General features: G+C 34.7%; 5 protein-coding genes across 6 annotated transcripts; 2 read left to right on the top strand and 3 right to left on the bottom strand.

Annotated features, from left to right (window-relative positions):
* Window positions 1-372: 372 nt before the first annotated feature.
* On the bottom strand, window positions 373-2,317 carry LOC132039972 (uncharacterized). Its single transcript, XM_059430545.1, has 2 exons — window positions 2,163-2,317; window positions 373-1,707 (listed from the first exon to the last, which is right to left on the bottom strand). Exon 2 carries the CDS (start codon window positions 1,671-1,673, stop codon window positions 567-569), a length of 1,107 nt encoding a protein of 368 aa, XP_059286528.1. The 5' UTR covers window positions 1,674-1,707; window positions 2,163-2,317; the 3' UTR covers window positions 373-566.
* Window positions 2,318-15,169: 12,852 nt separating this feature from the next.
* LOC132039964 (DNA mismatch repair protein MLH3) lies at window positions 15,170-27,084 on the top strand. The gene is made up of 25 exons (XM_059430532.1): window positions 15,170-15,270; window positions 15,672-15,801; window positions 16,450-16,501; window positions 16,609-16,656; window positions 17,257-17,411; window positions 17,502-17,559; window positions 17,643-17,700; window positions 17,816-17,908; window positions 17,984-18,143; window positions 18,236-18,251; window positions 18,371-18,567; window positions 20,990-21,059; window positions 21,384-22,853; window positions 22,943-23,072; window positions 23,170-23,264; window positions 23,502-23,575; window positions 23,657-23,866; window positions 24,579-24,623; window positions 24,695-24,748; window positions 24,876-24,982; window positions 25,136-25,184; window positions 25,959-26,018; window positions 26,163-26,235; window positions 26,500-26,585; window positions 26,708-27,084. Exons 2-25 carry the CDS (start codon window positions 15,676-15,678, stop codon window positions 26,879-26,881), a joined length of 3,660 nt encoding a protein of 1,219 aa, XP_059286515.1. The 5' UTR covers window positions 15,170-15,270; window positions 15,672-15,675; the 3' UTR covers window positions 26,882-27,084.
* Window positions 27,085-29,275: 2,191 nt separating this feature from the next.
* On the bottom strand, window positions 29,276-32,394 carry LOC132039953 (WUSCHEL-related homeobox 8). The gene is made up of 3 exons (XM_059430521.1): window positions 31,990-32,394; window positions 30,264-30,788; window positions 29,276-29,611 (listed from the first exon to the last, which is right to left on the bottom strand). The coding sequence occupies exons 1-3, from the start codon at window positions 32,216-32,218 to the stop codon at window positions 29,526-29,528; spliced, it is 840 nt and encodes a 279-aa protein (XP_059286504.1). The 5' UTR covers window positions 32,219-32,394; the 3' UTR covers window positions 29,276-29,525.
* Window positions 32,395-51,434: 19,040 nt separating this feature from the next.
* Window positions 51,435-52,434, top strand: LOC132047634 (uncharacterized). Its single transcript, XM_059438652.1, has 3 exons — window positions 51,435-51,755; window positions 51,834-51,986; window positions 52,091-52,434. Exons 1-3 carry the CDS (start codon window positions 51,435-51,437, stop codon window positions 52,325-52,327), a joined length of 711 nt encoding a protein of 236 aa, XP_059294635.1. The 3' UTR covers window positions 52,328-52,434.
* An 836-nt stretch (window positions 52,435-53,270) lies between these two features.
* Window positions 53,271-59,002, bottom strand: LOC132039940 (uncharacterized). Of its 2 annotated transcripts, XM_059430503.1 has the most exons (6): window positions 58,742-59,002; window positions 57,566-57,734; window positions 56,983-57,062; window positions 54,732-56,408; window positions 54,445-54,613; window positions 53,271-54,106 (listed from the first exon to the last, which is right to left on the bottom strand). In XM_059430503.1, exons 2-6 carry the CDS (start codon window positions 57,642-57,644, stop codon window positions 53,475-53,477), a joined length of 2,637 nt encoding a protein of 878 aa, XP_059286486.1. In that variant the 5' UTR covers window positions 57,645-57,734; window positions 58,742-59,002; the 3' UTR covers window positions 53,271-53,474. The 2 variants fall into 2 exon arrangements, with proteins under 2 accessions (XP_059286486.1, XP_059286493.1); XM_059430510.1 differs by lacking the exons at window positions 56,983-57,062; window positions 58,742-59,002 and having other exon boundaries at window positions 57,566-57,706.
* Window positions 59,003-60,948: the final 1,946 nt, after the last annotated feature.

The following is a 60,948-nucleotide window of genomic DNA, read 5'->3' as shown; positions in this document are numbered from 1 at the left end:
GCAAAAGTACCTCGAATGGCACTTATAAGCTGACAACATCCTATCAATGTGACAAAAAATGTGATGAAAGTAAAATCTGATTTCATTCATCAACCAAAACTCTCTTAGTCAAAGCGAGACCCTTAGCTATGTGGACATGTGTAATCTGGATGGTCGACGAACCAATATCATATGACGAGTAAAGTTGGTTTCCAGAGTTCTTATAGGCCAACGTTAAAAGAACTCATGGGCCTTCGGAGACTCTTTTCATACATGAATTGAGTAAACAGGAAACTGTCTGAAAATTCTTAATTGTCTCTCCATCTTATTTCTGTCTCTGCTGCCACTTGCTAGACAAAAGTATAGGTGGCATCTTTCATGTGCAATACAGGATATGCAAGCAATTAAATATCAAAATATACACGATGGTGTGTTCAAAACATTACAATGCCCATAACAAGCAAAAAAGAAACTGGATGGAATTAGGCCTTAACTCAAAAAAGAAGGAAAAAAAACATACATGACACTACCTCAGACTACAAGTCCCATCACGGTAGCCGCACTTCTTGAAACGAAAAATACCAAGACTATGACTGCATCACCTTATTTTGTTCAACACATGCAGGTGCCTTGAATGCTTGACACTTCCACATTGATGCCCTCTCAAGAGGAAACACGGGATTATTACTGGTCGTACCTTTGCTGATGTTCTCATCGAATGACAATGAACTCTTAGATTTCAAATCCTCTTTAGGGCTTGCTTGATCCCTGAAGCTGCAAATGCTGAGGGGTAATTTTTTCTGCTTAAGCCTTCCCTTCTTTCTCCCAATGCTGCAATTATCATTTACAGAATCCCCAAATTTCTCCTTTGACATAATTGATTCTCTTTCCTTGTTTTCTGTATTTACATAATCAGCTTTACTAGATTGTGAGGCTTCCCCATTTTTTATCTTTGTGTGGTCAGCTTTATTTGTTGTGTTTAAATCTACTCTAACAAGGTCTTTCTCTGAGATAGGCGCATCACACTCTCTTTCTCTAGCAAAACCATTCCCATTGCTCGTGGAAGGGTGGTTTCCTTCCAGGGATGTACTTTTAGTTTTTTCAGGAGAAGACCTCTTCAGCCTCTTGTGTTTTTGATTTCTTGAGTCGGGGGTTGAGTTCTTCAAAATTCTCGGAGAGCTATTTATGGCCCTATGTAACGTCCGAGCTAACTCTTCATCTGTTCTACAATTATCAGTCCCCTTTTTCTTATTATTGTACAGCATCTGAACAGGAACATGCTTTTTCATCTTATTCCTCTTCATATGTTTGTCCTTACTCGTCGCTCCCTCATCAGAGAAAGTAGCAACCAATGCTAGAGCGCTCTTAGCAGCAGCCACAGCCTTTGCTGCTTTCGCAGCCTTCTCTTCCGCAATGGCTCTTGCAGCTTTTGCAGCCTTCGCAGCTTCTACAGCTGCCAATCTTGAGGCCTCCGCGATCTCCTCATTCGATCGATTAGAGTCACCAAAATGAGATTTCAATAGATTATTAAGACGGGTATCAAACTCGCACCCCGGACTACTAACAGTTGGCGGGGATGGGGTAGATGAGTAAACATCAGAATTTTGCTTCTTCAATCCAGCAAGAAGCCGTTTTCGCGGAGGCAAAAGCACATCGGCATCCAAGTGATTGATATCACATACATTAGCTTCCATCTTTTTCTTTTTTTTACATCTACACACTTTCAAACTACAAAAACAACATTAAAGATCACACCTTTAGCACAAAACTAAAAAACAAAACCAGCTGGCAGCTTGTTATTTCCAAACCCTACATAAGATTCACATTTTATTAACCCTAGAGCTACCAAAAACCCAATCTTTTCATGCAATTCAATCCAAATCAAACAGAAAATCCAAAATTCAATTCAAACCCATAATCAAGAATCATAAAAATAACCCAACAGACCAAAGAAATATGAAAAATGAATCAAGTTCAAGAATTTCCAACTTTTTAAGATTAAAAACAGAGAATTAAACATAATTCACCATAATCCAAGATAATTAGCAGTTGATTCAAGAGAATTATGCAAATCTAATTGAACTTAGCTCCTTAGATGTTTTTTTTTTGTCACAATTTTTTATTTGCAAATAATCTGAAGACCCCATAATTCAATGTAATGAAAATCACATAAGGATAAATACCTGATCCTGTCATTTTACAAGGCATGAAAGAAAGGAGTTGAAATTAGGGTTTTTAGAGAGAGAGGAGAGATGTGAAGAAAGAAAGATGGTATGTTGAAAAACCAGTTGAAATGACACAAAATTTTGAAGATCATATTATTATTATTATTTTATTTTTAAGAAAGAAATTTGATTGGTTCTGATTATAGAGAGCCAAAAAAAATGCAAATATTGTAAATATGTTAACTATACATTAAACGTTTGCTTATCAACCTATCCTTGCAACTTAACCTCAGATTTGCCATGGTGGTTTTTAATATACATTTACAAGAGCTCTCATAAGTTATTAAAAAATTATGAGGAAATGAGATCTTTTGCACTCTTATGATTTGAATAAAAAATATAAAATAAAACAATTTCGGACCTTTTATGCGTTTTTCAAAAATTAGTCCACAAAAGATGAATTATAATACAATAGATAATATTTATTTGATGCTAAATATATCAATATATGCCTTATTTGGAGTCTTTTGTTATAGTTGGATACCCAATATATGTGATAAAAAAACAGAGCTTAATGCACAAATGATGAAAAAATATTGATATTATAGGTTATATTAGGTAATTACAGGTAAATCTATTGATAATTATTACTTAATTGATATCTTTATTTTAAAACTGATAACGACTTTATATCACAAGTCAAATAGCGTAAGTAGAGGTATTTAAGCTACCATTACATACAATTTAAATCCATACAAATATTTGTTTAGTTTAAAATTAGATAAATAAATATGGCAAATAATCCACTTTGGCAAATAATCCACTTGTCTTACATATCACTCCTTGGTTACATTGAAGAATTGTTGTTGAAAAAGGTTCAACCTTTCCATTTATTTAGCATGATTCTTTACTTTAAAGTGATGGGGCTTGTCTTAAAACTTAAAAGTATCATTATCATTTTATATGCTTTTATCCGTGTATTCTTAACACCCTATATACTTTTATTCAATAAATTACTTTATTTAAAGTAATACATAAATACATATATGCATTATTTGAAAGAAAATGATAGTAAAATACTCAATTACTGGATTTTGATACATCACGTAAAGGAGAAATCACTTTCTCTTAAAAATAAAACAAAATAATGTATAGTATTAACAAAAAAAGTTGGTGATATTGTTGATGTTCAAATTAACTGTAAAACCACCTAACTCTAATAATTTCTTCTTCAAAATATCTATTTTTTATGATCTTATCTTTGTTTGTAACGTTAGATAACAAGAATACTTTTGCTTATCATGCAACATACTTGATCCTCGTCAAAAAAACATAAAGCCAATGATATCGATACTATAACAAAATTAAGTTTCACTTGTTATATTAATGAAATATAGTGTATCAGGTGAGCAAGTAATAGTAATAAACTTAGTACTAATTTCTGGACACGTGCGTCCGTAGCAATTAAGCTCGACTTTTTCAAATGATATAGATAACATTAAACTATGTGCATGACGAGAAACTAAAATTTTAAATAGAAAAAGACAAGTTGAAATTGATGAATAATCAGCCTATTTGGATGACTTGATTGTGACTAAAGTGGTATAACCTTTCCTTGTGCAATTCCTTAATATATTAAATATTCAATTACGTAATATTTATCAATAGATTTACCTGTAATTACCTAATATAACCTACCATATAAATTAAATTCACTAATAGTGTAAATAGAGGTTACCATTACATACAATTTAAATCCACACAAATATTTGTTTAGTTTAAAATTAGATAAATAAATATGGCAAAATAATCCATTTGTCTTACATACCACTCCTTAGTTACATTGATGAATGGTTATTGAAAAAAAGGTTCAATTCAATTTATTTAGCATGACTCTTTACTTTAGAGTGATGGGGCTTGTCTTAAAACTTAGAAGTATGATTATCATTTTATATGCTTTTATCCGTGTATTCTTAACACACAATATACATTTATTCAATAAATTACTTTATTTAAAGTAATACATAAATACATATATGTATTATTTGAAAGAAAGTGATAGCAAAATACTCAATTACTGGATATTGGTACATTATGTAAGAATAAATTACATTCTCTTAAACATAAAACAAAATAATGTATAGTAGTAAAAAGAAAAAAGGTGGTGATATTGTTGATGGGCATTAACAGTACTAAAACCAACAAAACAATGTATACTTCAGAAAATCTATTTTTTTTAATCTTATCTTTGTTTGTAACTATAGAAAACAGAAGTACATGTGCTTATCATGCAACATATTTGATCCTCATCCAACATACTTGATCCTTGTCCAAAAAACATAAAGGCAATGACATCGATACTATAAAAAAATTAAGTTTCACCCTGTAAAAAAATCCGCCATTCTTTTATGTATAATTATTACTCAACTCTATCCTAATAATATCTCATAGCACTGGGATGCTACACTCGGCATACTCATGCAACACACGTGTCGAGAAACTAGTATTAATGAAATATACTAACTAACTGTAATCATTTTTTCTCAAAAAATCCATTGTTATGATCTTATCTTTGTTTGTAACGATAGAAAACATGAGTACTCATGCTTATCGTGCAACATACTTTATGCTCGTCAAAAAAACATAAAGGCAATTACATCGATACTATAACAAAATCAAGTTTCACTTGTAAAAAAAATCGTCATTCTTTTATGTGTAATTATTACTTAATAATATTTTAAACCACTAGGATGCTACACTCGGCATTGCACGTGTTGAGAAACTAGTATTAATGACATACACCAACTAATTGTAATCATTTTTTCTCAAAAAAATCTATTTTTATGATCTTATCTTTGTGTGTAACAATAGAAAACATGAGTGCACGTGTTTATCATGCAACAACTTTATCCTCATCAAAAAAAAACATCAAAGCAGTTACATCGATACTATAACAAAATTAAAAAAAAATCGTCATTCTTTTATGTATAATTACTCCTTCCATCCCAAAAAGATTGACACTTTTCGCTTTTCTAGTGTCAAACGAGTTGTTATTTGACCGTAATTTTTTCATACGTCTTTGAAGTATTTTAAATTATTAATTGTGGTGACTTATAGCACTTTTTACGTAGTTTTTAAATATGTAAATCTTATTTCGAAAAATAAAAGATTCTATGTTAAATCACACGGTTAAAATTAAAATGTTTGACTCTCGAAAAGCAAAAAGTACCATTTTTTTGGGATAGAGGGAGTATTACTCAATCATGTCTTAATAATATCTTATAGCACTGGGATGCTACACTTGGCATACACGTGCAAGGAGAAACCAGTATTAGTGAAATATACCAACTAACTGTAATCTATTTTATAATCTTATCTTTGTTTGTAACGATAGAAAACATGAGTACACGTGCTTATCATGCAACATACTTTATCCTCGTCAAAAAAACATAAAAGCAATCACATCGATACTATAACAAAATTAAGTTTCACTTGTCATATTAATGAAATATACTGTGAGCAAGTAGTAGTAATATAGTATTAATGTGGAACAGTGACTTTATGAGCAAATACTAAATTTGAAAGATAAATTCCTAGCCACATAACTTCAATAGTTATTTAAAAATGGGAAAGAACAAAAAGTACCACCAAATGATGTGGTGCAGTGGATGAGCTACTCATCCGTTAATCAGAAGTCTTGGGTTTGAGCTCGGGTATGAAAAAATTCTTGATCCTTGTCCAAAAGACAAAAAGGCAATGACATCGATACTATAACACAATTAAGTTTCACTTGTAAAAAAAATTCGTCATTCTTTTATGTATAATTATTACTCAACCCTGTCTTAATGACATCTTATGTCACTGGGATGCTACACTCGGCATGCTCGTGCAACACACGTGTCGAGAAACTAGTATTAATGGAATATACCAACTAACTGTAATAATTTTTTCTCAAAAAATCTATTTTTATGATCTTATCTTTGTTTGTAACGATAGAAAACATGAGTACACATGCTTATCATGCAACATACTTTATCCTCATCAAAAAAACATAAAGGCAATTACATCGATACTATAATAAAATTAAGCTTCACTTGTAAAAACTTCGTCATTCTTTTATGTATAATTATTACTCAACCCTGTCTTAATAATATCTTAAAGCACTAGGATGCTACACTTGGCAATGCACGTGTCAAGAAACTAGTTTTAGTGACATATACCAACTAATTGTAATCATTTTTTCTCAAAAAATCTATTTTTATAATCTTATCTTTGTGTGTAACGATAGAAAACATGAGTACACATGCTTATCATGCAACATACTTTATCCTAGTCAAAAAAACATAAAGGCAATTACATCGATACTATAATAAAATTAAGCTTCACTTGTAAAAAACTTCGTCATTCTTTTATGTATAATTATTACTCAACTCTGTCTTAATAATATCTTAAAGCACTAGGATGCTACACTCGGCAATGCACGTGTCAAGAAACTAGTTTTAGTGACATATACCAACTAATCGTAATCATTTTTTCTCAAAAAATCTATTTTTATAATCTTATCTTTGTGTGTAACGATAGAAAACATGAGTACACATGCTTATCATGCAACATACTTTATCCTAGTCAAAAAAACATAAAAGCAATTACATCGATACTATAACAAAATTAAGTTTCACTTGAAAAAAAATCGTCATTCTTTTATGTATAATTATTACTCAATCATGTCTTAATAATATCTCATAGCACTGGGATACTACACTCGGCATACACGTGCAATGCACGACTAGTATTAGTAAAATATACCAACTAACTGTAATCATTTTTCTCAAAAAATCTATTTTTATAATCTTATCTTTGTTTGTAACGATAAAAAACTTAAGTACACATGCTTATCATGCAACATACTCTATCCTTGTCAAAAAAACACAAAAGTAATCACATCGATACTATAACAAAATTAAGTTTCACTTTGTTAAATTAATGAAATATATAGTATGTGAGCAAGTAATAGTAATATAGTGTTAATGTGAAACGGTGATTTTATGAGCAAATACTAAATTCGAAAGATAAATTCCTAGCCACATAACTTCGATAGTTATTTAAAAATGGGAAGAACAAAAAGTACCACCAAATGATGTGGTGCAGTGAATGAGCTGCTCATCCGTTAATAAGAAATCTCAGGTTCGAGCCCTGGGTACGAAAAATTCTTGGTAGGGAGCGCTTCTTTAGAAATGGACCCCTACCGACACGAATCCTAATATAGTCAGACTCTAATGCAGATACCTGACATCGGTTTGGAAACACACACACACAAAAAAAAAAAAAAAAAAAAAAAAAAAGGGGGAGGGGGTGGGGGGAGCACAAAAACTAATTACTTTGTCTTTATAGTTTGTTAAAATTGACTTGTTATCTTCTATTTGTTTTTTCCCTCCATCTCTTTTTAGATCACTTCAAATGAGATAATACTATTGATTTAGAACCCGTTTGCCACGAGAATTATTCACTTTTTTTAGGTATTTTTTAATTTTTTTTTAAAAATTAGTGTTTGGCCATAAAAATTCCAAATACAACTTGGAGTTGTATTTGAAAAACAACTAAAACCTTGTTTTCCACCTTTTTCATTTTATGTTTTGGACCGTTACTTTTACTTTTCTCTTTAAGTTTACCCTAAAAGTTTTTATTTTTATAAAAAAAGGATCCTCAAAGTGTTTATTTTTACAACTATTTTTATAAACGTTTTTCTGAGTGTTTATTTTTACAACTACTTGGTTTAGTTCTTGTTGAGTTTTGTCTGGAGTACAAGTGCAAGATGGGGTTGATGAGGTAGTGTTTATGCACTGATTATGTTTATTAATTGCTTTGAGTGATTTTGCTAGTTTTTAGAAATTAGGGGTATATATCATATTTCATGTTTTGTTTCTAAAAGTACATTTCAACAACCAAATATTATTTGCAAAAACTATGGTCAAACACAACTTCAACTCCGACTTTAAAAATTCCAAAAAAAAAGTGATTTTTTTTTTTTTGTTATATGGCCAAACGCCTACTTAACTAATTTGGTGCTTTATGCAAATACAATGCAGAAAGAGGGATATAAGAGTAATTTTAACACCTCAACTAAAAATAATAACTCCTACAAGAAATTGACTTTTTTTCATGTAAGTTGATAAAAGGAGAGAAAATGAAGTGAAATGACTATGTTACTTGGCGGTCACATAGCTGCATAACCAACCAATCAAAAAGCAAGATCAAACGCCAGATAAATATTCGCTTTTCAGCCAATGAAGACTGCACGTGTGACGTTTAACTCATCTCTGGGCCCTATTTGGATAACAATTAACGAAGTGAAAAGAAAAAGGGCAATTGGCGCGAATGCCCTTCAAATGCGCTGTCTTTAATTTTTGCCCCGTAACGCGGTCTTTAATATTTCGCCCTTCTAAGCCTAAAAGATAATAAGAAAAGACTTTCTTATCCCTACCCATAACATATAAAAATCTAAAAATCGTAATGAACCCCAAACATCCAATTAAACCTATCCATCATTTCAACAACAAACCTTTCAATCGTTCCATCGTTCCAACATTTCCGGAGAAATCTCCATTGATTTTTCTTTGCTACAACATCGAAAAAGATAAAATATATAATATATAGCGTTTCAATTGAATGTAATTCAACTCAATTTCATGCTTTATTAAGTTTAGATTTGTTAATATTTGAAAATAACAACAAATCATCTTCTATGAACTAAACAACGATATGCGATTGAGATTCAACATTGCGAATCATAATTTTACTCAACAACATAGAATTGATCAAATTTATTGCTTTGTTCGATTTTTATTAGTTTATACGTTCCATTTGATTAGTATACAATGCTCAATGACTTAGACTTGAAATTATAGTAACTTCGTTGACAAAAAATAATCGGGAAAAGTTCGAACAAGTATGTCGGAGGAGGCGAAGTTTACTTTACAAAAGAACAAAGTATCTTGTTAGAGGCAAATTTCATTTTCATAAGCAAAATAAAAAAAATACACAAGTATTAAGAATTAGACAAGTATCGGAGGAGGCGAGAAGTTTACATTAGAAAAGAACAAAAAAGTATCTTTGTTAGCGGCAAACTTTCATTTTATGAGCAAAACAAAAATTTACGCAAGTGTTAAGAACTAGAAAAGTATGTCGGAGGATATGAAGTTCACTTTATAAAAGAACAAAGTATCTTTGTTATAGGCAACTTTCATTTTCATAAGCAAAATAAAAAATTACACAAGTGTTAAGAATTAGACAAGTATCTCGGAGGGCAGAATTTCACTTTACAAAAGAACAAAGTATCTTTGTTAGAGGCAAACTTTCATTTTCATGAGCAAAACAAAAATTTACGCAAGTGTTAAGAACTAGAAAAGTATGCCGAGAGATGAAGTTCACTTTACAAAAGAACAAAGTATCTTTGTTAGAGGCAACTTTCATTTTCATAAGCAAAATAAAAAAGTACACAAGTGTTAAGATTTAGACAAGTCATTTGCCGGAGGAGGGCGAAGTTCTCTTTACAAAAGAACAAAGTATCTTTGCTGGCAAACTTTCATTTTCATAAAAAAAATAAAAAAATACACAAGTGTTAAGAATTAGACAAGTACGCCGGAGGGCGAAGTTCACTTTAAAAAATTACAAAGTATGCCGTGAGAGGCAAACTTTCATTTTTCATAACCAAAACAAAACATTATTAACAAAACAACACCAAAAACACATAAGATTGCATAAAAATCAAAATTATTAACAAGAAAACACCATAAAACCAAGCACACATAAATTAACTTAATTCATGAAGTTATGCGGAACAAGCATAACTTTATGCCGGAACCAAGATAACCATTTCAAAAATCAATAACTATTGGGACCAGGCATATGTTGTCTCAAACAAACACATTCTTCACAAAAACCGATTATTAAATAAAAACGGAGCAACAACATAAAACAGCAGTTCACAGGCAAAACTTCAATGATTCAACAAAGAGAAAACCAAAACGCATATCAAAATCAACTAAAACATATTACGACATTCATAATACGACATTCAAAAAACTAAAATATATACATGGGAATGAAACTAAAGTTCAAAAAATCATACGACACTATAACAAGACATTATCATTTTAAATAAAAAGGATCAATTAAATATAAAAAACGATGAAGACAAAGATATTAATTCAACAAATAACAATTTAACATAAAAACAAATATTGAAACGAGCAAAAGATCCAAATTCGTATCTACGTTTTAGAACATATGAGACAAACACAAAACGAGAGGAGGAAAGAAGAAGCAAAAAAAAAAAAAAAAAGGGGCAAATGACGAAATAAAAAGGATTTTAATGGGGTAAGGATAATTTCGTCAAAAAAACTTTCATTAAACAAAGCGGCAAGGGCAAAATTTAAAGAAGACATAAATGAGGGGCAAAATATAAAGACCAGCCCAAAAGAAGGGCACTCCGCGCAAAAAAAAGAAAGAAAAAAACATACTCCCTTCCTCTGTACCAATTTATGTGGCACTATTTAACTTGATACGAAATTTAAAAAACAAAGAAAGACTTTTGAAATAGGGATAAGGCACTGTTACCCCCCTGTACTATACCCAAAATTGCTGCGACACACCTTACCTTTTCTTGAGCCCTATTACCCCCCTAAACTTATTTAAAATGGAATAATTACCCCCTAAACGCTGATGTGGCAAGGAGAGTGTGTTATTTCTCTTTGAGAAGTGAGAAACATAAAAAAGGGAAAACTTAATTTTTTTTTCTTAAAAATGCATTTTCTTAAAATTTGAAAATAAATCTAGTCTTCCACATTTAGTTTTAAAAAACGGGTTTTCCACATGTTAAGAAAATAATTAATTTTTTCAAAATTTTATAAAAATTCAGCTTTTTTTCACATTTTGGCAAGAAAAACACTTTTCCGATTTTATTTGAAAAATAAAAGTGTAGTAAGAAAATGAAATCATGAAAATCAAGATTTTTAAAGACATTTTAAAAAAATAATCAAGTTTTCCATATTTTTAACAAATCCATTTTTCCATATTTAAAAAAAAAAATCATTTTTCAGTTTTTTTTTCTTTTTCAAAAACGGGTTTTAAAAAAAAAAACAAATTTTCAATTTTTTTTAAAAAAAAGGGTTTTAAAAATCACTTTTTTAAAAGAAAATTCAATTTTTTAATCCATGTTTTTAGTTTTTTTTTTTTTAAATGGTTTTTAAAAAAATCAAATTTTCAAATTAAAAAAAAACGGGTTTTAAAATTCATTTTTTAAATGAAAATTTAATTTTTTATTTTTATTTTTAAAAAAATTAACACGTAAGCTGAAAATTTTTTTAAAAAAAGAAGAAAATAAATAAATACACATGTGGCAAGGAGAGTGTATGTCACTCTCCCATATGAGAGTGGGCATCAGCGTTTAGGGGGGTAATTATTCCGTTTTAAATAAGTTTAGGGGGTAATAGGACCCTAGGAAAGGTAAGGTGTGTCGTAGCAATTTTGGGTATAGTACAGGGGGGTAACAGTGCCTTATCCCTTTGAAATATATGGTCTAAAATAAATCTTATATAAATGTGTAGTTGTAAATCATTACATAAAATTAAATTGTTTCTAAATATAGAAAAGTGTCATTCTTTTTTAAACAGATCAAAAAGGAAATGGTGCCACATAAATTGAGACAGATGGAGTAGTAATTAACACTATCCTTTTTTTCTTTTGAATTTAATTAAACTTAAAATTTATCAAAAAATATAAATACTCCAGTCAAATATCAATATCAAAATCAAATATTTTGAAAGTTTTAGATGAAGAGTCATTAGGGGATACCGCCACACAGGTTACGAGAACAACTATAAGGGGTCGTTTGGTGCATGGTATAAGCTGGGATATCCCAGCTCTAATTTTTTGTACCATATTTAGTAGAAGGTATAAATTTATCCTGGGATTATTTTATACCATCTAAAAGATGGTATAAAATGCATCCCAACTTAAAAGATGGAATATCCCTTCTTATCCCACTTATCTTGGGATTATTTTGTACCATCTAAATGATGATATAAAATAATCCCAAGAGATGAGATAAATTAGTCCCGGAATTATAATCCCGGGATAATTTTGGCTACCTACCAAACGACCCCTGAGAGTAGACGCGAATTCAATACCAATTACATTTTTTTTTTTTGTGACATTAGCTTTGGCCTAAATGTTGAGGCATGTTAAATAGGCAAAATACATCAAATCCACCCTAAACTATACACGAAAAGTCGTGTTCACACTCCAACTAATCAAGCGACCTATTACCTCCCTATATTTATTTTTTGTGGAACTAATTCCACCCTAGAAGGTGAATGACAGACAAAATAAATATAAAAAGGAAATAGCTGCGTTTGAATCTTCAAAATAGAAATGTGGGCCCATTTTCTTATTTTTACTTAATTGTTTCACTCTATAACAAGTGGCCCCCTTCTACTTCTTCATCCCCACCCCTCCCACTTTCTCCTGCTCCTCGTTCTTTCACCATTTGTCAGTCATAGATTAGCTTCAAATACTTTTTTTTTTCCTTCTCAAACAAGTTGAGCTAGCTAGAAGAAAAAGGAGCAAACATGGAGAATGAAGACTTTCTTCTGTTTTTTCTCGTCGATGTAAAATTTTCAGGCCCTTCTTCTTCATTTCCCACCTCAACCTCCAGTCCCAAACCCTTCTTCTTCATTTCCCACCACCACCCACGGACCCACCATAATTTAGCAAACCTCCGCTCCCCAGAAAATCAATGAATTACAAAATCAAGAAAAAACCCAAAATCGAAACTTCAGAGATCAAGCCAACAAAGTGGCCAAACGAGAAATTGAGTTTAAAAAAAAGTGTGAAATTTCATATCTCTAGCTATCGCCTGAAAAGGACAAATCAAAACCCCAAATTTGAAAGAAATGAAAATTAAAGATTAAGCAAAGTTGTGGGTGGATATGGAGAGAGAAATCTGGGGAGAAAGAAAGCCTTACCCTCTTTTTTTTTTTTTTTTTTTTGTTGCCTCATCGGAAGTTATGTTCCGGCACCGGGAACATAAGGAAATTTAGCTTTTTTTTTTTTTTTTTTTTTTTTTTTTTGAAAATGATGATTATTAGTTTGTGTAGGAATTTCTTTTTAAAAAGAAGCATAAAACTTTGGTGGATATGGTGGTTCTGACGAAAATGGGTGGTAGGATGGTAACTCAAGGTGAGCACATCTGTTGAAAATGGAGGAAACTAATGGCTGAAGAAGAAGGAAGAAAGAGAAAGAAACGAGAAAAGATAAGAAAAGAAAAAAAGGGTAAAATAATTCACTTTCTGACGTGGCGCCTACGTGGCTGGCGAGTGTGTAGCACCTCCCCATGTGCAACTGGTTATAGATGTATCAGGGGTAAAATAATTCACTTTTAAGATGTTCGGGGGTGTAATAGGTCACTTGTATAGTTTAAGTGTGATATCGACATTTTGGATATAGTTTAGGGGTCATTTGATGTATTTTGCCTATTAAATATGTACAAATTGTTAATTTAGATCCCGTAACTTAAGATTAAAATTTTGAAAGCATAAACTTTAAATCTTGAATTATGAGAGCCGTATAAGTTACATAATTTAGTTATACACACTGATAGATTAATATTTTTATATTATCAATATAAATTAATATGTTATTGTATGCCATTTATGAGTTTAAGTTATCAATTAATAAATTGGCAAAACCAAAAAAAAATCAAATAATTACTTTACACACAGATATTTACACAAAAAAAAAATTGAGTATAAAAATTAAAGTAAAAACGGGCTCTTCTTAAACATAAATAAGTAATAAAAATTTACATAAAAAATATATTTGTATTAACTATTTTTTCCCGTATAATTACTACTCCCTCTCCTAATTTATGTGGCATAATTCAGATTTCGAAAGTCAATATTTTTTAATTTTGACTGTGAATTCGGACATAGAATATTTAAGTTTTTAAAAATAAAATTTACATATTTTTAAACTACGTAAGAAATATTATAAATCACAATAATTAATAATTCAAAATATTTAAAAGGAAAATCGAAAAAGTGCCACATAAATGGAGAGGGAGGGAGCAATTTACTCATACTTGTATTAACTTAATAGTAGTATTATAAAGAGATAAAGGTCAAAAACACACCCCAACTATCACTATTTTTTGAGTTTCATACCTAAACTATCATAAGGTTGAGAAAACTACCTAAATTATCACTATCTAGTTTGCAAAACACACCTCAAATTATTCTTGAATGGCATGTGATCTACACTCACCATTTTATATAACAATGTTGTCAAGTGTTGTCCATGTGGATAAATAATGTCACAACGGCACCTACATGGAAATTAAAAAAAAGACTATTTGTTTTAAAAAACAAACTAAATAATAATAATTTTTGTAAAAAAAATCAAAAATTATAGTAGAAAATAAAAAAATAGTTTAAAAAATGAAAAAGTTATTTAAAAAAAAAAAAGAAAACTGATTATTTAGTTTTCACATTTAAAAAAAAAAAAAATTAACTTTGCCATTATTTAAATCATTTTTTTCTGATTTTCTAAAATTTTTTGACAAAATATATTTTTTTTCAGATTTTTTTTTCAAAAATGCTGATATTTGTAAAAATAAATAATGCAATTTTTTTAAAAACAAAAATACAGTTTTTTTTAGAAAAAGAATATTATTTTTTAATTTCCACGTAATTGCCACCATAGCATTATTTATGCCATGTGGACAAATTTTTTGAGAAAATTTCAGCTTCACTTGCCTTTTGGAGAGTAAGTACACATTTAGTTCAGGTGTATTTTGCAAATTAGATAGTAATAATTTAGATAATTTTCTCAACCTTATGATAGTTTAGATATGAAACTAAAAAAAAAGTGACACCTAGGGTGTATTTTTGACCCATACCTCTATTATAAAAGTAGCGCCAACATGTCATCGAGACACCACCTGCGCATTTTAGAACTCTGCGCCTTTCACCACAATCATATTCGGATGCACCGACCGCCTATATTCCCCTGATTTCAAAATTAGAAAGCCCGCTCAACTGAACTTGTTACGCTACCGGCGCATTATAGAGTACGCCACTGTGCTGCTTCTCTTAACTGTCACATTGACGATTTCCGGTCAAAACCCTAAACCCTGAAAATCAATTTTCCCGCCAATCTTTCTGTTCAAGTAATACCTATATGTATTGTTATCTTGGTATTGCATGCATTTTTTTAAGAAAAAAAAAAAATCAAGAAATTGTTGGTTTACTAATTCCTTTTTTGGCATTCTTTCATGCATATTTTAATTTTAAGGATATATGGTCATTGCATTATAAGGAAATTCAAGAAATCTTTTACAACAACATACCCAGTATATTGTTAAGGATATACAAGAAATCTTTTTTTTTTTTTTTGTTTTCTGAAAAAATTATGTTGTCATTCCCCCAGCGTATGTTAAGGATGTTCAAGAATTTGTGTTTACTGTTTTAGGGAGATGGGGAGCATTCAGAAATTGCCTGAGGGTATTTGGGGCTCAATTAGATCAGGGGTTATCCTGTTTGATTACACAAGGGTTGTTGAGGAGTTGGTTTTCAACAGCCTCGATGCTGGTGCTACCAAGGTACTCAATTTACCCTTAAGTTTCAATACTATTTATGAATGGAAAGTTGTGGAGTTGTACTTGAAGGTCCTACTCGCATAATTTTTTAAAAAATGAAGTATTTTAATTATAAAAAGTTGTGGTTTGTAGTAGTTTGTATGAAGACACTCGATTTACCAGACTTTGGTATACCCCCTCACTGGCCGTTTCCGTTTACATGGTCTAGATTTAGCCTTTCAAAGATTCAATAATCTTTATGATTTTACTAGGTATTGAATGGAAAGTTGTGGAGGTGTTCTTGAAGGCCTCACTCATACAACTAGAAGAAATTAAGTAGTTTAACTATAAAAAGTTGTGATTTGTAGTAGTTTGAATGAAGACACTCGATTGACCAGACTATCGTACGCGCCCTCACTGGCCATTTTCCTTTACATGGTTTAGACTTTTTGAGGTTAATTGTTTTTGTTAAAAGTGAAAATTGATATATCATTCAACTGTTAGTATGATGCTTCATTCTAGTATCATAAAATTTCTTTCCAAATGAATATTCTTATATCACAACTCTATCTCTTTTCCATTAGATTTACTTCCTTATAGGACTGTTCTTTTTATGTTTGTTATTCTTATAAGTAATACTCCAAGTTTGAACTTTAACCTTGTTTCCACCAGGTATCTGTTGCTATAGGCGTTGGGACCTGCTATGTTAAGGTGGATGACAATGGTAAGTATTAGTTTCTCTGACATTGATCTAATGCATTTTGATGTGCAGAAAGTTCTGCTCAATCTATTATTTTACTTCATCACCTGAAGTTGTACTTTCTTTTGAAGGATCTGGTGTTTCACGAGATGGACTGGTGCTGATGGGAGAAAGATATGGTAATCTTTTTGCGAAATGTTGGACTGACATCGTCTTTTCTATTGTATTGATGCTTCTGTACATAATTTCTTTTGCCTGACAACTATGATGTTCATAACTTGGAATGATTGTTGTAGTCTATAGGGTTGCATGCATTTCTCAACTGATAGGCTGCTTGGCGGTTTATGTTCATTAGTATCTTTCTACAGATGTTTTGGTTAATTTATTGTCTTGTGGTTTTACTTGCAATTGGGCAAGCCGTATGGCTGGACACAACACAAAACATTGATGCTTACATTTTGTTTTTGTTTTTATTGTAAGATTTTCATGTACAGTGCTTTCCTGGTGCCTCATTTGCAATAAAATGCTTCCTTTACCTATACCGCCTCCACAAAAGAAAAGGGGAGGATGAAATATACTTTTCGTTGATCACTATTGTATGTAGAGATGTTTCGATTATATGTTCTAGCTGAATTTGAGCTGGAACATACATATTGGCGCTTAGGACCTTATAGCCCAACTTATGGGGACAGTATATGTGCCTGTTTCTTTCAACTTCTGTAGGCTTCCTTTTTGTCTGGCCATTTTAACTGTGGTTTTGTATGCTTGCTTTACACTAGCGACATCAAAATACAGCCACTCGGATGATATGCATCCTTTCCCAGCAAACATTGGTTTTAAAGGAGAGGCTCTGAGCTCTATTTCTGACTTTTCTTTGTTGGAAATTGTTACAAAAACTCACGGAAGGCCAAATGGATATCGTAAGGTTTTGAAGGTAAAGTTCTTTTGAGTTTTTGTTTTGTAGTATCCGTTAGGATAGGTATATAACTACTCAATTGGTCTTTTTTCTTCCCACTGTTTACAGGACGGGAAGTGTTTGTACCTTGGAATTGATGATTGTAGACAAGATGTTGGTACAACAGGTAATTTTGTATAAGCCTACCTTATACATGAGTTTACTTCTGTTTGCTAATAAGGAAATTTCGTGGGATTTTTCTTTTTGCAGTCACTGTTCGTGATTTATTTTACAACCAACCAGTTCGAAGGAAGCAAATGCACTCCAAGTAATTCTAGTTTTGTCACAATTCAAACAAATAAAAAATACTGATCTGCATACTTTACTTCTAAAGCTGTATTCGGACCTGATTGATCTTTTGGTTTGCATATATAATCTGGAAGCCCAAAGAGGGTCTTGCATTCTCTGAAAGAGTCTCTGCTAAGAATCGCCCTTGTGCATCCCAGTGTCTCCTTCAAGATTGTTGATATTGAAAGGTCCGTCTTTGTTACACCATCTAGCTTAAGGATATTTCCTGTCTGGTTTCTTAGATTTTGTTCATTTGCATGCAGTGAGGATGATCTGCTTTGCACACGTGCTTCTCCTTCTCCATTGCCGCTATTGTCCAGTGGGTTTGGGGTTCAATTGAGTTCGCTTAACAAACTGAATACTAGCGGTGGTTCATTCAAGCTCTCTGGATACATCTCAGGTCCTGATGTTTACACAGTGAAGGTATACATGTCCTGCCAAATTGATGGATAAGAGATGTGATAAGTTATCTTTTGTACACTTTGTTTCCCTAACAACCGCTGTTTAATTTGCAGGTCCTTCAGTATTTCTGTATCCACTTATGTCGATATATTTTCCTGACCAAAGAAACGAAAACTAATATTAACATTTACTATACCGGATGCTTGTTTTTTACGGTGTGTTTGTTTTCCTTGACCTTCGTCATGCAGATATCAATTCGAGATTTGTTTCCAAAGGACCAATACATAAATTACTTAACGATATAGCAACAAGTTTTGACAGTGCTTCTGACATTGAGCACCGAAGTAGATCTCAGATATATCCATTGTTTTTGTTGAACCTAAACTGCCCCAGATCTTCCTATGATTTGAGTTTGGAGCCATCAAAGACCTCTGTGGAATTTAAGGTGATACTTTTGTTGGATTTATGATTTTATTTGTTTTGGGGTTGGGAAACGAATGTGAGTCTTTGGATTTATTTTTTATAGAATGAGCTTGGGTTTGTTTTGTGAGAATTGGTTTGGGTTCTTTTCTGCAAAGAATATCACAAAACACCTACTCATTTTTTGAGACTTTAATGTTTACCTTATCGAAGTTCGTTTTTTTTTTTTTTTTTTTTTTTTTAGAGACTTTAATGTGGATGAAATTAATAGGTTAAAGCTAACTAAACATTATTATTTATTACTAAACGTATAGGATTTTAAAGTACTAAAAAGAACTCCGTTACAGGCAAGGCCCTTGCATCACAGCTGTTCTCGAAGAACAAAATAATCTCCCATTTGTTATCAGAGAACAATGCAAAACCATGTTTCTAGCTTGTTTTGCTTGCAAAGCCAAAAAGGCCAATGTTAACAAGGACTTCTCATACACATTTGATTTTCCTGATTAGAGCGTTGTATTTCTTACTACAATGTGTTTGCTGCTTCTGAGACTCTGACAATTCTTCCAGTTTGAACTTAATCTCCTTGTTTTTGCTTACCCAATAATTTCCGATTCCCTTTAAATGGATTTTGCAGTAATTTTCAAAATTTACGTCAATTTTCGTAGATCTGGATATTTGCTACATCAATCTACTTGGAGCCTTTGCTATCTTTAGGAGATGGTGACATCCAGCTGTATATTGACAGCCCCGGAGCTTTGGTTAGTTATGAGGGCTCAAAATGGGATTGTGATAGCGCACATGTCACATGTTTGAATCCTATCATCGACAATGAGCCTGATATTTAAGTTGGACTGAGTAGAGAGGTGGCTCATATTCTCAGGAGCTCCAAACTTTGTAGGCCAATCTGTGCCATCTAATTCACAAGAAAAATTTGTGTTATTCAGAAGAAAATTGAGCTTTACCAGAAAAGTTAGGTTGATCTTCACACTTCAGCTGCGGAGTTGGAAACGTAGCTTTGACTCATCAAATATGCTAACACTTTTGAACTTTGGCATTATTCTAAATCTCATTAGCTTCTGAGGATACCTTTTTGTGTCCCCTTTGTTTCGAAAGGTATCAACTTATCTCCTTCAAGTTAGAGTTAGTATCTATTTCTCTTCTTCGAAGAAGTGAAAGAGAGAGATACATTAAAGACTTGGTGATAACAGAATATAATACACATCTATGAATAGCTGTGGAAACATTTAACTTTATACTAACATCTACCATACTCTAATATTTAGATACCCACTCAAGCACAAAGTGGGGAATCCACCTTAGTTTGCTTATAGTGAAAACATAACAAACTAATATCACTGGAAGACCTGGCTAGAGAAGTTCCAATAGATGGAAGCTTACCAGGAAAGTTAGTACTGCTGTCAGAAAAAGTGACCAGCGCTTAGCTACAGGAATAATCACCGATAAGCACAATGTTGTGGGAACGCTCCTCGGAAAGAGGTATGAGACGACCAGACGATCATCTGAAAAGAGACATGATTCTGTCAGAAAGTTATAGGAAAGAGGTGTGATGCTATTAGAATGGTTGTCGGAGAGAGGCATGATATTGCTGGAACTATCGTTGGAAAGAGGTATGTCTTCTTGAGCAGTTGCTGTATAGAGGCATGATATTGCTGGAACTATCGTTGGAAAGAGATATTGAAGGGCCCTTATTGTCGAGGGTGCTAGTCTTGTTGTGGGGGGGGGGGGGGGGGGTTGGAGAGGGAGTAACACTAGCTTCATTTGAATACTACATTAACGTTCTAACAGTTTTAATAAATACCGGAAAATCATTAATGAGAATGAGGGGATTAAGGAAAAGCTAGAATAGGCTCTGGGGAAGTGACAAAATTTTCTTATTTTTCTTTGATGAGTGGAGGAACTGGAAGAACATGTAAGCAGAGGACTGCATTTGGTTTCTCTTAGTTTTCGACTGCAGAATGGACTAGATCAAACTTGAGAACTGTAGCACTTTTTAGGATTACTGAATTTTGTTTCAACTGATTACATTGTCTGATTCTGTAAACATTTTGCTATGAACTGGATCGGAAGCTATTGATTTCAATGCCGTGTTGTTTGTTAGAAAATGCTGGTCATCACCAGCTCAAACTTTCTACTTTACGTACCTTATGCAGGTTAAGAGAGGGGTGGTCTGACTTGTCACCACAAAAAGGGAAAAAAAAAAAAAAAAGGGTTGGGGGGTGGGGGGGTGGGGTATGTTTCTTTTTTGTCTATTAGAACATGTCACTTGTTCATTTTTGTTCCATGTTAGATGTGCAATCAAATTGCAAGAAATGACGTGCAGCATTTAACTCCCTTTGTTGGCACCATTGATACTGATTGTGTTCATCTGATAAAGCTATTTTGATGTGCTCTTCCGGTAACAAGTTGGTTCTTAATTTTACTTGTAGGATTGGCGTCCTGTCCTTCTCTTTATCAAGGATACTGTCAGGAATTTCTGGACTGAAAGTAACTCTACTGGTGAGAGCAATTGCACTATCGACATTTTTATGCAGCATCACTTAGGATTCATTGTATTGATATTATTTGCGCATGTTGCTTTGTCCAATCCACATTCCCTTCCCTGTAGGCTGTAGCCCCCTATCCGCCTCCCAAAAAGAAGGGGTTAAAAAGGGAAATTTCTTGTCGGAGGTTGGTTAGTGGCATCAAATGATGCAATGCATTTCAGTGTTATGACATCGTGTAGTTTTTTCACTTTCTTTTCTCTTAAGCTACTTTTGGAAAACTTAGTTCAAAATATTGTTGTTGAAGTATTGCTATCCCATTCCCTGCTTCTCTCTCCAGATATGCCTGTGAATAATGAGATCAGGAAAAAGAGGTGCAGGTCCCAGAGTTGCAAAGCAACACTCGAGCTTCCTTCCCCGCAGTCAAAGAAACTGACGGAAGAGTACACTGTCAGGAGAGAGATTCGATCTTCGCACAATATTCTGTGGGAAAGTGCTGCTGAAAAGCGTGATTCTGAGTCCAGATTCCTCTGTCAGACCGAAAGTTCAAGTTGGTCAATTGATGAATCTCTTGCTCATTGCAGAGTCGGTGTAGACTGGAAATCCAGAAGCCCTGCCCAGCCCTTTTCATCTAATATTTTTTCTACAGGGGATGATTTCCTGGAAAACAAATACAAGGCTTCAGCTAGCTCCAGTTATAAATCAGACTTCCTGTTAGGGTCAGGATGGGAGGATCAGTCCCTAACAATTGTAGCTGGCAGATCAACAGAGGATGCCTCATTTAGGGAGTCTCTTGAACTTGATGACAGTTCAAATTTGATGCCTGACAGAAGGAAACCATTTATGCGGAGCTGTTCTTTGCGCAGAAACCTGATACATGATGGAGCATCTTTTGATAGTGATGAAGATATTAAGTTTGAAAATTGTGACTACAGAACTAAACAAAATCTCCTTGAAGATGATTGTAGTGTTGAATTTGAAGTAGTTGATGATGTCAACCAGGTCTTAAATCAGAGGTCTCCTAGAGGCAAGGAAATATATTTCGAGAATTTCTCCAGGTGCAAAACTCAGAGCAAGGCATTGCGGAGGTCAAATTTTTTGTCAAGAGATTCAGAAAAATCTTCATTAACCAAGGACATTCTAGATGAAGACAATCATCTTATGGACTTCGTTAAACAGAGTGAAAATTATGGTTCTAGCCTATTGTCTTTTAGTCCAGAAATGTCTCCTCTGCTACCAGATCCTTTGCTTGGGACCAGGTTTCATGATGTTGATCCTTACATCGCTGCAAATGGTGTTGAAACTTCTGATAAAGACGAAGTTGGTGTCACGTATAATTTTGGAAACCTGGAACATAATCTTTTTGTTCCTGCCATAAATAATTTGGAAAAAGAGGACTGCTTGTTCCCAAATCCTGCAGAGTTTGATCTCAAATATGATGCTTGCTCTGGGGAGGATATGGGCAGTATAGGGGGACTTGATCCATGGGATGTTTATAGTTCAGGTCCTTCTGAATTCTATTGCTATGGAGGTGATTTGTCACATATACATTCTCATGGTGAAGAAAATTTTAGTAATTATTTGACACGACGAGCTATGCTCTCCTCTAGGGTGGATGGGGACTCTCATAAATGGATTGATGCAGGAAATCGAGGTAAAACAGATGAGCTTGTAAGGAAGAGTAGAAGAAGTCATTCAGCTCCTCCATTTTACCAAGGCAAGAAGAAGTTCTTTGCCACTAGCGATTCTTCAAGAAAGGCAGCAGGAAATAATAATCTTAAGACTGTTCATGATGTGCCACTCATGCCAGGTAATTTGTCCTTGAGTGCTTGTTTGTATTAATAATCAATGATGATAGAAAATGTGTGCAACTAATTAATGCTCTTTTCCATCGCGCAGAAACTAAAGCTGTAAGGAGACTGCAGCATTCTGCAGAAACTATCTGCTCAGAGCTTCCACTGCAGTCATCCCATCAACATGATCAATCTTCTACCCCAAGTTGTGGTGACAGTGTATTCTCCGATGGAAGGTGCTGTTATCAATTCTTTTTGGAGGGTTAGGTCTCTCTCTCATATTATCTCAATCCAATATTAGTAACCCACACAACCTGATGTTTCTCTCTTCAGGCCAAGTGTGAAAATGAAACTTGTTGACATCTGGAATAGCAAATTACAAACTCAAGAGGAGTGCAGAAGTACACACGATGGGGAGTCAAAAGAAGGTAAGCCATTCCTGCCATTTGTTCCTGACCTGAATAAGAGCTGAATTTTTCTAGTGCATGTTTCAGTGTTAGCTTCATTTCTTTCACCCACTTTTCAAGATTATCTTAAGACTCTGTTCTTATTAATCATGAAAGCACTAGAGTCAGGCTACATAGTCTCTTTCAATTTCCGTCTTGCTTATGTTCTGATCTTGTGATAGGATAGTCATGCCTGACATTTTTCTATTCAAATTTTAGAATTTGCACCAACACAAACTCAAAATTTCTTAGATTCTGGGACAAAATGGAGGGACCGCTGTCCAGCGACTACAGTTGAGTACCGTAGCCATATCTCGGACGTTTTTGTGAATTCTTCTCTGTTTGTTGAGATGATGGACTTTTTTATTTTTCAGTATGAGGTACAGAGCGGTACTGGGACAGAGGATCTTAAGAATCAGGATACTATACTCAATGTCACTTCTGGCGTCTTGCATTTTGTTGGTGATTCTTTGGTTCCTGATACCATTGATAAAAACTGCCTGGAGGGTGCTAAAGTTCTCCAACAGGTTGATAAGAAGTTTATTCCGATTGTGGCTGGCACAACACTTGCTATAATTGATCAGGTCTATTCTGGCCCTTGCATACTCCATTATGGCCATTCTTGGTTTCTCGTGAATTTCCTTATAATACTTTTACTTTAAAAGATTGTTTCTCTTAGGAATCGTTTTGGTTGGACTCATTAGCAAATATTAATCTCAGATAAATAAGTAGATCATATTTGTTGGCCGTGTAAGAAAAAGTAATATCCGCATAACTATGTAGCACTCAGTTAACCGCATAAGAAAAAGTAATCTCCGCATAACTAATGCAGCGTTTGGTTGGCGGTGTTTAACTTTGCATTATTAATATCCTCATAACTTACGCGAGAATCTATGTATTATTTTATGCGGGATAGAATAAAGAATTAGAAAAAAGGTATCAACAATGCATGGATAAGTGTATTGACTGGCAGAAATTCCCTTTAAAGTAGTTAGTCCCTGCATAGCATCACTCATTTGTTATTCACGGCGTAAGAATCCCATATTATTATTTGCCGCATAATAATTCTTACATTATTATTCACCGCATAAACATTCCCTGCATGACTAATACTTTAACCAAATAACCCCTTAATATCGTACTCTCTTGTATGCAATTTTTTCATATTACTGAAGAAAAGAAGAGTGATGTCAAAATAAATGTGCGACCCTTTTTACATAGTCAAAGATTATGATTTTTTGTTTGATTCTAGCATATATCTTTGTTGAGCATTACACTCATTGTCATGTTTTGCAGCATGCTGCAGATGAGCGAATTCGTTTGGAAGAACTGCGTGAGAAGGTAATGATTGTCTAAAAACTTGTTGACGTGTCATTTCAACTTGGAGTCTAACTTAGATATTGAATTATCAGGTGCTTTCTGGACACAAGAGGACTACAACCTATCTTGATTCTGCGCAAGAATTGGTACGTTTACGGTCATGTAATGTGAAATAGAGTTTACCTTTGCCTTGTGCCGCTCGGCTTGTGGGGGAAGTCTCGAAACTCTTTATAATAGTTAATTGATTTTGAGTCTTTGGCCATGCTTTTGCAGGTCATGCCTGAAATTGGTTACCAATTACTACACAGCTATGATGACCAAATTCAAAACTGGGGTTGGATCTGCAACATTCATTCTCAAGCTTCAGGATCATTTACAAGGTAAGTTACGGATCTTTGTTTAGCTGTTCATCACACATCCACAGTGTATGAACTTGATAAAATTATCAGAACTTCCATTGGACTAAATTTTGCAACATTCATTAAAGTTGAACCTAACTCTGAGCATGAGATTATATGTTTTGGTTAAAGCAGGAACTTAAATCTGATCCACAAGCAGCCTACATCAGTCACACTTCTTGCGGTAACATTCTCTAATATTTGGCTCTCATATTATACATTCAGAAAGTTAAGTACATGTGAACCATTTGTTAATCAGTCTTATAAGGGAAAGGTAATGTAGTATTGATTGTATTTGTTATTACCGGGAAGTCACGTCAACTATTAGGAAATAAGAATTGGGATTAGGAATTATTGTGAACAAAGCTACACTCTATAGCATAAATAGAAAAGGGCCAGGAGAGATTGCTCACCTGTATTCTCAAACCTTTGGCTACACTCTATAGCTTATTCTCTTCAGCATTCCTATGCCTCCCTCTGAAGGATATATGCCTGTCTAAATGTTGAAGACGGAGCATGACAAGCACTTCTTCTTGGGCTTGTGATACTTTTTTTGTCCACTGAGTTATTCCATTCTGAGGTATCAATAGCACAGTTAATATCAATTCTGTGCTCCATTTTGTTGAATGCAAGAAGGAATTTTGAGGGTTTAAGCCTTTTAAGTGTCATATGTCCACATTGTCTCTTAAGGTCCAGTGTGTTTTAACTGGGTTGATTACGGAGAGTGAATTACGAATTGTAACTTCCAAGGTAAGAACTTTTTTGTTCTAACACCATCAGTAAAAAGACAATGCTAGAGGTTCTCTCCTTTTGAATTATAAGGCCTTGAAGCTTGAATAGCTTCCAACTTTGAAAAAATATTTATCATCTGATTCACTGTTTTAGGAAATACTCCACTAGTTAACAAGTCTCTTTTGCATGTATTTCATCAGAAAATATTTTTCTCTTGATAATACAGGTTCCATGTATTTTGGGCGTTAATCTAACTGATGTGGATCTGTTAGAATTTCTTCAACAGGTTAGTCCATCGAAACTTGTGGAATATACATTAACTAGCTCTCATATTTCTTTCGTTTATCTCTAATCTAATCTTCTCATGTGGAATTATGTTCTTGCGTAAATGCCGTGTCATGCTCTCTGAACGATGTATTTGCAACCATAGCTTGCGGATACAGATGGATCATCAATAATACCCCCATCAGTGAATCGGGTCCTGAATAGCAAGGCTTGCAGAAGTAAGTTAAATATTTAATTTACGAGTTTAGAGCTACCTTGATGCTTTCTTCGACTCCACCCCCCAAAGAAAGAAAAAGTGATTTAAGATAATTTTTTCTTTAATATTCCTGATGACTTCGTCTTTATTTAGAATTGGAACAATAATTATGACATGGGTAGAGTGGAAAACATACAGAGGAATGAGGATCAAATATATCATACATACCAACTAACTTGGGTGAAGATTGATTCATGATGTCACCATTCTATTTTTTTTTCTTAAGGTGCAATTATGTTTGGAGATGTGTTGTTGCCTTCAGAATGTTCTCTCATTGTTGAGGAGTTGAAGCAGACTTCATTGTGTTTTCAAGTGAGTGGAAAATTACATTTTAGAAAATATCTACCCAGAGTTGTGCTGAACCTGCATTCGATGGGTATGCTTAGAGAGGAATTCCATAATATTAATGGCTGGATTATCTTTTCGTTTGTTAGTGTGCTCATGGGCGGCCGACTACTGTCCCTCTTGTCAACTTGGATGCTCTGCATGAGCAGATTTCTAAGTCAGCTTCGTGGAGTAGGGGTTCCTCCGAGGCATGGCATGGATTACATCGGCATGAAATCAACCTAGAGCGTGCAGCAAAGCGACTAAGACCAGCCGTATCCTAGTATCAAAAAGCTCTCGTGAGTGTACCTAATTTGGTTCTGCTTGCTACCTACCAAGGAATAATTTCGTGCTGAAGATATCCAGTCTGCGGTCATCACATTGAAGGATAATGTGTATCTGGAGCACGGTGTGTCAATGCAGATTCAACAAATAAATATATGTACTGAATGTAACACTAGCCTTTGGTGGCAGCAACTCTCTCCCTCTCCCTCATACACACACACACACACAAAAAAAAAAAAAAAAAGGAAAAGGTAATGGCTTGTACAGTTTCCATGTAAAACCAAAGTATCTCACTGTGTATAAGAAATGCTATGATAATGAAATAGCTTCTTTGATGTAACATCATTGAACAGTTGAGATGGGTAATCTTTTATGTCCCAACCCTCTGATTTTGCTAGACAATATTAAATGATAATGGAACAGTGGTGCTATTAAATCTCCTCAAACATATGGAACTTCTGTTTACATTGCTGTTCTAGTACTCCTTACCCTCGTCACAGTGGAGCCTGCTAGCCAGCCCAGCTATGCTCCCACAATTCGAGCTGCATAAGAGTTGCATGAATATGATTTTTGTTAAGGTTAACAGCATATTACCTTCTTTGAACTGTGTAGCTAAAAAGAATTTTTTTACTAGGGAAGCACCAAGCATATATGAGATAACTTAATGGAGAACTTCATGCATTGTATCTTTAAGTGTAGTGGACACGCGCCTCGAAATCTTTTCCTAATCAAAGATTCAGCTGAGATTTAACTGATCAAAGATTATCTCCACTTTGAAGAGCTATCAGTTAATCCCTTGTAACTTTGGATTTGAAGCCATGACATTTTGTATACAAAACAAATGTGCTACCAAGCTATGTACGAAGTTGCCTTAATGTATTGTCCATATTTAAATGGCAGCAGATAAAGCCTTCCAGACTCGGGCTAAAATCTTGACTGGAAAGGAAGAATAATCCAATGAGATGGAAGAAGAAGCTAGATGAACAAAATGAACTGCTATATTATGCAAAGCATGTGTATGGAGTACAAGTCATCCCTTAAAATCGTTCTATTTTGAAATGCCAACAAGGAGAGGAAGAGTAATCCAGAAATTACAGGAAACTAAAAATTTAAACTTTGAGGCCTTGCGCAATTCTCGTTAGCAATAGATGTAAGGGTCCATAGGAGATTATAGTTGACATTGAAAACTAACAAAGGCCTTGCGCAATTCTCGTTAGCAATAGATGTAAGGGTCCATAGGACATTATAGTTGGCATTGAAAACTAACATTCATTCAGCAAAGCTTTCAAAACATGTGGCTTACATAGAGCGTGAAAAGCAATGTTTGAAGAGGTAGATGAATCAGAATACATAATAAAAAGCAATAGTTTTTTCTTGTCTATGGTATATGTATGTTTCCTTAATCTATGTATACCGCAAAATGTAGGATCTAAGATTATCTTATTAAGTAGGCGTTTGGCCATTAAAACCAAATATTTTCCACTTTATTTGGTATTTTGGAGTTGGAGTTGAAGATGGAGTTTTGTTTGGTTATAGTTTTTGCAAAGAATATTTGGTTGTTTGAAAGTGAAAAAAGTGAAAATAAGTTTTTTGGTGTTTTTCAAATTTCAAATACAACTTGAATTTGTATTTGAAATTTCTATGGCCAAACGTTGATTTGCAAATAAAGTAAAAACGTTTTCCGAAAAAAAGTGATAACTTTCATGGTCAAACGGGCCCTATGTTTCATTATTATTATTATTATTCAAAGGTCTAAAGCTAAGAATTCTTATGACATGATTATATGTCATTAAAGGCTGAAACTCATCATGAGTGATCTTTTTTTCCTTTATAAAGATGGTGTTCGGTACTTTGACTAATTCATCCGATATTTGCTAGTATTTTTCACTAATACAATTTTTTCTTTTGGCAAGACAATAGCACAAATATTAAGTAGCTTTGCTTGCAAGACTAAGGCAGGTATTTGTCTTCCAATTTCTCCTTTATCAGCTCGAATGGTTTCTGTTAAAAGAATAATGTGTGTATATTCACATTTCTCTCTTAGAAAATGCATAGATAATGTCGGTAAGATATTAGGAAAAAGGGACCAAAAAGTCAACAACCTTCTTTTTGGTTGAAAGAAGGCTCCTATAATGTGCTTAAAAAAATAAAAAATGTATGCAACGTGTTGAACAGTGGGAATCTACTTAACATCTTTCTTTGAAATTCAGAACATGACCCTGCATCATGCAGAAACTTCACTCACAAGAAGGTCCCGGCCCTCTTTTCATGTGCTATTACTTCCAAAGTAAAAATTACAAAGCAAATGGAGAAATGAAAACGATTAAAAGAAACATTTTTGAACAAATTTATAACACCGTATTTCTACAAGCAGCCCAAGAAAAACAACCTAGTTTCAGAGGAAAATGATATGAATTGCTAAAGAGAGACAAATATGCAGACACAGGAAAGTGAAAGTGCTTTAGCGGTTTAAACAGAGAGTACTATTTACTATATAGTTCCTATAAGCGTGGTCCATATAAGTACATATTTCCATACACAGAGACATCCTGTAATATAATCATCAATCAGTGGCTAACTGCAAGAGCAGCATAACTCCTAAATTTCTCAAACACTCACGAAGCCCCGTTTCCAAATTGATAGTTAGCCGGTCATGTTGTAGTCTTCTGCATGTAGATATGGATGATAGCTCCCTGGCACTTCCATCTTTCCCATTAGCTGGTCCATTCCTGCATATCCGGTTTTATCACATCTAACTATCAAAATATATATAAAATAAATAATTATAGGTCAGCTACCTAGGGTCGGCTATATGAATCCTGAATAACAATTCTCCTTCCATTTGATCTAGGTGTTAGCCATGGGTGAATTTCATTAGTCCTGTTCTTCCCTTGTTGTTTCTGGTGCATCGAGTTTGGACTAAGTTTGTAGTTGACGACAAATTCTTCTATGCCTTTGAGGACTAACAAAGAGCTAATGGTAAGGGTATAAGAGATTGTTACGTTCGACAAAGGGAGTTGATGAAGTGTGCTAGAACAGGTGACAATTGTGACTATGGCTATTGTACTTTAAAGTACAATAGTTTAAAATGCAGGTCGACAACGTTCTTCTTATCCCCGTGAAACGTCACACGAATGCAGAAAGTACAAAAGACTAAATGATTATGATTCGCTAGAAGTCTAAAACGCAGAATTTCACATCACCTAGTTCGTATCTATCACTATGACGACTGATTGAGAATTGAGACCCGAAGCAATTTTAGCTATGATTCATATTTAGAATTAGACAGAAAAGCACTTCCATTTATATCCAAATACAAAAGCATATGGCAGGACGCTGGTATAAACCAAAATGATGATATAGGAAATAGAAGAAACATACTTGGATTAGACATTCCATAGAAGGACATTTGGCCATAACTTGCAGCAGGTTTTGAACTACCTTCTGATGGAAACATAGGCTCGGGTTTACTGGTTCGTGGATCTATTGAATGCATTCCAGAGCTCACTTCAGGGTTCTGATAGCCAAGGTCTTCAGCCATTGAAGTTGGCATGTGAGAAGACTGCAGATCCTCTGGCTTTGTTTTCTTTTCATTAGGTGACTCAACCTCTGTCTCCACCTCTGATTCAGTGTTGTTTGTAGCTGCAACCTGTTGCTTCCTTTTTGATCGAGCACGCCTATTTTGAAACCAATTATACACATTTGTTTCAGAAATTTGGCCATGTTGAGATAACTCAGAAGTTATCTCTTTGATCTTCTGTTTGCTTGGAGTTCCATTGCCTTGTTCGAAAATTCGCTCAAGAATCTGAAGTTGCATAGGTGTTGGAGTCCAGCGTTGTCTGCCAGTGATTTTATGGCCAGCGGCTGTCACCAGTGGATCGCAGTACAAATTTCCTAGTCTGGCTCCTGAGATAGCAGGTACACATTTTGCTAACATTAGATGAATTTTCAAAAGTAGTTAAAGACTTGTGGACAATCATACAGAGAGAATACTACAGCAGCAAGTCAAACATATGGATGTTATGCACAATATATTAAGACCATTAATATATCAACAGCTTCTTGCATCTCGGTTAAAGTCAATTTCATGCCTAATTTGGTCCCTTTAGCAGGATGGCCTAAGCAAACCATTCAAATAACAATGATTCCACAATACAATCATTCATTCACTCTTTAGTTGAATGAAACAAATACTAATATCTTGAACTATGGAAATGGCATTTTTATCATATACAAATTTGAAGAACCATGCGAAAGGAGAGTTTATAATCTGGTCGCCATTGAAATGTTCATCGAATAAAAATATATGAAACCTGAAGCCGGCGAAATACACCTAAATCCATGCATTGATCATTGCAATCAACTAAAATTTCAGCAGAGTCATGGATCATTGTAATACATTAAACTGGTACATTTTTTCAGGACCCTCATAATTAGAGGAGCCAAGGTTTATTGACCTGGTCATTTTGAAGAAGTGAAGCAAATGTACTTTATTACACATCACTGCAGCTAATAAAAAAAATCTAAGCACTGAAGATCAGTTTTCAATTCTGTCTTTCTTACTCCAGATAAATTATCAGGTCTCAAAGGATTATATATATGGATGGGAAGAGTCAGAATAAACATAAAGAATCAATATGAGATTCTACACCAAAAGAAAAGACATTCAAAACTTTGAAAACAGAAAGAATCAATAGAATGAAATCCTATACCAAAAGGAAAGACAAGAGCTTAAAAAATTGAATAGGACTATTTGATTCTTTTTTACCAAGTAACCATAAATATTATGCAGGTAGAAAAGGTAATAAATTTGAAAAATGATTTCCTTTTTCTATTTTCCGTTAAGTTTTTGAACTTGATTCCTAGAGGGAAAAAACAAAAACATAAGAACACCAAAATGATGAAGAGAAGAAAGAACACAAAATTGATCCATTTTTCAGAGAATTGAGAGAAAAGGGTCCAATTATATCACCATTATAATTAGTAAAATGAACCCTTTTTCACTTATATATCAACCAACTACAAACTTGAAAACACCAAATATATATATATATATATATACACAGAGCAATAATTGGAGGGAGAGAGAGAGATAAAGAAAAGGGACCAGCAAGATCGTGTTGTGTAGCCATGGATTTATGCAAATCAACAAGCTGTTCACAAATAGTAGCATAAACTGCTATTTGCTTCCTTAATACTTCCATTTGTTCATCTGTCATCACTTTCACAAACATCCCACCACCACCACCACCACCACCACCACCACTGTTCAACTCCTCCGCCGTCTGTGGTGGAGCCACTGGTTGTTGCTGTTGCTGTTGTTTTTCCCACTCCATAATCTCTTCTTCTTTTGGTTAATTCCTTAAAAGGGTCATCACAAAATTGAGACTTTTTTTGTTTTGCTTGTGTGAGTTGAAGTAAACAGAGAGTGAGTAAAAGCAAGCGAAGAAAAGGGTAACGAGAAAGTAAAGCAAAAGCGGGAGAGAAGACTATAGCGCACACAGAATAAAGACAAGATTTGGACGTATAGTGTATACCTGTATTAATATACACTCATGTGGGCCCCATGTTTTATTTTTTATTCTTCTTATTATAATACTTTCTAAAATCGATTTATGTATAAATCATGCGGATTTGTGATTAGTGTTTCTTTGTGGTAATTTTTAAATACTCGACAATCTCGATTTATATGATCTTTTCTTTTTTTTTAAAAAAAAGCGTGCCCCGGTCTTATAGGCTCCCGTATGCGGAGATCAGGAAGGCGGACCACTTATTCTTTACTTTTTAATCAGTCCAAAAAAAAATGTTATCTTTTTATATTTAACGAAAATTTAACTCTAAAATTTTCATTTTACTCTTAATGAAATGATTTCTAGCCTATTTTCTTTGACTTGTTTTAGATCATAAAATTCATAAGTCTTTCGTTCTTTCTTAAACAATTTGTCCAGTCAAACTATGTTACATATGTTGGGACGAAGGGAGTATATCTTTTAAATATGTTGAATTGTAAATAATTCTGACTTATATTTTTTTTTACGTAATTTTTAAATATATAAATTTTATTTTAAAAAACTTGAAGATTTCATGTACGAATTTATGGTCAAAATTAAATTATTTGACTGTTGAAATCCGAACGGTGCCACGTAAATCGGGAGAGAGAGAATATACAACTGACGCTCCTAGTAATTAAAAATTGAAGGTCTTTTTTGGGTCTATTATTAGACTAGGAAAATAATAATTAGAGAAATGATTCTCTTGGGATTGAGGTACAGTGCTTTCACCCATAAACATGATATGATTTTCTTTCTGGAAAGGAATGGATTCTAAAATTTCTTGGTTATGTACCATGCCAGTTTTGGACGCTAATGTTCTCCTAATAATGGGCATAAGATTTTTTTTTTTTTTTGAATGATCTTTTCTATGATTTTGGGTAGCAGCAGATCCACATGATATATACTCCTCTCCGATTCAGTTTCTTATTAACTCCTCAAAAATGATATATTTAAAAAATAATTCAAAATACATCACATATTTAGAAAATAATTCAAATTTTTTTCGGGAAAGGAAAGGATTTTTCATGTATCTTGGTGAATACCAAAGAAAAGTTTGGAAGTTAATATTCATTGTAATATTAGGCACAAAATCTGATATTTGCTCTTCTTTTTCTTTTTCGAATTTTGAACAACTTCTTTATAAATGATTTGAAGTAGCATTAGAATTTGGAGTTAGTGCATTCAAAATAAAAACATTTATACCAAATGTACATTCTGATATGCATTCAAAATAAAAACATTTATGCCAAATGTACATTCTGATAAATATATAAATAAACTATTTAAATTAAAGTTGTCACCAACAATCAATTAAGCATTTATAATTGTCTAAATGACTGACTTGTTCCTCAGTTGAAAAGAAATGTAGGAGCACTTAGATAAACATATTTGGTCTTCACCGAGTCCATCATTTAGTAGTTATTTTATTATATAAGAGTAATAAAAATCGTATTTTTTCATTTTGTTCAAATAAAAGTTATATCTGCACAGAATTCTTTTGTTTATAATAAGCACCGCCTTTTACCAACAATGTGTCTCCTAAACCATTCAAGCTGACATAGTGCCATATGTTTTTCACTCAAATTTGAACGCGTGAAAACTCAATATTACATTATTATTGTTTTCCTTTCAAACTTTGCTCTTTTATGCCTTCCCCCTATCTTCCATGGCCGACCAAACTAAGCTATTTGACAATCAGACGATTTCAATATCTTTAGTTTAAACTTTGTCCTTATATAAGAAATATATTAATGTGTATAAAAATTAAAGTTTAGAATTTAGTTACTAACAACTGATCGCTATTTTAAAATATAGAATTCATAAAATATTAATACTGAATTCGTTTCCGAGGACAACCTTCTTCGACATAACAGAGCTAGATGCGATCATCGACGTTACTCATTTTTCAGTCCAATAATGTAAAATGAGAATTCTAATTAAAATTATTTTTTAAAGGTAGCATCTTTTTTGGAATAAACTTAAAAAAAGTATATCACATAAGTTGAGATAAATGATGAACATTTTTCATGTCAATTTGTTTGTCTTAGTTGACTCGACACCAAATTTAAAAAAATAAAGAAGGCTTTAGAATCTTGTCTTTCTTAAACTGAATATGTGTATAGTATAATAAAATACCTTTTGCATTTTGTGGTTTTAAATATGTCATATAGGATATTTGGTTACTTGGTACCTGTTGTTGGTGAGAGGTGACAGGTATTCCGTGCAGTGGCGGAGCTAGAATTTTAATCAAGGAGGTTCAAAACTATAAAGAAATAAATATACGAACAGTTAAGCAGGTTCAGAATCTACTATATATACATAAAAAATAATTTTAACCCTATACATGTAAGTAATTTTTCGTCGAAGGGGTTCGGGTGAACCACCTGGCCACTACCTAGCTCCACCCCTGGCCCGAACACCATAATTATCTTTGCCATGTTCAAATTCTAGCAGAGACGAAAACATACACTATGCGATCTTTTTCATATGTCCTATCTTTGGTGGGCAGAGTATCCTGGTACCTGTTGCTCGCGAGAGGTGACAGATATCTCGTGGAATTAGTCGAGGCATGTGCAAGCTGACCGGATAATACGGTTATCAAAAAGAATTTGTCATGTAAGATATTGGATGCAAAGAGTTACTAAATATAGAAAGTGATATTTTTTTAACAATTAATATAAGGAAAATAAGATAAATAAATTGAAATTGAGAGGTAGTAAATTTTAAATGAGGAAAATTCTATCAATTTTGAGGCATTCACTCATAACCGTACTGCAATGTAATGACCAAACGGGTGGTTACCTGGAACAACTAAACGGCTTAAATGCCATAAACTCTAATGTATTTATGTAGATATATGTTAATATATTAGTAGTGTCTGTTTCCAGAGAAAAAAGAGTACAACAAAATTATTTTTCTTTTTATTTTTATTTTGGGTTGTTTGATCCATCCTTTTGCTTGTGGATTAGGCTATATATTGTCATATGTCAGAGAGTGAATGTTTGAACATTAGCGCACGCCAAGGCCGGACGGTCGGTTCTGACACTACTCTCGAACTGCTGCACTTTTCTAACACAACTTCAGGTGTTAACTTTCTAGTGTTAATGTTCAGGAAGATTACCAATGATGACTCACCACCTTAATTACCGAGACAAATTTAATGTGCCTTTTAGTTTACTTCCTCCGTCCTAAATAAGTGTTGTTTTAACAATGAATTTGGACAAAAATAACAATCGATTTAAAAGTTTAAGACAAAATTAATATATATTCTTTTCAACTGTCTCTTTTATTAAAGAACTATTTTTTTTTTAATAGTGTTCAATTTTCTGAAAATAACTAATAAAACGGAGTAGTTTAGTAAACTATATAAATTGTATTTATTAACTTCTTAATGGATATGAAATGAGCTAAAACAATTAGACTTATTTAGTGACAGATGGAGTATTACGTATTCCGGTCTATCATTGTAGATGATCTTAATGGAGTAAAAGTAATTCTTAATAGGAGTATAATACTTTCTCCGGTTGAAAAAGAGTGTCTACTTAGCTTTTATTTTTTTATTCAAAAAGAGTGTTCACTTGCCATATTTTTTCAAATTTGTCATTATTAAGTGGGCAATTCGCAGAATTGCCCTTCGTTTGGGGTGGTCTTTAAATTTTGCCCCTCATATTTGAAATCTTTAAATTTTGCCCATTAAAAACCCATAGGTTCCGGGTTCGAACCACACGCGAGTTAAAATTTTAAAAAAAATTCGCAAGACAAGTTTAAATTTCGCTATGCCCCTGACGGCATACACTTGTGAAGGAATTACAAAGTTATGCGGACCGGCATACTTATGCCTTATGGGCGATTTGGCATAAGTATGCGGTCGACATAACTTTGATAATTCATTCAAAAGTTTACGGATCGCATTTATAAAAGTTTGCCCGTTAAAAGTATGCCCCCACCGGCATAACTTTGTGAAGGAATTACTAAAGTTATGCGGACCGGCATACTTATGCCTTATGGGCGGACTTGGCATAAGTATCGGTCCAAGCATAACTTTGATAATTCCTTCACAAAGTTATTCCGGGTCCGGCATAAAAGTTTGCCCATTAAAAGTATGCCCCAACCGGCATAACTTTGTGAAGGAATTATCAAAGTTATGCGGACCGGCATACTTATGCCAAGTCTTTATAAGGCATGAGTATGCGGGTCGGCATAAAATGTGTAATTCCTTAACAAAAGTATGCGGGTCGGCATACACGCGACTCAAACCTTGTCTTGCGATTTTTTTTTTTTAATTTATGCTTGAGCGGGGGTTCGAACTCGTAACCTCATTATTTAGCGCGAAAGCTCAAAGTTGCAATGCGAAGGGCAAAAATTAAAGACCAGCAATATGAGGGGCATAATTTAAAGACCACAAATATGAGGGGCAAAATTTAAAGACCACCCCAAAAGAAGGGCACTCCGCGCAAAAAAATGTTATTAAGTGTTAAAGGACTAAGAGCCTGTTTGGATGGGCTTATTTTAAGCAGCTTATAAGCTGTTTGCAGCTTATAAGCTGCTTTAGATAAGCTAAGTCAAACGGGCTCAATTATTTTTTTGAGCTTATTTTAAGCACAAAATGACTTTAAGTTGACCAGCCAAACACTCAAAAAAGCTGAAAACAACTTATAAGCCAATCCAAACAGGCTCTAAATCCCAATACCTATTTCATTAAAAATAACTTAGTCAAATAATCTATTTTTGCTTAAAAATTAATATTTTCGTAAGCGTATGCAAATGATTAAGTGGACACTTTTTTAAACCAAAGGAATAACTTTCTATAGCCTATTAAATAAGAAAATAATGTAATTCCTTTGCATCATTAGTGAATTCCTTACCAAATTCTTCTAACTATTTAGTCTCTTTTTGTCTTCTATATGTTGTCCTAAAGGTGAATTTATTTAGTAGGGAAAAGGGTGAAAAATACAAAAGAACAGGGAAAGGTCCACCCCTGTCCATCAACTCCCCGCGAGACGCGGCCAATTTGCGGCCAATTTATGAGGCTCGTTTTCTTCTTTATAAATACTACTACCCCACCTGTGACATGGACCTCTCCTTCTATCAATTTCTTCTCTCCTTTTCTCTTTTTTTCTCTCTTTCTAACTCACCTTCAAGAATATATTCATTTAGAGCCTGTTTAAGTCCTGTTTAAGTGAGCTTATAACTTATGTCTGGTAAGCATAAGGGGTGTGCATAGTTTGGATAAATCCAAAATTTAACTGAAATCCAAATATTTTGGACTGATATTTTGAAATTTTCAAATTCTGGATTGGGTTTCAGATTTAATTTTAAATTTTTAAATTTTGAATCGGATTTTGGATTTGAAACTTTGGATTTTTGGATATCCTAAAATTGAATTTCTTATACCGTATGTTTAGCCTACCCGACTATCCATTAGATATTAGCGCATTACCTATATGTCTATTAATAAGTCATAATGTCATATATATCCTACTCATTACACATCAAGTATATTAACAAATATTACTAAGTTCGATATGTTTGAATTTGTTAATTTTAGATGACTATTTTTAGATTTTCTTTTTATTTTATTGTCAGTATATTCTATGTATGGGATGATTTTACTAAATTGGAATTGTTAATTCATAGGACCAGTGCTTCTGTTGCATCCTTGGCAATGATTTTATTGCTTGTATACTTTACTTATATGATTGTGATAGCAACGAGAAACTATATATTAAGAAAATTTTGTATGAATATTTTATTTGGTTGCTCATTTTGTAAGAAGAAGAAGAAGCAATTCAACTTATAGGCCGAATCGAAAATCCGAAATATGCAAATCAATTTAATGAATCCGAGTTTAAAAAATCCGATCCAAACCTTACATTTTGAGAAATCCGAAAATCGAAATTATAATCCGAAATCTGCTGAACCCAATTTGACCCGACCGATGACTGGCATAAGTCGTAAGCTAGAATCCTAATTTATAACTTTTGGCTTATTTTTATTATTTTGACTTAAAAATAAGTGCTAAAAAATATTTTTTTATCTCACTCAAATACTACTGTATAAAAATACTTAAGAACTATTTTGGCTTAAAAACACCTAAAATAAGCCATTCCAAACATGCTCTTATTTTAAATGCTTCTTCTTCTACTTCTCTTTTCCCAAGTAGTTAGACTTTATTTGACTTCCCCGATTATTTAGAGTAAGTATTTCATACATTGTTATATTAAATTTGATCTAAAAGTAATTATTTTGAGATGAAGAGTACAGGGAAGCCCCGTACACAAAAGCATCCTGTATTAGCATAATAATATCCTTCAAAAAATATTTCATCTCAAAAGAAAAAAAGAAAAAAGAAGAATTTGGGGGGGGGGGGGGGGGGGGGGGGGGCGAAGTTGTCCACTAATTATATGTACGTGAAGCACATCACAAACTCAGAAGTTCATGGTATCACATGTAAAAGTGCACATGCACAATCTTCTCTCTGTTTATGTTTTCATTTTTATTATTGTTGAATGAAGGTTAATTGAATTTAGAACATGATGCCAAATCCGTTAGGCAAAAACAAAAAAGAGTAAACCAAGTCAATACGAATCTAATTTAAGTACATGTGAACTTCGGTTGATACTATTTGTCAAAATTCCCTTCTCTCTTGATGTATATCATATATTTTTTCTCATAGCTTAAATCTAATAGAAGAAATTTCAATTGCAATCGCCAATTCAAAAGAATCTTTCGATAGAAAGCACGTAATCCTTTTAGTGGATTTACTTAATACGAATTCAAATTAATTAATCCAATAACTAAAAAGACCACAACCTTCTTTTCCTTCGTTTTTCTTTATTTTTCTTAGTTAATATTGAATTGAGGTGTCGCTAGAGGTGGATCTAGAGCATAATGTACTACGAGTTCACGGAACCAATAGATTTGGCCCAAACACTATATATATACATTAAGAAATTCATTAATCCACTACAAAAAATAGAAATTATGAAATTTGTGTCGCTAAATAGCTCGTGGGTAACAAAGATTTTTAATAATATGTCGCTACGAGCTGATATTGAGCTTGTATGTTACTAAATAACTCGTAGCTAACAAAGATTTTTAATAATCCGTCTTGAAATAGAATTAGCGACGGATTTTTGTCGCTTAGCAACATAAGCTGACCGTCACGAATTCTATTTTTCCTTAATAAATATTTAATTATGAACTCAATTATTATTATATATTAATATTGAGTTTGCTGAAGGTATCCATAAATTTGAAATTCTAAATCCGCCTTCGACTTCATCTCGAATTCCTTTTCTTTTTTAAGGAAGAAAAGAAGCACCGCCGACGTGTCATGTGCACCTTCACGGCGTCGCCGTGTCACATGGCTAGGCCGGTCTCCTTGTTAATTAGGAGTACAATAAATTGATGGCAGAAAAGAGAAAAGAAGTGTGAAAAATTCTTTGTGGAGTCTCTGCTCCGAAAATGACTAGCTACCACACATTAACAACACTGTTTCAACTTTCCACGACTAACACGACATTCAAAGTTTCCCAATTTGAACCGCTTATTTTTGACAACAACATGTCCATCGGGAAGAAAAGCTGTTTTCTTTCTCTGAAAGTTAGTCCTCTTATCTTGAAAATGTTGGTATTGTTGGAAATTCGGGACAATAAATTACCCCTTCATTCTAATTTATGTCAAAATGCTAGATTTAAGAAGGGAAAAGTATTCAAAACACACTCAAATATTACCAAAATTAACATAACACACTAACTTTCACTGCGGGGTCTATGACTTACCCCTGGACTTATTTTTTGTGTATTATTTTCGCTTTCAATGGGACAAAGTCACTCAAACGAGTTTGAGTGTATGCACGCGCTCATAAAATTAAAATCAGACGGGTCATTTTCATTATTTTGGTTTCCAAAATTTGAAATCCAAAATTCTCTCTCACCTTCCACTCGATTTACGCCATATTAATCACTCAAATACCATTTTAAGCGCAAATCGTTGTGAATCATAGTTAAACTAACTTTAGGTGGTAACATCGCGGTGGATTTTGACCGAAATCGTCGATTGATCTTGCTTTTAGTGAACCGAAAAAATACCAGGTTAGTCTTGTTCTTTGTCGGTATTTGTACGCATAAAGTTTATTTTTTTCCATATTATATAGGATTTATGGAATTGTCGTATGAATTTCTAGGGTTTGTTAAAAAATTATGGGTTTTCCTAGTTTAAATTGGGGTTATTTGGGGTTAAGAGATGTGTAATCTTATGTCGTGTAGTATTCTTGTTGTAATTGCGTCCAATTTATTTTCACCCCAAAATGTGATTTTATACCTTTGTTTGGCCTTGTATTGTCGAAGTCCGAATTTAATTGTTGTTATTTGATGTGTGTGTGGGGTTGTGATTGTTGTTGACCATCTATTGTTATTGTATATGTGTGGTGTGATTGTTTGTACTATTACTGAATTGTAATTTCAGGTATGAGTGGTTTGTATTAGTAACATTGAGATGGTATCATGGTGGGGTTTTGGATGTTAGTAGTGGCCAACCAAAGTATGAGGGTGGACAAATAACAGAGTTTTTGGATATTGATGTGGATAGGTTGTCCTTTTTTGAACTAAGGGATTATATTAAAGAACTAGGGTATCTACAAGTTGTTCATTTTGTGTTAGGATACCTAATAGTGATAGTGTTGTAGAAATCCCGATAGGGACATTTTCGAAATTTCACAAAGTTTTGAAAATGGGGATACTATTGAAATCTATGTCTGTCACATGGTTGATAATTTAGATAATGTAGATGGTCCCATTGCTTTGTTGGAATACACCAGCCCCATAAGAATCTTTGGTTGCTTTTAATAAAGAAAGGGATGGGGGTATCCAAGAAGGGGATGGGTTTGCTTTTAATAAAGAACCAAAGAATCATCGAAGCTGCGCAGTTGCTACGAACCGATGAAGCTGGTGAACCGCTAACAACTTACGAAGACCCGTTAAGTAGTGAATTTCCTATTCTTGAATCGACCCGATCCGGCGATGATAGTTCGAGTCGACCAAGCTCGAACTCTTTAATGAACATGATCTCTTTGAACATGAAAGTGATGATGTTCATGAAGAGTGCATAAATTTGAGGGGGTGAAAAGAGGTCGTATCGAGGAGGAAAAGAAGAGAAAGGATACCAAATGACCCCGGAGAAATTCTGTTGGTGAAGTTGGTCCGGATGGGCTTTGATGCTGGCCTCACTCGCCGATACAAGCTTGAAAGGTAAGGTTGCGGGGATGAGCCGGTGTATGTCGGTTCGATGCATATAGTGTTGAATCGATCTGATGATGAGTCGGGGTCTAGGAGGGCTAGGAGAAGGATAATTTTTGACAAAGCTGTTGAAAAAGTGATGTGGGAGTTGGGGATGGTTTTTGAGGATGTGAATGAGTTTAGGGATCGTTACAAAATATGCACTTCAAAGGGGTGTGCGGTTAGAGAAATTTGTCAATGAGCCCAAAAGGTTAGGGTGAGGTGTAGGGATGGTGCCCATGGTCGCTATATGCAAGTCTTGACAAGAAGACTAATGATTTCATGATCAAAACCTACAATCCTAAACATAGGTGTGTGAAGACTACTAGAAATTACATGTGCAATGCTAAGTTCTTGTCTAAACATTACAAGAATAGAATTACGTAATGACCAAACATTAGGATTTTCAAGTTTCAGCAGTTGATTAGGGAAGAACTTAATATACATGTTGGAAAAACCACCGCAAAGAGAGCTAGAGCTAAAGTACTCCAAGAAATCATGGGTGATCATGTGTTAGAGTTTGGAAGAATATTTGACTATAGGGATGAAATGTTGAGGACTAATCTGGGAGTACTTGTGTTGTTAAGGTTGATGACTCTGGTGAAAGTGGTAGGTTGGTGTTTGAAAGTTTTTATATTTGCTTTGATGCTTTGAAAAAATATTTTTTAGGTGGCTGTAGGAAATGTATTGGTTTGGATGACTATTTCTTAAAGGGAATAACCAAAGGACAACTATTGGTTGTTGTTGCTAAAGATGCTAATAATCAAATGTTGCCTATTACTTGGGCTATAGTGGAATATGAGAATAAGAACACTTGGACATGGTTTTTGAAATTGTTGATAGCTGATTTGGGAATGGGAGATGGCAAAGAACTACACGTGATATCAGACATGCAAAAGGTATGACAATCACTTTTTTTTTCTTCATTTAGTTTCTGTCCATTCATATATAATTGTTTCTCAAAATTGTAGGGGCTTCAATCAGCTATGAAGCACCAGCAAAAGCTAGGGGAAGGCCAAGGAAAAATCCATTAACTTCTGATGCACCAGCAAGAGCAAGTGCAAGGCCAAGGAGTACTTCTCAAGCACCACCACCAACGGGTGCAAGGCCAAAGAGTACTTCTCAAGCACCAACAAGAGGTATGGGAACAAGGAGGACAACCATTAGTGCTAAATGGTTTGAAAATGCAACAAGTTATGCACACGATCAACCCTTTGCTTCTCGGTCTAACGTGAGGAGGGAAGACCAAGAAAAACCTGCGAAGCTAGTGCCGCTTTTTTGTTGCGCCTAATGCACCCGATCAACCCGCTCGCTTCTCGGTCTAATGTGAGGAGGGGAAGACCAAGAAAACCTCTCAAGCTTCTAGTGTACAATTTGTTGATAATGAAAGAGGAAGAACTATCCCGTACAAAAGGCCTAGGGATCGTTGGAATGGGTATATTTGTCCTTTAAAAATGGATTTACAACATACAATGTAAGTGGCTTGAAATATTTGTTGGATTGGGTATATTTGTTGCAAGTGAGTTTACTAACTATAAACAATTGTTTTGCTTTGTCTACGACATGGCTTGCCAAGTAGTAGGATAATTGATCTTGCTCCAAGAAAGCATATAAGGTGTGATATTCTTGGGGACCTTGGTCACAAAGCAAGGATCGGGAGTGAGGTGGAAGGGCAAAGTTAAAGAATGACAAGCCCGGCTTGAAGAGATGAGGGTAAATAAAAGGAAAAAAGTGACAAGACAACCCGAACTCATGAGACAAAGGATCCGTGAAAGTAGTGTTAATATGTTGGTAGTTGGTAGAACAAGTTAATGTAGTTGTTAGTTTTTGCGTTCATAAACAAACTAAAGTAGGCGTGGCTTAGATGCTTGTTTTGTGACATTATGCTCGCATTTGAATGTTGCATCATCATGAATGTGATGCACTACTTTGTACAAACTTATATTGGTGCAAGTGTTTATATATAGCGAGTCTCGTTTCTATTATTAAGTCCTGTCTCTTTCAGCAGTAACATCAGTGCACATGTTTAATGTCCGGTCCAGAATGTCTGTTTCTATTTGAAATTGTTGGTGCACATGTTTAATGTCCAGAATGTGCAACCTATGTTGGTGCAGCTGTTTCTTTTTCAAACTGCAGTTTATGGACCAAGTGAAATCTGTTGGTCATGCATTTGAACTGCATTAATGTTGCTCACCAAATCTGGTCAAGCATTTTGAACAAAATTAATGTTGCAAACCAAATGTGGTCAAGCTTTTGACCGGATTTAAAGGTGGTCAAAAACATTGACTAAGGTGGTTGGGGGTTAAGTAGTGGGGAATTTATTGCAAAAGACATTATAAATATAGGCTTTCACTTACACAAGTTTATGCCGGATCCGGCATAACTTTGATAATTCCTTCACAAGTTTATGCCGGATCCGGCATAAAAGTTTGCCCTTTAAAAGTATGCCCCCATCGGCATAAACTTGTTAAGGATTTACCAAACTTATGCCGATGGGGGCATACTTATGCCTTATGGGCAAACTTTGCCTTCAAGCATATATATGTATTTTTTCAAGCATATAAACCAAAGTTACATGGAAAAGTATTATCTTGTCAGAAAAGTTTTTGGATGGAATAAAATAGACTTTCAACCAAAAAAAAAAAAGTTTGCCTTATAAGGCAAAGTTTAAATTTTGTATGCCCCCGGCGGACTTTTAGTTATGTTTAACTAAAAACCGCCGGATGAGTGCGTACTTTGTCTTGAGGGCGTACATTTAGTTATGCGGATCCGCATAACTTTAACTTTTTCTTAAAGATTGTATGTTTGATCCGCATACACTCCCGACCCTGCCTTGCGAAATTATTTTTTTATTTTATGCCTGAGCGGGGGTTCGAACCCAGAACTTCATACAAAATGAAATACAAAGTTGGTGCTCATACGTGGCTCTATCAAGGATGGAAAGAATTTATAGATGCTAACGGATTCAGGATTGTGGGATATATTGTGTTTCAAGGCACCGTGTCGTCGCTAGAGACCGGATACACTTCCTTGTTGAAAAAAAAACAAAAGAGATCATAGAAATAGATTAGATCGGTCTCCGTGTTTTCAATTTAAGCAAGGTTTATGTCGGAGCACATGTAACACCTTTGATTTCTAAATTAAAGGGATTTCATTCATCAATTTCAAACTTACATTAAACACAAAACAAAAGAAAACTAGAAAGGATTCCTAACATACATTAACCACAAGACAAAATAAAATGGAAAAGTAGTTCTTACCTAACATTAACCACAACACAAAAGACATTTTTCCAAGCACTGCCTACCTAACATCAAGCACAAAACTAAACCATTCAACTTCAAAAAATACAAGAAACACTAAGGCAATTGGTCATGACAAGTTGAAGAATTTCCTCGCATTAACCAACTGATCCAAATACCAAAACAAAACAAGATACAAAATGTGAAAATCAAATTAGAGCTAAAGTTGTTGATCCCTTCTTTTTCGATTTTATCTCTTTTGCATTTTCAATTTCGCCAGCATTAATCACACTTGATTGTTCTTCCATCTCCTTCATTTTCATATCACTTGAGACAACATTGTTCTTCCATTTCAATCCCTTTCAACATCTCGGCAATTTCGGAACTTCCACATCCTTCTTCCATCTCCTTAATTTTCTTCTCTTTTGAAGCTAATTCTCCACGCATCTCCTTCATTTTGTTCACCAACTTTGAAATAATGTATTTCGATCTTTCATCAACTTTGGAAAGATCCCTCCATCGAAAAAATTTACACTTCTTCGAACCATAGTAGGGGCAAGACCAATATCTTCTTCCGGGATTGTTGTCGGACTTGGAAGTCTTCAATGGGAGCAACACACCATGACTGCATCGCACCTCCTCATTCAACATTGGATCTTCATTGTCCATACAAAGCTTATTCAAATCCAATCTTGTTTCTTCCATAGCTAACCCGAATTTTAATCAGAAATTTGGGGAAAGAAATTGTGCTAATCCAATCTTGGGTAAGAATTGAAACATGAAGAGAAGAAATTTACCAAAAAATTTGGGGAAGAACTCAATGTGGAAGAAGAGAAGAAGATCTAGCCGTTTGTGGGGATTTAAGATTGGATTTGGGGGAATTAAAAACGTTATTTGGACGGCCACGTGGCAAATATACACCGGTCCATATAGTTTTTATCATCTCTTACGTATTCGAAGGAGAGTAGCTACACTTGCTAGTCCTGTGTCATAGGTGAAAGCGAAAATAATACACAAAAAATAAGTCCGGGGGGGTCATAGGACCCCGCAAAGTTGAGGTGTGTTATGGCAATTTTGGCCATAGTTTGAGTGTGTTTTGAATACTTTTCCCATTTAAGAAAGAAGAAAAAGATTTTTGAAATCTGTGATCTAAAATAAATCATAGATATTTGTGTCACTATAAATTATTTTATTAAGAGTAAAAAAAGAAGAAGTTGTAAGTTAATTTATTTCTAAATATAAAATTGTATTGTTTTTTTAGATTACCCTGTGCGCACCCGAAAGGTAGCGGCTGCGGGTTCTCATGTCATCAAAAAATGAAAGTGTATCACATAAATTGAGACTGAGACAGTAATTCTTTTTGAAGATAAATGGACGAAAGTATTCTTTTTTAATTCTCTAACCTTGACTAAAATAATATAGCTATAGTGAGTACATAATTATTTGTGGGTACTTTCTAGTATGCATCTGATTTTTGTACATGTATCATATTTTAATTAGTATATACTTTTCTCGAGAGCCTTGAATTCTAATCTTTTTGAGATTAGCCCAAGGTCCCCACCCAGATTCTTTAGGATAGAAGTAAAAAATTAATTTCAAGGAGTAGAGTTGATGAGATTTAGTTTTCCTATCAATTGAATTAGCTTTTGTTAAGATAAAATCGATAAACAAATTAGAAAAACAAAGATAGAGTATTTTGTTTTACTTAGATTTGGAATCATATCAATGCTGAAAAGTTAGTTCTTTCGGCTTGTTAAAGGTAAGTCCAAATATTTTCCAATGCCCAAGTTTTATTAGGTGTCCATGTCCAACATTGCCAAGTCATGAAAGAGCTTTTCATTGGACCTGTTGGCGAAGCATGGAACGCCAGCTTGTGATTGGCAACTCCCCCAAGATTGTGAACCATTACCTAACATTTGGTCTTATGCCTTCTCTTTTGGTTTTTTTTTTTTTTTTTGACTGACCCAATGGTCTTAATCTTAATCTTCTTGCAAAAGGAGAAACAAAATGCGAATTGCCCTTCTTTTGGGGTGGTTTTTAAATTTTGTCCCTCATATTTGAAATCTTTAAATTTTGCCCTTCGGCTAAAACCTATGGGTTCCAGGTTCGAACCCCCACTCAGTCAAAATTTTAAAAAAAATTCGCAAGGCAGAGTTTAAATTTCGCTATGCCCCCACCGGCATACACTTGTTAAGGAATTACCAAAGTTATGCCGGACCTGGCATACTTATGCCTTATGGGCAGACTTGGCATAAGTATGCGACCCGACATATTTATGCCTTATGGGCAGACTTGACGTAAGTATGCCGGATCCGGCATAACTTTGGTAATTGCTTCACAAGTTTATGCCGGATCCGGCATACTTATAGGCAAACTTTTAGTTAAGCCTTAACTAAAAGTCTTTTCCTAGTTGTGCCTTATGAGGCAGACTTTTAGTTAAGGCATAACTAAAAGTATGCCCCATAAGGCATAACTAAAAGTATGCCCTCCTTAAGACATAGACTTTGTTTTATAAGCCAAATTTGGTTAGTTCAAACTCCGCATATTGGCAACCAAATTGAACTTAACATCAGCAAAGCAACGCCGAAAGGAAAGAAACGGATCATACATTGTGTAAACAAAGCATGCTCATAAAAGGCCGATATTGTTTTTATATTTTATCTACTAGCGCATCGTAGGATGTGTCAATTTGCACAACTTGGTAAGTGCAAATACTAACGTGACCGAGGTACATTTGCAACATTTTAAGACCTGAATATGCATTAAGATACATTTAGGTAGAATAGAACATCCACATTCTTTATTGGTTTGTTATGATTTATTGGTCTGGTCCCATTAAAAGTTTGTCCATAAATATGGCTGACCCGGCATAAACTTGTTAAGGAATTATCAAAGTTATGCCGGACCCGGCATAAACTTATTAAGGAATTACCAAAGTTATGCCGGACCTGGATAAACTTGTTAAGGAATTACCAAAGTTATGCCGGACCCGGCATACTTATGCTAAGTCTGCCCATAGGAAGAGTATATCGGTCCGCATAACTTTGTAATTCCTTAACAAATATATACGGACCGCATACACGCGACCCAAATCTTGCCTTGCAATTTTTTTTTTAATTTATGCTTGAGCGGGGGTTCGAACCCAGAACCTCATGATTTCTGCATGAACGCTCAGGGTTGCAACGCAAAGGGCAAAAATTAAAGACCAGCAATATGAGAGGCATAATTTAAAGACCACAAATATGAGGGGCAAAATTTAAAGACCACTCCAAAAGAAGGGCAATCCGCGCAAAAAAATGAAACAAAATAAGGCGTTTCCTTTTTGCTGGAGCTTTATGTGCGTTGTCCCGTTTTGCGATTAAATGTTTTTATGTGAGCTGGGCCCAAGACTTTTTGTAACCCAAAAATAAATTTTTGGAACCAAATAACTCATTAAAAAAAAAAAACGTAAATAGCCTTTACGCACAGATTATGTGCGTAAAAGGACCAAAGTGTAGTTTTACACTTAAGTCCTTTCGTTAGTAATGTGCGTAAAAGATGTCAAATATATCGGGCCCTTCTTCTTCCCCACTGGTCCCCCTAATTCAAAAAAAAAAATGAAAATCAGCCATTAAAGGTCCCTTTCCGAGGTCCCACGCGATCAAAAACATCGTTTTCACATTTTCAACCCAAAAGTCAATAATTTTGGTATATTGAGTTACAGGAATAAGTTTCTTCGCAATAAAGCGGCATATAATTCAATTCAAAAACTCAAAATCAAAGCTTCAATCTAGGTATTTTACTACGATTTTTCTATTACATTATTAACCTAAGCATTACTATTGTGCGAATATGGAAAAAAAAAAACTTTTACGCATTTTTTTTGTGCGCAAAAGGGCTGTTTTCAGCCCCTTTTTTCATTTTTTTTAATTTTTTTTTTATTTGTTTATTTGTTGTTAATTGTTTACTTAGTATTTGGTAATTGTTAGATTAGTTATTTCAATTGTTAGACTAGCTAATTATTTATTTAGTTTTTGTTAAGCCAATTGTTTATTTGTTAATAATTTGTTCATTATTTGATTAGTTAGTTAATTGTTTATTTATTAATTATATGCTAATTAATTTTTTTTATTTGTTTATTTGTTGTTAATTTGTTTATTTAGTATTTGGTAATTGTTAGATTAGTTATTTCAATTGTTAGACTAGCTAATTATTTATTTAGTTTTTGTTAAGCCAATTATTTATTTTTTAATAATTTGTTAATTATTTGATTAGTTAGTTAATTGTTTATTTAATAATTATATGCTAATTAATTTTTTTATTTGATTAGTTAGTTAATTGTTTATTTATTAATTATATGCTAATTGTTTGCTAGCTAATTGTTAATTTTTTGATTTGTTAATTATTAATATTTATATCTTTAATTGTTAATTTATTTATTTGCTAATTAGAAATTGAAAATCCTTAGTTTAGGATTCAATCCTTTGTATAATTTCTCGGTAAAAGATTACATAACTAATACTACGTATTAGAGATTAATTAAAAAAATAATGATTAATTTAAAATGCGTAAAAAATATACCACTTTAATCCTTACTTCATGTATTAATGATTAATTTAAAATGCCTAAAATAGATAGGACACCACCATGGAGCCGGGACCCTTCGACAACAGAGAGGTACTTTATCTACAGCATGAGCATAGGTCCCAGTATGTATGGGATGCACCGGTATCCTCTAGTAGAGTGGTCCGTACCCGTTCGGGGGGAGTCAGCATGGGATATTCTAGAGGCTATTCCCCTACATCCTCGTGTCATAGATATGCTACGTCGGGGCGTTATCTACCGGTGCATCGAGGTTGGTCGGCTTGTGCACGATAGGGCTCTAGTGACGGCCATGATTGAGCGCTGGAGACCGGAGACCCATACATTTCATCTCCGCACTGGCGAGGCTACCGTCGCCTGCTGGGATGTCGAGGTGATTTATGGTTTACAGATTGACGGACGACAGAATTGTATAGAGTGGAGCCTCCGGAGATGCTGCCGTATCGCCAGGAGTTGACTAGGCTCACTGGTTTCGAGCCTCTGCAGAGGGATATGTGTGGACGGGGTCGGTTGTTGCGGTCCTCCCTCCATGCTCACTTGCACCTCGTAGATCCGCAGGTCCGATCGGGACGAGGCGACGCCTCGGCCGATGTTGATCGACGTGCTCGCTTATATCTTCTCATCATATTCGGGGGCATCATGTTCCCGAACACGTCGGGTGCGGATACGAGCATCGGGTATCCTTTCTTTATCGAGGACCTAGACCACCGGGATGTTATAGTTAGGGCGCCGTCGTCCCGGCTTACATGTATAGAGGATTTGATCGAGCCTCTACATGGACGAGGCTTCCGAGGTCGCCGCATTTAGCCCCTCTTCTTCAGGTAATATATTTAAGTGTGTGTGGATAAAATACTAAATATATTTTTTTCAAAACAACGACTGATAAATAATTTTTTTGATGACTATGACAGATATGGGTGTGGACTAGGTTGAGACCTTTTCAGCCCATAGCTGCTCACCCTCCCGATGACTAAGTTGCTGAGGATATGCCATACGCGCAGAGATGGTCGCGAGGCCGTACCAGAGGTGTGGAGACGCACCATGTCATTATCCCGTTTAGGGATCAGTTAGACCGCATGACGGCGCCTGAGGTAAGTTTTTTTGATTTAACATTAGTTTATTATTTTTGTTATTCTTTTATTGTTAACTAGTTGAATTCCTTTTATAGGCTTTCATATGGACGCCGTATGATCGGATTTTAGGTCGGCCGCCGTGTTTTGTAGGTCGGTGAGCACATGTGGATGGCACGGTGTCCATTGATCCATATGGACATCGTTGAGCATCACGCACCCGACCGCGTATTCAGCTTGGGCATGTACAACATACCCGCGGCTACACGTTGGGAGCACACCCACCACACCAGGGACGAGCGTTCGATCGACGCGTGCGGCGCCGGGCACGTATGCACCAGGAAGTCGATGCATGGAACGCGAGGATGACGACTCTAGCGGTGGTCGGACATGACACTCGGGTCCATGAGTACACGACGTGGTACACGCATATCACTCGCTTTTTCGATTGCACAACCCTCGACGCCGCGTCCTGATGGCCGAGGATATGCATCACTCTCAGGAGTGTATGAGGCGCTGGTAAGTTTATTCAATCATCGTCTTATTATGTATTACTTTACGAATTTGTTAAATTTTTAAAATTTGCAAATATATGCAGCTACGAATGACTCTGATGATACGCCATGAGAGCATTCCCTTTATGTAGTCCACCGACCCCGGGATAGCGGCATATGCAGCACAGATAGTTCATCTTACTGATACTGGTATGACACGGCCATAGGAGTGGCATCGTGTCGATGAGGATGTACCAGAGGATGTTCTTGAGGGTGGTAGGGCTGATAGAGGTTGTCGGGCCGGAGAGGTGGTCTGGGCCGCGTAGGTCTAGCAGATGAGCTCCGACGATATAGCCCGTCAGGCTCCGTCGGCTACAGATATCCCGTCGACTTCTTCTTCCAGGCCGTCGACTTCACAGAGACCTGGATATACGCCAGAGATGGTCCCACATTATGATCCTTGGTCATCATTTCCACAGGTGCCAGTTAGTGATCTACATATGGGAGGCGGAGATGAGGACATAGACTTGGATATTATTTTCGATGACTACTTTCTTCGTCCTACAGCCAGGCCTACGGCACCATCTGCATCTCCGGCTCCGCGGGCCGCTCAGGAGCCCTCTCACATGCCATCTCAGGAGCCCATCGACACACAGGTTTATTTTTTTATAATAAAATAATGTATTAATTAATTATTTTATTAATCTAAACTAAATTATTTACATGTATTATAGGTTCATTCTTCTGTGCCTGTGGACCCGTCTCCTCTTGTTCAGATTGACCCGTCTCCACCTCCAGCTACAGCTCCGGGTAGCGCTCAGGAGACCGTTGAGGAGCCAGCTAAGGAGCCCTCTGACCAGCCATCTCAGGAGGCCGTCGACACACAGGTTTGTTTTTTTACAAAGAAATAATTTATTAAATAATTGTTTATATATTATTTCATGTTTAGTTTATGATAAATCTAAATTAAATTGTTTATATGTTATTTCAGGTTCATTCTTCTGCTCCTGTGGTCCAGTCTCCTCCGATTGAGTTATCTCCTGAGGCATCTACTGAGGCTACTCAGGTGGAGACCGCCGCTGTCTCCCACAAGAAGCATATTTTCACCCAGGGCCTGAAGAAGGGAAGAAAGGATGATCATGCCATAAATCATCCTGTCATTAAGAGGAGGAGAGAGGATCCTGATGATAGTGAGGGTGGTGGGGTTAGGAGGATCCTTAGGCCTTAGGAGATTGTATATTTGTAAATAAAATATACATTTTATGTTAATATTATATATATTTTTGGGTATTATTTTTTTAATGATAATTAGTTATTTTAGTATTTATTGTCGATTAATAATAACTCGTGCGACGTCCTATATTAATTAGAACCCTATAACGACGATCTAAATGTATATGTATAACAAGTTTTCAAACTTACTTCGGAGCACTTTACAACCTCTAAAACGACGATCTAAATGTATATGTATACTTGATGTAATGAGTCGATATTATTGTACACGAAAAAAAATATTAAGTTCTATATAAAATATTTATATTCCGGTGTTTTGAAACGTCACTAATTTTCGGTCAATATGGAAAAAAGCTTAATTTTGAGTTTGATTTCCAAAGAATAAAGGTTGGGGTCGGGGGGAAAGGCACTTCACGCACAGAATCTGTGCGTGAAAGGACTAAAGTGTAAATGTACACTTTGGTCCTTTTACGCACATAGTCTGTGCGTAAAGGTTATTTAGGTTCTTTTTTTTTTAATGGGTTAGTTTGGTTCCAAAAATTTATTTTTGGGTTAGAAAAGTCTTGGGCACATGTGAGCTACACTCCACAAGAGTCAAATGAAAGTATGACCTTGCCTTGCCGTTTGATCTCTTTTTCTGTGTGACTAGAAATGCTCAGTGACATTGTGACCAACTTTTCTTGCAACACACCTAGTGTAGTCAGCACCAACCGTATTCGGGCAACAAAGCTTACACTCATCCAGAGCATGTTATGGAGTGCTAAATTATAGAATCTCTACTCCATTTTGAGGATCAGATAAAATAAACAAGCAAAAAAGAAAAGAGAAAGAGTGATTAGAACTAGAGTTAGCATACAAAGGTAGATTTGACACTTTGGAATGTTGTATAATGACAAACAAATAACTATTATACCTAAACTAATAATGTACAACGAATATCAACAGATCAAACCACATTATGAACAAATGTATCCAACACTAGAAAGCCTGCACATTACAATTTCTGTAAATCAAACACACTCTACTTTGGGCAGATAAACATTTTGCATGTCTTATGCCCCGGCCACTCAGAAGTTCGAAAACTTCTTCATTACAGTGGTCAAAATAAAGAATAAAAACGAAGAAGAGAAAAAAAAAAAAAATTATGACAACATATCATTGACCATTTCTTGAATAAGGTCACCAATAATCTGGCATTCCATGTCTTTACCTAGAGCATTAATATCTTCGTCGATCAATCCGGACCAAGGGGTGGAACTCAAGTCCCTGGCCACTATATTGTCAAGGGATTGAGATGTTCTATCCCATGGAGGGTGAACAAAAACACCAACAATTTCCCATACGCGTTCCAATAACTTCTTTCCCTGAAGAGGTCGTGGCACTGGGCCGACAGCACTTTTCATGAACTTAGACATCGTGGAAGATACTCCAAGTACACTTGGAAGTGCTTCGTTCAGCAGGTCACACAATAACTTGTGATTTATCTTATCTAATTGATCCTTAATATACCCTTCTTCATCCTTTGTCAGTTGCTTGTAATTGGACTCTTCTACGTCTTCAAAAACTTGGTTGCTTATAGGCTTTCCAAGTGGATCCCATCTTGATATATATTTATCACGTGAACCATCATATAGACCTGAAGCAACAAGCAGGTCTCTAATGTATGCCTCGGCTTGGTCTTCAATCTCCAACATCTCCTCTTCAACTGGCTGCTCATCGATCATGGTCTCCTCAGAGTCATAAGTATCTAGTTGATTCAGTTTCCTCCTTAACTCTGTCATGTAAAAAATAAAATAGCAACTAATTTTAGAGTTCCATGTAGTTATACATTTTCAAGATAGAGCAATAAAAAACCCAATTATATTGCAATTAAGAAAGGTGCTAAGTCAGAGAGCAAGGGGAGATACAACTCCATAAATATAATCTATGTGGTTATTTATTGCAAGCACATGATGAGGGACAAAAATCCTGTCAGGCGAATATTATGTAATATGGTGACAGCAAAATGGTTAGAATTGCATAGTCTGTTTCACCGGAAACTGATCTTGCCTACAATGAATTCAAAAGAAAGAAAAAAACATGATTGAGGATACTAGAATCTTTTACTAATACCATTCAGATTAGAGCTGATCTCTCTGAAAACACGGGGCATCTCCCTATCATCCAGTGGAGGTACATCAGAGGTTGATGATGGGGTGAAGTAGTCTGTTTGCCTCCAATATTCTTCGTTGACACTACTACATACCGATGCAGGACTCGGTGGAACTTCAGTGGGATTTTCCTACAACCAAATAATATCCATAGTTAGATGTATTGACAAATCAGCATCATTCAGATATATTTAGTTTCAATTCTTCCGGGAGAGTGTAAAAATGAAAAGGGCTATTTAGGCTCCTTACTTGTCTTTCATAAAAACTCGGTGTACCAGTTGGTGGGCTGGGAAAATCTTTCATGAGATTGTATGTTTGTCCATGTGGTTCCTCCCAAGAATGAACTTTTCTACCAAAGAGCCTTCCCTTAAGTATGAAACTATAACTAAAGTTGGTAACTTTTCGCCTGAGGTTGAATTTCTCTTTTTGCCGTTTTTTAACATTCATTGTGGCCTTTTCAATAGCTTCGTGTTGTCTTCTAATATGGGCCCCTGTCAGCATATGTCGATCCTCTAGGAGAAGCTTTCCAAATGATGTCCTGGACACAGGAGCTGACACAGATCTAATTAGGCTCCTAGGAGATAGTTCCTGGTCAAGCATGTCATTGCCATGATCCCGTCTAAAAGATCTGCTGTGCATGTCTAATTCATCTTTCATATTGTCCAAATTGGTTGCTTTATCTCCCGTATTAGAAGTATGCCTCATTTCTTCAAAACTGCACTTTTCTTTATTCAGTTCCGTTGATTGAGAGCTTCCACGAGCAAGCCTGTGAATACCATGAGATGTTTCTTGCTTGAGGACATTCCTCAACCTTTCTGTCAAAAATCTCCTTGTATCTCTATTGACAAACTCAGGAGAACTCGCCCCATCAGATTGAATATCACTTCTATAAGACCTGGTGGATTCTGATCGAGGTAATGTTATTCCGAAGTCCCTAGTAACACTCTCCCTTGCATGTTTTGCAATAGATTGAGCTATTTGCTTCGCATCTGGTGACCTTTCACTATAAGGGGTCTCAATTCCTCCACCTCTGACAGTAATGCTCCTTTTGGAACTCTTTCCTTGCAATTCACAGTTCAGTCTTTCCTTGACCTCCTCAAGAAATTCTTCTATACTACCTCTGTCTTCAGAAATGCCTGGAGAACTGGTCCATGAATTCTCGTTAGTCCCCATCCTTTCAGTACCAGGCCTCAGAATTACTATCTTTGTAGGATGCTGCTGCTGCAAATCGGGTTTTATAACTTTCCTTACACAGTTAGTCTTGTTTTGTGCAGGTGCAGGAAATTCAGTTATATTTTTCTGATGCTCCAAAAGGCCTCTTTCCCGGGGATCCACTGTTACTGTATGCCCTTTAAGCTCTGTAGGGTTCTCCGTAGCTGCAGTTCTCATTGAATTTGCATAAAGAGTCAACTTTTCCTTGTTCAGGCTTTGTTGTGCTAGCCATTGACTTGGACTGGTGCCATGTTCGACAAACTTTGAACATTCCTTGAACCTTGCTGCTTGCCATGCTTCAAAATCTTTTTTGAACTTTTGTAGTTCCTTCTCCTGAGGGTGTTCTCGAGGTTTATATTTGTTCGGTTTTCGGCTATCACTCTGTCGGTCGGAATCACACGCTTCATCATGGTTAAAGGGAACTGAAATTTTCTGTCTGGAGGATTGGGTTGCATGATCGATGGAAACCTTCCTCAACCATTCCTCTTTGGGATTGTTCCCATCTTTCATTTCATTCTTTTTCTCAACCAGCCTTGCTAATGGTCTTCTTGTATCTAATGGTAATGTATCCACTCCCATTAAACGAGCCACCACACTAGGTGCATTATGTCCTGTGTTTGGTCTTCTAGTTATTTCTTCGCTGATCAGTTTCTTCATTGGAGCCTCGTCCCCATAAAAGTTCTTCTCTGGCCAGTCAATCATGTGATAAGTGCACTGCATACAAATGTGGGATGAATTTGCATAAGATCAAGCAAGTAAGAAAGAATCATCTATCCCTCAGGACAATTCAGAAGCCTGATTTAATTCTTGCAATGTACCAAATAATACATGAAGGTTTTAAGATGCCAGAAGTTGGAAAATCAATAGAGTGAAGATTAGAAGAAAATTGGTGATGCACATCGTTTAAGTTCAATAGTGACGGTGTTTTCTAATTCAAGACAAACGAAAAGAAGAATAACATGGTCATACTGCATATTTCTTCCTTCCCAAGAGCAGTAACCCTATGGAACATTATGCATCAGAAAAAAAAGAAAGAGCATTGTTACAAAATTAATACATAATCTCGAGTAGCAGCCATGGAGTCTTTGTGGTCCTGAACTTGCAAACTCTGCACACTCTATAAGACCATAGTTACGAGGATTACATGGGGCTGGAGAAGTTCTAGACCCCAGGTTATAGCTGCTTTATCAAATACAAATGTCCTAATCTTTTCTTTCAAGGCTCGATATGCTAAGAGTATTCCAACATCAGTTAAGAGAATTCGAAGATGACATAATAAAACTTCTACCTGTTTTTTTTCCCCTTCAGCACAGAACCTTTGAGAAGCTTCAACTGGAAGATCCAAGCTATTTCTAGGAGTATCTAAGCCTGCACAATAGATGAATGTATCATCATATTTCCAGCTGGTCTTTAGAAGAAAAAGTAATTGAAAAGGCCACAACACAATGTCCCCTCTGTCTCAATTTTATTGTGATATGGTGCTTATATATGGAAATTGCTACACGTTCTTCGTATTGCAGTAGTTGCTAGAGTAGAAGCAGAAGCCATTGAGCTTCAGGATTTGAATGATAATTCTGTTGACTAAGCTAATAATGACCATGAACTTAACGAAAATTAGTTCTGGATTCTTGCTGACCTTCAAGAGTTCATTCATTTGGACATATCATTTAGGAGAGAAATGGAGAAAGGAAAGGGCGATAACAAGAAGAGTGGTAAAAGAGTTTGATCATCAACTTCTTTTCAAATTAGTCAAAATTCTGATCAATTCAGATTTTCCAAAATCAGGATTTGTAACAAGATAACACCTTGCAATCATTACTAGCTTCCACAATGTCATGCTCATGATTCAACTAGTGAACGAAAGCACTTACCGCCATGCCTTTTGTGTGAAAGAAACTTCCTAGCCATCCCTCCTTGATCAAAATCAATGAGGTCCAACAAGCTTCCCATGCAGCACAATCCCAACTGGTACAATAATCTCAGAGAGCAAGCTCCATCTTATCACATGAAACCAAAAACTTGCTATACCTTGTCCACACCCTGCAAACACAATACGATCAAACGATGATCTTTTCCAAGCAAACAGCACGTCCAAAGAAAGGGGGATTATTAATACAGAAATTTTCACTTAGCATGCTTGTTGAGTGATAAACTAACTGATACCATATTCATAAACTGAGGCTTTTTTGGGATACTTTAACTATTCATTAAACATGATAGAAGGAGCAAATAATTCCAATTCATATTACAGCTACTTATATTCTTGAAGGCCCGTAACAGATTTCCGCCATTAAAATTACTAATTTAGGTAAACTAATTGGGGACATTCTCCGTGAGACCACAAAACTTATAGCATGGGAAAAAACAATAAAACCCCAACACAAATGGTTATGCCTGAAACTTAATATTTTACATATCCATATGAGACTCCTGATCTGATTCAACAAAGAACAATTACTTATGTCCATTAGTGTTCACATTATAGACTGATCTAGTAAATATTTCATAATTCAGCAAACAACTTTAGCAAATACATCTCAATTATAGAAAAAAAGTGATTATGAGATAACACAGTGGCAGCCATAGATGCATAGAATAAACAGTTAGAAGAAAGAGAAAGAAGATAACAGAAACTGAAAAACAGAGATGTAAAGCAGAGAAAAATCCAACTCATAATTCATTCTCTTCAACAACACATGACAAGATTTACCCAAAGCAAAAAATCAGACAACCATCTTCATTGTTAGACTAATCTCAACATAAAATTCAGCAACCCAATGTTATAAAAATCAGAACTTTGCATTCTGAAAAACTTTTTCACATAAGGACCAGAGAAGGGTACAAGTCAAATCAAGCTTTTAATAACTTTCCTCGTGATCATCGATCCAATAACAAGAAAGTAATAATGAGAGAGAAAAAAGCAAAAGAACAAACCATCATGTCAACTTTTTATAACCAAGATAAACTGACAGAGAATATTGTACAGAACTATTTTTCAAGATTGTTGAAATATTGTGCTAGACTATTTTGCAAGATTGTCAACTCACCGTTTAAAATGCTCCAATGTGAACACAAGTAAAATGGCAAAAGTGGGAAAAAAGGCTAAGGAATTGGATGTATCAGAAGAATATGTATTGACAGAAGAGAATTGAAAGAAAAGGTGATTGTAAGAGCTGGAGTTGACGAAGAAGAAACTGGAAAGGAGACTACTATCAAATGAGATAGAAAGAAATAATACAAGGACAATAATTAATGAACAGAAGAAGAAAAAGTAGTACAGTAATTACTTTTAGCATGAGACTACGTCTCTGGAAAACAACACTCTTCAAAAAGCTAACTTCTTTCTTGTCTCTCTGGTCTTCCTATTTATTTATTCTGGTCTTAATTTACGTGTCATTTTTTGCTTTCCAAAAATTAATTTAATTAATCTAATTCTTCTCATATCAAAATGCATTTTAATTTTTTTTTTTAGAGTTTACATAATCTGAATTTCGTAAATTGATAAATGTCACATAAATCTGGACAAAAAAAGTTTTTTTCTTTATTACTCTTGTCATTCCAAATATCACAATATATGACAATCTTTTCATTTTGAGATATTTGAAGACGTGCGAGACCAAATTTGCCAATACCATTTTATATAACTTTTACATCTTTTGATTGATCAAATTTCAGTTTTAATATAATTTTTTAGTTAATTTTCCAATATTAATTTTGTATTAATTTATATATGATATGAAAGTCAAATTAGTATTATAATGTTGTGTCAATATTCAGTTTTTCCTTGTTAATGGAGCTGTCCGGAGCCAAAATGGGTTGTTTTTTGAGCTAATAGCCCAAAATAGAATGCATTTTTTTATACCAAAATGGATATTTCGTTGGTTATCCAACGAAATACCCATCACTACTGTTCCGGTCCGGTTGCATTTCGCTACACTTGTAGCGAAATGTAACAAATAATATATATATATATATTTTGGTATTTCGTTGGTAGTTCAACGAAATAGGATAAAATATTTTTTTTTTTTGTATTTCGTTAGACTACCAACGAAATAGGATAATTTTTTTTTTTGTATTTCGTTTATAAAAAAAAGAAATAAATATTTTTTTTTCGTTTATATAAAAACGAAATAGAAAAATATAATTTTTTTTTTGTATTTCGTTTATATAAAAACGAAATAGGAATATATATATATATATATATATTGTATTTCATTCATATACCAATGAAATAGGATAAATATATATATTTTTTTATATTTCATTTATATAAAAACGAAATAGGAAAATAATTTTTTAGTCAACTGTATATGTCGAGAAAATTAGTCAGCTTTATTTTCAAAAATTGAAACCGCAGAAGTGAAATTGACATTCACAGCTACATTACCCCGGGATTTCTACATTGAAATCTATTGCATATCATCATCTTAGAAGTAAATAAAACTGAAAATTTCAGGTCAATTTGGGGAAAAATTGAATTTGAATGGGATAAAAGGTGTTTTTTTTAAAATCGGCTCGGCCAAACAGCCTTGCGGCAGTTTGTCCGCATAGATCTCGAAAAAATACGCAAGTTCAAAAAAAAAACGCGTAAAACGGACGTCCGAGTATGGAAAAAACACTAAGTGTTGGTTGCAAAGAAAAGATTTATAACACTTAGTGTTTTTTCCATACTTTGACCAATGATTAGTCTTGTGTCAAGACTCCGAAACGTCAATATTTTATATAGAACTGGACGCATTTTTTAACGTACTATAATGTAGGCTCGATACATCGAGGATACGTAAACGTTCGGATCGTCGTTTTAGGGGTTGAAAAGGTACGAAGTAAGTTTTGTTTGGAAAATTTAGGGTGTTTTATTTTTAAGATTTTGATTTAAGCGTGTTATTTTTTAATCAAGACATAACTTTATTTTGAATATAAATCTAATTCTAAAAAATATAAGGTGAAAAACTAATTGTAAAGTGGTCAAACTTTAGATGGTCATAACTTTACGCTCGAACGTCCGTTTTACGCTTTTTTTTTTTTTAACTTGCGTATTTTTTCGAGATCTATGCGGACAAACTGCTGCAAGGCTTTTTGGCCAGCCAATTTTTTAAAAAACACCTTTTATCCCATTCAATTTCAATTTTCCCCAAATTGCTTTGAAATTTTCGGGTTTATTTACTTATAATGATGATATGCAATAGATTTCAATGTAAAAATCCGGGAGTAATGTAGTTGTGAATGCTAATTTCAACCTGCCGGTTTAATTTTT

This window comes from Lycium ferocissimum, chromosome 2 (assembly GCF_029784015.1).
Source record: "Lycium ferocissimum isolate CSIRO_LF1 chromosome 2, AGI_CSIRO_Lferr_CH_V1, whole genome shotgun sequence".
NCBI lineage: Eukaryota > Viridiplantae > Streptophyta > Magnoliopsida > Solanales > Solanaceae > Lycium > Lycium ferocissimum.
The sequence above is the reverse complement of the archived record's forward strand: the minus strand, read 5'-3'. Positions and strand labels throughout refer to the sequence as shown.

What these genes read in the sequence shown, in the direction of transcription:
- LOC132039972 (XM_059430545.1), bottom strand. Translation starts at nt 1,673, where the DNA reads ATGGAAGCTAATGTATGTGATATCAATCACTTGGATGCCGATGTGCTT.
- LOC132047634 (XM_059438652.1), top strand. Translation starts at nt 51,435, where the DNA reads ATGAGCTCCGACGATATAGCCCGTCAGGCTCCGTCGGCTACAGATATC. An exon ending in AGGAGCCCATCGACACACAG is followed by an intron (nt 51,756 to 51,833) that starts GTTTATTTTTTT and finishes CATGTATTATAG; the next exon opens with GTTCATTCTTCTGTGCCTGT. An exon ending in AGGAGGCCGTCGACACACAG is followed by an intron (nt 51,987 to 52,090) that starts GTTTGTTTTTTT and finishes ATGTTATTTCAG; the next exon opens with GTTCATTCTTCTGCTCCTGT.
- LOC132039940 (XM_059430503.1), bottom strand. Translation starts at nt 57,644, where the DNA reads ATGGGAAGCTTGTTGGACCTCATTGATTTTGATCAAGGAGGGATGGCT. An exon ending in TTCACACAAAAGGCATGGCG is followed by an intron (nt 57,063 to 57,565) that starts GTAAGTGCTTTC and finishes TCTATTGTGCAG; the next exon opens with GCTTAGATACTCCTAGAAAT. An exon ending in GATCAGCTCTAATCTGAATG is followed by an intron (nt 54,107 to 54,444) that starts GTATTAGTAAAA and finishes TTTACATGACAG; the next exon opens with AGTTAAGGAGGAAACTGAAT.
- LOC132039964 (XM_059430532.1), top strand. Translation starts at nt 15,676, where the DNA reads ATGGGGAGCATTCAGAAATTGCCTGAGGGTATTTGGGGCTCAATTAGA. An exon ending in TGGAAGAACTGCGTGAGAAG is followed by an intron (nt 24,624 to 24,694) that starts GTAATGATTGTC and finishes TTGAATTATCAG; the next exon opens with GTGCTTTCTGGACACAAGAG. An exon ending in GAATAGCAAGGCTTGCAGAA is followed by an intron (nt 26,236 to 26,499) that starts GTAAGTTAAATA and finishes TTTTTTCTTAAG; the next exon opens with GTGCAATTATGTTTGGAGAT.
- LOC132039953 (XM_059430521.1), bottom strand. Translation starts at nt 32,218, where the DNA reads ATGGAGTGGGAAAAACAACAGCAACAGCAACAACCAGTGGCTCCACCA. An exon ending in TACACAACACGATCTTGCTG is followed by an intron (nt 30,789 to 31,989) that starts GTCCCTTTTCTT and finishes CTGCTATCTCAG; the next exon opens with GAGCCAGACTAGGAAATTTG. An exon ending in CTATGGAATGTCTAATCCAA is followed by an intron (nt 29,612 to 30,263) that starts GTATGTTTCTTC and finishes CCGGATATGCAG; the next exon opens with GAATGGACCAGCTAATGGGA.